Here is a 72,089-nt window from a genome sequence, read left to right as displayed (position 1 = left end):
TTTTGGAAACTGGATACCTCTCGATGTGAATTGTAACATACAACGGCTTTAAATGATGGAGACTAACCGATGACGAGTGAGGAAATAATTCGACGAGAGTCGCTTTGAGCTTATCTTCCTTTGTTACGAGCTCGATTTCCTCAATAACCATAAAGTCAACTTGCGTGGCTTCCTCAACAACTACGTCGTTATCCAATGAATTTGGTTGGGACGCGGTTGGCTGAAAATCAGCAGATAAGATATGAACCATATTGATTTCCATGTTGTCAAGGACGGAAGGGCCCATCGGGTCGTGATCTTTTTCTTCTTCTGGATCATCTTTGGGATCTTTTTCTTCTAGATTTGCATGAAGAGTATTAGTTTCTTCTTCCTCAGTTGTCGCTGGAGTATGTTCTTGTGATTTGTCTACAGGACTTTTCTCGTTCCGCTTATTGGTCTTGTGTTCATTTGAAATCGAAATCGGGTCCGGGATCTGCGTCGTGACACGAGCTTGCTCTTGATACATGATACGATCATCTTTGGTGTCAAGGTAAGCATCTAATCGTGTGACACGTTTTGTTTCATTGGTCGTAAGGCCAAAAAGGAAGACGGTTGAAAAGACTTTGAAAATATCTAAGGTCCTTGAGAGAGAAGGGAAGCTCAGTTGCGTCAATATCAGTATATGGATCGACATTAAAGCCGAGGACTCGGGCCTCGCGTATATGTTGGAACCTAGCTTTTAACCCCGGTTTGAAGTTTTTTGGATGATTCGTTTAACATCTGGATAACTTAAAATGAGATCAATAGTATCTTGGTATGCTTTCGGCAAACCGTATAAGTCATTAGCTGAATGTTTCCTATGAAACTATCACATGTACTCTAAAGCCTCCCCGAGGAACGACGGATGTAGATTTCGTTTGACTTTGATCAACGATTTCGGTATGGGTGGTGGAAGAAGTTTGTTCTCGGCTTCCTTCCGGAAGTACTCGAGGCGAGCTTTCATCTCTCTGGGCCAAAGAAGGAGTTTGATCCGCTTTTTGAATTCCTCAATTATGGTTTCAAAATCACGATTGATCACCTGTTTTCCTTGAAGCAACTCTGTCATAATAGTTGGAGGTTGTCGTTCATCGTCATGGTTGGTTTTTTTCCTTCGGCTGCTACTTGGGGTCGAAGTTTCCTAGGCTGTTTGTTGGTGGGCCATACAATCCATTCTTTAACGTCGACATTTTTACGACTTAGACAGCGTGGTGTATACACCATTAGGGGAATGATAGGTATACCAACGTTGGTCACGTGGCTCAGGGGGTGTGTTGGTTCATGAGTAAACTTGAACTACCAGAGCTGCGCACGTAACAATCTTCTTTATAGAATGATGCGTCGAAATCAAAGTGTAGTCTAGCCAAAGATGGCTTGGTATCTCACGTTTGAGGACCAAGCCTATTAAAAACCTTATGATGTTGGCCTGTTCCAATCGATTTTTGGGATGTCACCATGGCTGTGGGCGTTTACGGTACTGCCATCCGTCGTGGCTCTTCTTTTGGCTCAACTAAAACGATGTCTACTTTGCAACGACTATGCAGGACTGTCGGCTCGTTTGCTTTCTCGGCACTGAAGCTCGACATTGATTCGACAACGGCCAGTCCAATTAAATCTTGAGGTGGTTCGTTTGAGAACAAATTGATTTTTAATCGTGGTCGACAATTCTATTTTAGGATGTGTTGCATTGGAACAAACTCAGCCTTTCTTTTTCCTTTATCCCTAGGTAGACAAGCATCTAACATGCTTACCGTCGCTGTAGGAAATGGATCAGTGTCGACACCCATTTTCTTTTCTGGAAACTTGAGTTTACCATTGTTAATCCAGCTTTAGATAACGTCTCGAAATACAATGCAATTGTTTGTCGTGTGTTTGCTCGAGTTATGGTACTTGTAATACATTTTTCCCTTCAGTTCTTTGGCCTTGGGGATATTATGCCCCGACCGAAGTTTGATAACTTTGGCAAGTAGCAATTGATCGAAAATGGTGTCGACCTTAGTAATGTCAAAAGTATAAACTTTTGACGTTTTGACGGTAGACTCTTCAGTGGTCGAGCGAGTTTTGGCATATTTGGGATTGGCGTGAGCTAATGCTTTGCATACGTATGGTTTGTTGATTACTATCTCGGCCGCATCTATACTTGCTTATTCTTCAGCTTTGGCTGACGCATAACTGCCCGTGGGGTTTTTGTAAAATTCTTCCTCGGGACGGGGACTTCGAAACCTTGTTTTCTTGGGGTAAATAGTCGTATTGCTCGAGATGTTGAGCTAGTTCGTGCATGTCACGGAAGTTCGCCCCCAGGAATTTCTTTTTGTATTCTACATCGAGGTCGTTTAGAGCGATCTTAACGAATTCCATTTCAGGAAGAGGTACTCGGCACTAATTTCTGGCTGATTTAAACCTCGTAAGATATTCCATCGGTGATTCATCAGAGGCTTGAGTCATCCTGGCTAAGGAGGACGCTCATACATCCATCCCTGGCCGACAGAACTTTGGAAACTTTGGCCCATTTTTTAAGGCCAAATCAATCATTTTTTGGACTTTGATCATATTGACGGATGCTGTTTCTGTGCTCTGGTTAAATCCATCCGATTTATTGCTTGATAACCATCTTTTCTCTAAGTCGGTCATTTTGAGCCGAGCAGATCCTGGCTCAGCCTGTACTATTGGTAAAGGGTTATTCTTTGGTGGAAATTGTTAGGAATGATAGGCGGGTCCACCTTTGTAGGCTTTACTAACCAATAGTTCGAGCAATTTGGTGTGTGTATCACCATTATTGCGTATCACCTAAAGTAAACTATCTAATTCTCGGCTGACTGTCTGTTCAACCTGTCGGGACTGCTCGTCAAGTCGTCTTCAAAGAAACGACCTAGTCGGTGGATCAGAGCCTTCACCATTATCTTCATCGCAATCATCCACTATCTTTTCAATGAAAACGCCTGTGGTTTTGTTAGGGATTTCAGCATTGTGAGGTTGACCGCCGAGACAAACTTCATTTTCCCATCGCGATGCACTTAGAGCCTTAGGTGTCATGGTAGCAAGAGGATTTTGTGCCTGTGGCAAATTTTGTCCTGGACTCTGGATCGGCAAGTCGGTCGTTGATTTTCCCATGACTGCTTTCTTTTTTATTGACCATGTCTTAATTGGCATGAACTTCATAGTTTTAGCACTTGGTCCCATTGGGCATGCCAAAATGTTTACCCTAAAAACTACCAAGCCTACGTGGCGCGCATGCCGAGTAATTAATAAGCTAACTACATTTTTCGGTTATGTGCGGGGTGTGCCAACTCGACGGTCGAGCTCGGCCGGTGAGTAAATTATGTGGATGTGGCGTTGAGCGCGTTGCTGACTTCTTGATCTTACGACTGCGATCGAGGAAGGAGCACGTCTTGGCCTTCGAGTTCTAGAGCCTGAAGACAAGGCTACCAGTCTTGCAAAGTTCACGGATCGTCGGTACCGGGTTCAGTCATGGTGATTATATTCGTAAGAGTATAAGCATGCCAAACTGACACCAAACTATACGGACACGAGTACTCAAAAGAGATGTATGTCTTGATGGTGAATGTGGTTCGGTTGTCAAAATGCCAAACTCTAAAACTTACTTATGAATATCCAATCATAAAACAACTTGCCGTTCAATGCGTTGAGCCCAGTAATCTGTAACAGCTCATTTCGCTGAGAAGGCTGATGAGATGACCTCTACCAACAAGGACTCGAAGATCCTTGTCGACCGAGACTTGGATATGTAACCAGTCGGTCGAGAAACAGTGCTGTTTATCCAAACTGAAGGTGCTTTTTGATCAGCTGATTCTACGACTTTAGTGTTGTTTATCCAAATTGAAGATGTCACCGACTACATTCATAGTGCTGTTTCTCTAAACTGAAGATGTGTCAGCGGGAAAAAGAAAATAAAAATCTCAAGGTTGTTGTGAATTGGAGGGCCTCGAATGATGTACTCCCCTCTTTATATATAGTAGTGAACCTACTCCTGGCCGACCCTGAGATGTATCCAGACTAAAACTCCCAAATCTAATCTGGTTAAGATTCGGCCAATCCTAGTTTCAATAGGTCTTTGAACCAAGCTCTATAATGAATCAGATTCATTCCCGAATTCTCAATGCCTTGAACTTTGAAACCCTCTTGTTGTACCATGACTTGACTTCTTTGCTCTAATCCAAATCAATCCTCCTTGCAATAAGACTCGGCTAACTTGATTGGGCTTCTTATGACAACTGGACAACCTATAGTATTTTTGAAAGAGTGTTGGGCTGAACACAAACCTAATCTCAGCCTAACAATATAATTTTGGGCCCAAACAAAGGCAAGTAAGCCTACTAGATTTACTATAAATAAAGGCACAAATGATGGGAACATTATCACATAAATTACCCAATTCTCTCTTTTCTCTTTTGCCGCCACACTCTCTCTCTCCCTTTGGTAAAATAGGCCAAAACACGTTATCACGCACCCTCCTGACCCTGCTCTAAGAAACTAAAGGATATTCTGCTACAAAATAGTTCATAATATACATCAGTGCAATCCAAGTAACATGATTTACCATTGAACATTAACCCTAATTTTTTATTATTGATATATTCTATTTAAATTATTGTTTGCAATTATATTATTATATTGTTGTTATAATTGTGATGAATTGAATGTATATGGATAAGAAAAGAAAAAGAAAAAAAAAAGAGATTTTTCAAACCCTAATCGTGCCTGAGCTACGACATGAAGCCATTGAGATGTGCCGAGCCGAGCTGTCCATTTTAGTCTAAACCCTAGGTTTGTAATGATGCAGATTTAGGTGTCTTTTCCTTCAGAGACCAGGGATGCTACCTAGGTTGGCATGCAGTCCACCTTGCCACCTTCCTTCATCATTCCTTAGGTGAAATCTAGACATTTCCGATTAGTGGAAGTTGTCCCTGATGACTTCTCCACCATCCCTAATGATCTAAGTGCAACTAGTACTTTATTGTACTATCTCAGTGCACTAGACCGTACATTTACTTCGCAGTTAATCTTTAGGCAAGATATAGAAATGAGCCGACACGTAGACACCAGAATGACCCTTCATTACCTAAAAGGTACTTCAAATTTGGGATTTTTTTCTTATGCATCTCATAATAGATCACACCCCCTTCGTTTTTAGAATGATGTTTTCCTTGTTGGTTATGCTGGTGCAGGTTATTTGTCTAACTTGCACAAGGCAAGTTCTCAAATAGGTTATGTCTTTATTGTTGGAGACATCGCAATATCTTGGAGGTCAACCAAACAAACCTTAGTTGTGATTTCTTCAAATCATGTTGAGATTCTCACCTTTCATGAAGCTACTGTGAATGCTTCTGGCTAAGAGCTGTTGTTGAGCATAATCGAAGAATTTGCAGACTTAGTTCTATCATTGATGTCTCTACAAATATTTATGAAGATAATATTGCTTGTATCAACCAAATCAAGAAATGATACATCAAAGGAGGCAATATCAAGCATATTGTACAAGGTTTTTTTTCTTTTTGCATCAGCAGCAAGAGCATCTGACACACCCCAACTCCGATATTCCCAAATACCAGGATTAGCACGTGCTGGCCGACACCTGATGGTGACGAAGCCATTTTTAAACGTGCATACTAATGAAATATGTAATTAGAAAGAATTACACCAATGCAGAATTGTGTTCAGAGCATACAACTAATCAAGAATAATGTGAATGAATTATCATAGAAAGGTATGAATCGAGGAATGGGTCCTACATAGAGGAGACTCGAATGTGCCTAAGTGAGAGTGCCCTGATGCTAGGATCGTGTGCCTTAAATCTAAATCCTAATGGCGCAAAACAGAAAAGGTGAGTAGACTATAATTTATATTAATATAATAATAGGAAAACCAATTCATTTATGAACATAATAAACCCCTATTTTGAAAACATATATATAATACTACATAGTAAGTTTTCCAAAAACTCTACATGCCATGAAAACGTTCATAAAACATGTACGTGTAAAACAATGCTCAATAATAGTACTATCGCCGCTCGAAGGCAAATCCATAAATCTCGATAATGCTATACTCACTAGGGGTATCATAGTGGCCCTAAGGCATAACCATCACCAAAGGTGAAGCTGTACGACTCCAGGTTACGCCGGAGAATAAACATATACATATAACATCACACACCGACATTAGCCTCGGGCTAGTGAAGTTGGGGGTATAGCATAAATCTCCTTAACTATGTCTTATGGCCATAGATGTCTACATGCCTGTGTTCTGTGGATGTGATGTATGATAACCCATTAGATAAGCACTGAAAACCACCTTAAAACTCATATCCAAACCGGAGCTCACAAGCTCAAAGCCTTATTTCATAAATCCAAGATAATTCACATCTGTAAATCCAAATAAACCACAACCATAAATCCATGGAATTTCATAAGCGAAAACCCAATATTTCATAACTTTTTGTAAAACGTAAATTCCATAAGTTATAAATATTTCGTAAAAAAATTTAAATAATTCATAAATATGAAAATCTATAAAACATATTATAAATCATGCTCCATTCATGAAATATGCAATGCATGCAAGCCTAGCATTTTATAAAAACATGCAAGTTTAGAAGGGGTCCACTCACAGTATTCCATTGATCATAAGCCGCTCGAACTAGCGAGAATGGTGTCACTTCCAACTGACGGCACCTAAACACAAAGAGAGGACATTTAATAAAACTTTATAGAAACGTCAGAATTTGGGAAAATGGTCAGGGGATTCGGATTCGGCATATCAAAAAACCTAAGAAGGGACTTCGGGTTCCCCTACTTGCCGCTGCATGTACCTCCACAAGATGATGGCTCAAAAGGCCACAAGCCGAGTTGACTCACCGAAAAAGTCGCTGACATTGCCGTGGTCACCATCGTAGATGGCAGCGAAACACAGTACCTCCGGTAGAGACGCGTGTGCTCCACACGCCGGCTATGGCATTCTTCCACACGGGCACACGCGTAGACCCACGTGTGGCCTATGCGTCGACCATGGAACTTGGGTTCAGGCTCGGGTCGAGTTGGATCTTAGGTTCTGGGTTGTTGGGTTGGGCTAGGTTACTGGGTTAATGGATTTGGGCTAGGTTCAGATTCGTGAATTGGGCCGAATTTCAGATTGGGTCTTATGCTAGGTTTGGGCTTGGGCTGAGTTTTAAGTTTGGATCGGGTTGACTTGTTTAAATTTGCGGGTCGTCAGACGCAATAAGGGAGAAGGGTGGATTTCGGTTGGGAAATTTCCTAAATCCGTTTTGGGGTCAAAACTTAATCATTTTCAATGATTCAAAAATCAAAACGAAACTAAGGATGTAAAGAACAAGATTATACCATTGTGGTCTCTCGCTGTGGCTAGAGTTAGGCCAAAAAACACCTGTAAATGTGGGTTCACTCGTCGGAAAATTGGGTTCATTACCCCCCGAGCTGTGTCTGCATCTAACAGCCACCAAAACTACTTAAAAAAGTCCCAACTCATTCAAAAACATGATCTACAAAGGTTTAAGAGCTTACATGCATCGGAGATGGCAAGGACTCGTCATGGTTCATTGGGGAAGATGATGCATAGTGACTGTGCACAGTGCAGAGTAATGGGGAAGCTTTGATCAGGGTTCTTTCCTTGATCACAGATTCATGGATCTTGTAAGGGTTGGTGGGGGTGGTGGTCCATAGAGTGGCTTGCCGGAGAGAGGTGTGGTGTATGGGTATGCTCGGAGAGAGGGGAAAGAATGGTGAAAGGGAGAAAGTTTCCTGGGAATGAAGAGAAAGAAGAGAGGGAAAAAAAGAGGGTGAGAGAGTTCTAGAGAGAGAGAGATCATGGAAGAGGGAAAGAAACACCCCAGAAAATGGGGTCACTTGCCACGTGTTAGGTCGAGAGTGGTCCAAGGTGAAAAATATCTTTGCTTGCAAAATTACCAAAATGCCCTTACGTTTCAAATTTTGTAAAACGTTCATCGTAACACCAAATTTGATTCTGCTTGCACCCACGCGCTCGTAGCAACGAGTGCTACGAGGATATGTCAAGAAAAATGATCTTATGTGACACGGCAATGCGGTCAATAAAAGTCAACATTTTTGCCTCGAATGGCCTTTCGTAAATTCACACTCTAAAACTATAAAACCGTAAAATTTGGGGACGGGTCGTTTCAACATCAGAAGATTAAAGTCAAGCATATTCGATCCGAACACAACCTTGTTAACCTTTTCACGAAATCACTAACGAAGTTTAGTTTTTAGAAACTTGTTCAAGGAATTGGTATGTGTAAATTGTATGATTTGTAATAATTGTAGTTCTCATTAAGAAGTTTTGTCAAATTTAGAAGGAGTATCCTGAAGTATACTCACTTGACGACCTTATTGTACTCTTTACCTTATGATCAATATCATTTTGTCTGGTTGGATTTTTGTTACCCGATGATGTTTTAATGGGTCACCTACTCTGGGTTGGTCATACTCTTGTGTGTGTCCTACATAAATTCGATAGATGTTTAGTTTTGACTTAATGATTTAAAGAAGTAGTCTAACCACCAATCTCCACTTCATGTGGTTTACATAATATGATCGAAAAGATAGTTTCTCTAGCATCTAACCAAAAATATAATGATATGTTCTCTAGTGGGATTTGATTTCAATTTGTCAACTTTGTAACGTACTAAAGATTCGAACCAATTATCGCAAATGGTGTAGTGGCACTAAAATTTTATTTTGTTGAAAGATGCATGTGTAAATTTTATGAACGATAATTGGTGAGTGAAATAAAAAATATTAAATACATATTTTTTTAATAAAAAATAATAATAAATTAGGCGAATCGAATATATAAAGCACATTGTACACATGCATGCGTAAATGGACCATTACGGCAAAAGAGACCCTTGCATGCGCCAAGGATGGAGATCCCCACTGCTTGAACCCTAGCAAAATCCTTTTCCACAAAGCCGGCCGATTCGGTCGAAGATCTCATTGCCCTCCGCTATCTCGTTTTGACATCTTAATCAAGCAATGTAGCCTAAAGGAGTTATAGGCAAGACCAGAAGATATAAAGACCCATTTTCTAATGCCTGAGATTCAATATAATATTTAGCTTAGCATAAATATTCCCCACATCCAAAGTTTAAGAAAAATTATTTTGTACAGCATACTTTGCTGTATTCTAATAAGAAATTAGTGAACCTAGAGGTATCACATATTAGTTTGTTATTGAAAGTGTTCACTAAATCCTGCAACAATAGTGTGTGTTTATTTTCTAGTGGTGCTACATATATATTAAAATTTGTGCACTTAATGATGTGACACATTTTACACCATATAAATTTTCTCTACAACTATTAATCAAATTCCAACTTGAATTAAATTATAAATTTGATTAGTGACATCATTCGGTGTACAAATTTGGTATGCCTAGCATTATTCTTATTCTTTTATTATATTATTACACTAAGTGAGACGAAGGAGATGAGAAAATTTGAACCCAAGACCCAATGAGTTGAAGAGAAAGACCTATCTACGATTTCTTTGTGCAACAACGGTGTATTTTACTCTTTGATTATGAGCTCAAACTGAACCTTTTTTCTTCTTCTACGAAATAGTAAAAACCTTGTTATTTTCTAATTACAATCACCAACCATTTTTGAAAAATCTAAAGTCTTGTTTCGGAAATCTACCTATTCGTGGAAAAATGTGGATCTGGCCCTTCACACAACTCCCCAAGGGTTGATGGCATCTTGTGTGTTTGTTGGTTGTCGGGTTTTTGCTTGTTGGTGTGCTACACGAAGAATACAAAGTTAGTTCTGAAAGGTGCCTTTGTAGGGCCTTAGGAGTAGGCCCTGACGCTCGCAATCAAAACTAACAAAGTGCTAGGCGTGCCACTGCTATCTCAGTATAGTAGATACAGAACAAGTGTGTTTTAAGTTGATTACGTGCACCCCAAGTTACTCAAACTTCTTGTTATCAAAGGATTATAGCAGATGGGTTAAGTCTGCATTAAGTTGTTTTTCTTGCCTTGTAAACAAGGACTTTTAGTTCATGATCTTGTATGTTCGAATGGAGGGAGTCGAGAGCGCTTTAAGTCATTTGCTTAATTCCAAGTTGCTCTTAGTGAAAACAGATATATTAAGTTAACCAGATCCAGATGTAAATAGGACTCTTAAAATAGGAAACTGGTGGAAATGATTTGAATACATGCTGAAGAAAGCATTAAGCAACAAATCTACTAATTTAGAGGACAAACAAAGAGACTTGGGCAAGATTTTACCTTGGTTGGCAAGGTTGAAACTCTTGCAACCACTCCCCTTTGAGTTTTTAGGGGTTGTACACTAAAGGGGATGGATGGTAAACAGGTTTACACGAGGGAATCGATACTACAAAACTAGGGGAGTTAACAGAGCTTTTACACTAGACAAAAAATAACTTTTTCTAAGGAAACTATTGCTAAAATGACTGAATTTGAGTTGATTTCAGCTTTTTGGATGCAAATCTGGCTTGAGAGCAGAGTTTGTATGTTCTTGAGTTTGATTGGTTGAGTGTCCTTGTTCCTAATGCTTGCCTCCCCTTTTATAAGCAGTTTGGCCCGACTGCCTTTGGTTCTACTTTTGCCTGAAAGCTCTTGGAGGGTAGTGAGTCATCATCTTTTTACTTGTAATGCCACTAGAAAGTGCTTTTTGGCTGATAGTAGGATGGTCTCCATTACTTGTCACTTCAGTTATAGACATGTGGCTCATGTCTTGGCTGAGAAAGCTTCAATTTGCTTCAGATTTCGTGGCTGGGCTTCGGGCAGATTCACCTTGTTTTGACATCCTTGGGCCTTCCTTCAGTCTAGCCCAATATTCAAATATTAACCCAAACACTACCAAACTGAATACATTTTATATTAGTGGTTACACTACTAATTACATTAAGGCCTTTTGTATAAAACTTCACATTTATTAGATATGCAGTTAAGTTGGATACAATAACAATGGTTCCACTACTACGTACTAATTTCACTGATATTTTTTGTATAAAACCCTACACCTATTGAACTGCACATATGGTTAAATCAAAGATAGTATTGATGATGTTTAGTAGTTGTTGATGGGCCGTCTCTGAAACTTTGGCTAGATATCAAAGTGAGCTGACCATTTGGGTGTGATTGAACCTAAATTGGGACTACAAACTGAAAACCCCGAAGTCCCGAGTTGGAACACCCGAATTGAATCTATGAAACCGAAATCAAACAAATAGGGTTAGTGATGTTGAATTGACTTCATGTGTTGTCCAATAGAGAGTTGTTGTATGTGAGGGAGTGTGTTAAAAATTATAAAGTCCCACATCATCAATCTAAAAAAATAAATACACTTATATTGAATGATTTCGCTACTAATTATATCGACCTTATGATAAATCCTCCCCCTATTATATACGTTCGACCGTTTCTCAAACTTTGACAGCCACAAGTTAGGATCCCTTTCTTCTTTTTGTTTGTTACACTAGTGTTGTTAGTTTTTCTGGTGTAAACTAGAATTATTTTTAAAAGAAACGAGAATGTGAGACATTCTTAAAAGATCTATTGAAGTCACTGTTGCATCTCTTGAGCACATGATTAACCTTGGTTCTTGTCAACTTTCATCGATTGATTCGCAAGAGAAAGGTTTGCTCTGGTTGGCCAAAGGTAGAGCACGAGGCCAGTGTATCATTGCCAAACTTGCATACATGTTGGGCACTGGAGGGCCCCAACAGTAGCTATATGGTGGGCTGTTTACCCACTGAGAAGATAACTTCAATTCAATATGATGGGGGCTTTGAGGGCTTGCCAATCACATATCAAACTAATATTATTAAATCTTATTAAATCCTGAGTGTATTATTGGGTTTCTTTTTTCTTTCTGACCAATTTTGTATATACAACCTTAGTATATGTCCAAGTTTTTAATCTTTCATATACAGAGCTAAAGCTACCAGCCCGCAGATGGTACAAACATAATTAATTAGAAATGGGGAGCTTCCAAAAGGTTAGCCTATAGCCAGCCAGGCTGTGTTTGCACTTGCACATCACAAATAGTAAGTACTTTATATTGAACCGAAACTTGTCTGTGGTGAAAATCACAACGATTGGTGGCAAGTTCAAGCTTTGGCTAAATATATGGAGAGAAACTTAGATACCTATAATGATTTTCTAGTAGTCTACAATACATTGCTCATCACTTGACCTCAAATGATAAGTACTATATAAACAATTGTTCTATATCATCACGTCGTTACAAGTATTCTTGGCAGTCTAGGGTTATCTCCCCACCTCCTTATCTCACATTATGTGAGGTCATGTGGGCATCCCTCAGAAATGTTTGAGTACTCTTGACAAGAAATATATGTATTATTAGATCATCTTTTGGGCCGGCTACAAAATTATCTATAATTCATTGGTACAAGTTTTATTCAAGATTTAACTGTTACTAAGATTCATATATTTTTATAATCAAGACCTAATTGTTGATTTTTCTATACCACTTAATAACACGTACCATGAAAAAAAAAATTGCATATTTTTTACTGCACTTAACTGATGGTTACGAAACATAATCTTTTGGTTCCATTTGCAAAACTAAAAAGTACTGTTGAATAAGGACGATGATGATGAACCCATGTGATGAACCACATTGGCAAGAAGATGATGATATGTGCACTTTTTTGCACAAGTGATTGGAAATTGCGGCTTACAGTCTGACTTCCATGCTCATGCATAGGAAATGTACTAATTGTTTATAACGGAATGAGGGGAAAAAGGGAATAATAAAGATAAAGTAGATTAGCTACTCTCTTGATTATTGAATGCTTTTATCTTCACTCTGGTCGAGTCATGAACCACCAAAGAAAAAGTTATTTACAGTGCGTCTCATGTTATATTGCGATCTATGTAGGCCGGACATATTCAGCAACTAAAGGTGGTGCTCTTGTATAGCGTTTAGGATGCCCACTTCTCAATATCATGCAAGTATTATTGATTTGAGATGTCACGATGATATCTTTAAAAGTGTAAGAAGTCACTCTCCTAACAATCATATTCCACACAGCCAAATTCCATGACGGCATCCCTAGGGCCGGTGACCGTGTTGGTAATATTGTTGGTGACACTGACTGAAATGGCGAATGAATAAGCATCCAGCTTGTTAAGTCTTCCTCTGTCTATTTAGTTCCTCCTTCAATACAAATATCATAGTGCTATTTATATACAAGGCCATCTAGACAGTGTTAGTAATTTTGCACTAATTAGTTGAAGCTGTTGATGATAGGGTTGTTGTGTGCATGCACATAAATGCAAATCTTGATGCAAATCCCATGTAGTTTGTGCTAACCTGCATAAACCAGACGATGCAAAAGTCAAATAGTAATGCTAGTACGTACAATGTGTTGCTTATTATAATAGCTTTTGTTTGTACCTAATTAACAACATGAACATCCAACTAATAAGTTTTATATATTAATATCTTGACTACCATTGACCACATTGGATGGCTAAATGCACTTCTCTAATATCTTGACTACCATTGAGTTAGAGGACCTGATGGTTTTAGTGATATATACATACCAATTGCGGTAATTTAAAAAATAATATACAACTTATATCAAATGATTATGTTTTTAGTTATACTTTTGTGATAATATTGCACACTTATTAGATTGCACAAGTAATTAAATTAGGAACAATATATGTGTAATTATTAGTAGTGGGACACTCAATCCGTTTTTATGAAATCTTGACACATTGTGATACAACGTTGAATTCTAACCAATCCAGCATTGCTTTGTGAGGAAGATTACATAGCTTATATGTACATATTCTAACTTAAAGTTGGCTTAAAGTGGACAATATCTTGCCCGAGACTTTGGTAGTGATACATACAGTTTTAAAATGTAGGCTGGGAGGGAGACAATTAACAGGAGGAATAGAATGAAGAATTTGACATTAAGCGTAGTGTTAATCACTTCTGATGTTAACAAATAACAACGATATTAGTATGTGATGACAGCTGCAATTATCTTGTGTTCGCATTGGTTTGCTTTTGGTTATTGGTGTCTGCATCATGACTCATGAGTAACCGAGTCTTATACTGCAACCGTTAATCATTATTACTGCGAAAGAAGAGGGTTTTTCAACTCATGCATGCTCTTGAAACAATAAACAAACATTTGAATTGAAATCGAATCGAGATCCTCACAATTCGTTTTTTGTAGCTCTTGTACAAAAATTATTGGAACTATGATATGAATTCTCAACATGTAAAATCACACTCAGAAATACTTTTCGGTAACTGATCAGTTTTCTTATGCTTCTGGCCTCCTGAACACTTTAATCCCTACCTCTTTCGTAGCCCGTATTGCAGCAACTCAACCAACAGGAAGGGCTGTTACTATCCTGCAAACATAATAACATAAGTTATATAACTCTCTTCTGTGACCATGGGTTTATTAAGGAATAGTAATTTCTATGGCTAACTCCTAATGTCAAACTCTAAACCAAATTTCTTGATGGACAAGGAACAAGATAAATAATACTCTCCTCTAATTATTTCAAAGCAAAAAGAGAAAAAAAATGAAAATCATACTAAAAATTTGGTATTTATGTGACAGATTCTGAACCAATAGTCAATCAAGTTATAAACAAAAACCCTCTTTTACTATTTTTACAGTTTCGAGAAAGAAGACTTAATTTGGAGATTCATGTACTATCTACAGATGATAAGTGATAATAATGAGTTTGATAAACAGATTCTTCATTTTGCAGACACATAAATAAGGATCAATTGATGGTATGAAATTCGGTATCACTTACCATATCTGATTTAGTACTCTGATTTCCAGTGTCCGAGCTCCCCATGGTATCACTAGCTTTTCTCTTCATCTCCTTTGGGCCTGCTTCCTTCCTTGTAAGAGTGTCATTTCGAGTCAAGAATGCTTCATTCAGCTTATTTTCCGGTCCAATTTTATTGGAATAATTAGTACCTGATACATTAACATAACTGGGTTGCTTTGCTGGTTTAGCGCTGCTCAAAACCTTGTTGGGGAGAATAGTACTGTCGGTGTAGCTTAATGTTCCTTGGTTTGGACCTTCCCTGTTTGCTTGAATTTTCTGACCATGAGATGTGTAAGACTTCGCCAAATCTATTGAAAAATATGCATCGCTGAATTGATAACTTGGAGTCAAAGTAATGTCTTCAGAAACCGAAGTTGCTGTATCTTTTGAATTCAAAGAAGTGATGGCCATGTCTGCATCCGTTTGATGTGATCCACCATTTCCAAGTTTGCTAGTTGTAACGTTGAACTCTTGTTTCGGAGAAATTAATCTCTTATCCCAGCCGGTGACTGCTGCACTTGAAACCTTTTTGTCACCAATGCTCTTAATGTTACCCTTAAAAACTATCTGTCTTACCAAATGCAAGAGTTCATTGCCTTCACTGTTGTAATTTTCTGCCTCATTGATCCCGAAAGAAGCTCCTGAAGAATAGCTGCTCTGCCTTGTAAACCCGTTGGCGGGCAGTGGGGGAATTGGATTTTGGGTAGGTTCAAGACCTGGTTGCATATTACAAATGGCACAAGAAATATGAGAATCAAACTCACAAATGTGACACCTATACAGCCATTGATCATAACCAGGCTCATTGCAGAGATCACAGCTCAAATCGAACGGTGGAGAAAATGATAATTTCAATGCATGAGGGTGCGATGAAGTTTTAATGGAGAAGGGCAGGCCCGAGCACAAGCTATGATAGTAAAAGCCACAATCGGCACAATCATAGTAAAACCCCACGACATGAATTCGACAAGCCCGACAATTCAAGGCCCCTTTGGTGCTTGAAGGAGGAGAAGGATGGAGGTTCAAGTAGTGGCTTGGATGTGCCGGATGACGCATCTTGCGGGGCATGTTGTAGCATACTTGGTGCAATAAAAATGGGCAGGTTGGGCAGCTGTAGTAGTCCTTACCGGACTGTATCATGAGCTTGCACCCTGCACAGATTTTGTTCTGTTTGGAAGGTGAATAATTTGTAAGCTCCAATGGATGTTCATGGCTAAAGTGATGAAACTTCAGCTTCTGATTTTCCATTATTTCGACTGCTTTTGCTTCTCGAAAAAGTGCTTTTCTCTTCGTTAAATTTAAGTTTTTGCGGGTCTCAACAATTTCTTGAAATATCCGCAACTGAAGTTCCCAAGTCCTTGACCGATTGGACTATTTTCAAGCAGTATTTGGCCGGCACATACAGTCCAATGCTTGATAAGCTGACAATCTGCTGCATTCATTCAATAATAATATTAGTATTATTATTCAAACTGCTGCACTTAATTTATTTTTTATGCTGCTAAATGCTTGGCACATCAACATCAAGGACAAGGTTAGCACAGGAAAAGTATAAAGAGAACGTCAAGAATCATTCGTTTTCCCGGAGATGATTGATTCTCTTGAAAATATACAAAGATACCCTCTTTTTCCTGCTTTCATACGAGGGGTTTTAAAATTGTAGGGATTCGACCCTGGACTCACCTTAATCCTAACTCATTACCCCACCCAACCTCACCGTTTGGGCTAGCTGGAGGGCTTTGCATTACCAGGTATACGGAGAGGACATGGAGATTAAACATGTCAGTCACAAGCATCCATTGATGTTTAAGGAATTAGAGCAGAAAAATGAAAACAATAGGCCAGTTTTCTGCAATGGATGCTCGGACGCAAATATTGGCACTTGCTACTCTTGCAACCAAAGGCACCTTCTATTGATAACGTGTTTAAGTGTCGTATGTGCAGCAGTTTTAGCAAAGGTTTTGTCTACGGTTATAAAAAAATGTCCTTCTAATTTGACCTATGCAATCTTCGTTTGCATTCAAATATTAGGCTCATAAGCATCCCGTCAAGTCAAAGGAACAAAGCCTGGATGTCCTTCCACACAGGCATTACTAAAGAGAGAGGCATCCCTTGCTTTGTCTATGGAAGTAAAGCAGTCGCCCGCTTCAGTTGTATCATTGTGCAACTTCGATATGAGTGTTCAGTGTGTTAAACTGCCTACGGCTGCAAGGCACAAATCCGAAAACCATTGCCGATAGCTTAGCACATCAATGTTAGTGCAAAACTCTATCTCATAACTTAGCAGATCATTGCTGATAATTTAAGTATTGAAAGGTGTTGATAATTTAACTAGTTGAAAGGTCCAGTTTCTTTAATTAGTAATTGATCTAGTCATCCGCTGCTTGCTTGGCAGGGGCTAATTAGTTTTACCCATTTGGTAACTTACAAATGCGGGAAGGGTTTTACCTTTTAGGATGAATGATGTAAGCTGTTAAGTGACTGTTAAGTCTGTTAAGAAAGCTGTTAGTAGCTGTTAGTGTGTTAACACTGTTATCAGAAGTTTGTTAGGTAGTTAGTTCTGTTAAAACAGGTATCTTAGAGTGTAAGTCATGTGTGGCTATATGGTTCGTGTGAATCAACTGAAGACAGAATTTCACACTGCACAGAAAAGAGAAGATTCTGTGGACAAGTTCATGCTCAGACTCAAGGGAATTAAAGATGAGTTAATTTCTGCTGGTGAGAAGATATTAGATACAAACAGTTAATGTGCTTTGTAGAAACCAGAAAACAAAAGAACCTGGAGTTCTGCCCCAAAAGCCTTTTTTTTTATAACTTCATTTGCAAGAAGCACCGCAAAATGCAAGGAGCACAACTTTGTAGTAACATCAAAACTGTCATAAACATTTAGAAAATCTTTAAAAGCCAAGCTGGTGGAAAACACCATGTTGAAATGTAATTCGGGCAATTGTTCAAGCTCTTTGTCAATGCCGGTCAGCAATGAAGAAGTGGCCTTGTTCAACAACATTTTTTGCCAGAATCAGGATCTTTGGTTTCATGATTATGTCATTGAGCACCCGAAGTTTGTATTGTTGAAAATTCTTAGCCCGTGAGTCATGGATGTTGGTTGATTGTGTTGGACTATCCAAGGGTGGGTTGAGACTGTTGTGGTTGTAGGAGAATTTTGAAAAGATCACTTGCACTTTTTTCAAAATTCTTGAGTATGGTGAAAGCTTGCCCGATGTAAATAAGACCCTTAAGTAACTTTTAGATTTGAGTAGCCATCTTCTTCTCATGGTCACCGTTGCTATGGAGAGGAAGTCTTTGGCCTTGGAGGGTTGGTTGATCAGGGTGTACGACAGTTCCTCCAATGGTCTTAAGGAGCAAGATTTCACTGGAATTAGAGCTCGGATTGAACGTTGACAAAGAAATGCCTTTTAACAGCAAGATTGCATATGCGCACTTGTCGACATGCTTCACATAAACAAACAAAATCCCAAGAGGAGGAGTCTAATTATACAGGTACCATATACTTCTTTTGTTCTCAAGGATAATCTTTAATTTATGTCAATGAAATGAAAATTTGAAATTTGAAATAATACTGGTTTATTCACAAATGAAACCAAAAAGATGCTCAATGATTTTAACATGAATGTTCTATGAATGCAAGGTAGGATGCAGTTTAGCACACAGAATGCACAGATAATTTTAGTATGCTAGTACAGATGACAATCATCTTCTGAAGTTAAGTATGATTAGGAAGAACCCATCCCGCAGTTCAAACCACCCCTACCCTGTCCCTGCAACATATAAAACAGGGTTAAACACTTCAATCTAGCTAGTTCAAAGATATATCAGTTTATCGCTTACTTGAATTATTTGCTACGACTCAATTCAATATCTGTCTCAATGAGACATTTTGATTTCTTTCAAAACTAAGGCTTTCTTGGTGCCTTGTTTGAAGTTGCCGGCAATGTTTTTCAACGTTGGTTATAAGTCATATTTATAAACATTACAAACGTATTTAACAAAATCAAAGTTGTGATCTGAGAAACAATGCAGATCAACAATGTTTTCAAATGAATTAATTAGACTCTAAATGATTTGAAAAGTAAATACAATTGGTAAAAATCAAGTACCCCACATTTTTCTTTGACTTCCCAATTTCAGATCTTCCAAGTTTGAGAGACTGGATGGAATTTGAATATTCTCAACAGCGTCCTTGAATATCGCCTTGAAGCTTTCATTATATGTCAGATCTTCCAAGTTTGAGGGATTGGACGGAATCCGACCAACTGCATCTTTGAATTGTTGGATAGTGGCCAAATTAGGCTAGGAAACAAAACAATATTGATGAGGGAACATCATGATGAGGATTATGTTTCCTTGTTTTGTGGCTTGATTTGTTCCTTATTTTGTGGCTTGATTTGTTCCTTGTTTTGTGGCTTTTTCAAAGCCATAATTATTTGGCTTTCGGGTGGAAGAAAGGAGGAGAAGAAAAGGGGCTGATTTTTATTTAAATGCTTGCCGAGGGAGAAGGTTTGAAAGAGGAAAAGCATCCAAAGAGATGGTGAGAGCATTTGGCTCTACCATGGGCACGGGTGAGAGAAATCAAGAGAGCTAGAGTGAAAGGTCTCTTGTGAAAGAACTCTTGGGGTAGAGTGAGGCTCTTGGGAAAATTCTGTGAGTGGGTGTACAAGGGATATGGGATTGGGTTATGTCGATTTAACTCATGTGTAACTTGTACTGTTTTTCTCATAGTGAAGAGCAATATCTCTCCGAGGACGTAGGCAGGTTTTTGCCGAACCTCGTAAATATCTCGGTGTCTTTATTTCTTGTATTTTAAACTATTCAACTGTGGGTTTGTATGTTGGTGAAGATAATCAGCCAAGGCACAACAATTGGTATCAGAGCTTTGTTGGAAGCTTTGGTTCATTGAAGGTTCAGATTTATTATTCACCATGATGACTACAAACATGTCGTTTTCAGTTGAGAAGTTTAATGGGAAGGGCAGCTTTACTCTCTGGCAGATGAGAGTAAAGGATGTCTTGACTCAACAAGGCTTGGTTAGAGCTTTGAAGGGAAAAGATGGGAAGCCTAAAGAAATGACAGATGACCAGTGGGAGGAGCTGGAGTCGCGTTGTGTTAGCACGATTCGACACTGCATAGCTGATAACATTATCAACAATGTTATGGATGAAGATTCTGCACCTGCACTGTGGGAGAAGTTGGAAAAACTCTATATTGCTAAGAGTTTGACCAACAAGTTACATCTGAAGAGGAAGCTGTACAAGCTGAAGATGGATGAAGGCGGGAATCTCATGGACCACATGAATGTGTTCAATGGATACTTGGATCAATTGAGGAAAGTTGATGTTAAGGTTGAGGAAGAAGATAAAGCCCTCTTACTTCTTACCTCACTTCCAGATTCGTATGAGAATCTTGTGACAACCTTATTGCATGGAAAAGATACAGTAAGTTTGGAGCAGGTGCAGGCTTCTTTGGTGTCTTATGATACACAAAAGAGGAAGACCATTGTTGATGGTGGGCACGAGACTGCTTTAGCTGTTCAAGGTTGGAATCATGGAAGAAAATTGGGAGGAGGATTTGAGAGAGACAGCAGGTTCAAATCAAGCTCCAAAGGCAAGGGACCACAATGCTATGACTGCAAAGAATTCGGGCATAAAAAGATAAATTGTCATTTGAGAAAAAGAAAGGATGATCTTGGTCCAGGTAGCAGCAATTTTGTGGCGGAAGACTTCAAGTATGCCCTCTAGGTACTCGAAGCAACACATCTCCTGGTGATGTATAGTTTCAAGTGTTGCAGGGGTTTTGCAGCAGATGGAGCTATGGGATTCACAGGTGATGAGATGGTCTTGAAGAATGAGAAGTGTGAGGAATGTTTGTCTGGCTCGACGGGTGTTGCTGGAAATGGGTGCACTGACAAGTTTCCAAGTTGCAGACAATGAAGAGGAGGAAAACCTGCTAGAGGAGACGAGGATGTGTCGAGATCCTGTCTGAAGCTAAATGTTTTTTTTTGCTTGCAGCAGCTGCACATGCATTGGCAGTGACTGAATCGGAACAGGACCAACGAGGTTGATTCAGAGTGTGCATGCTGGTACGTAAGGCCAATGGACTTTGGTACAGTTTGAGTCGAGGTGGAGATAATTATGAGTACCAGAAAGTTTGGGAATTTGATTTAGTTACAGTTGTCCTTAGTTTGTACTTTGGGTGCTTATGGTGAGTGTTGATTCGAGTCTCTGTGATGTTTTCGAATTTGGCCAAGGTGGAGATTGTTGGATAGTGGCCAAATTAGGCTAGGAAACAAAACAATATTGATGAGGGAACATCATGATGAGGATTATGTTTCCTTGTTTTGTGGCTTGATTTGTTCCTTATTTTGTGGCTTGATTTGTTCCTTGTTTTGTGGCTTTTTCAAAGCCATAATTATTTGGCTTTCGGGTGGAAGAAAGGAGGAAAAGAAAAGGGGCTGATTTTTATTTAAATGCTTGCCGAGGGAGAAGGTTTGAAAGAGGAAAAGCATCCAAAGAGATGGTGAGAGCATTTGGCTCTACCATGGGCACGGGTGAGAGAAATCAAGAGAGCTAGAGTGAAAGGTCTCTTGTGAAAGAACTCTTGGGGTAGAGTGAGGCTCTTGGGAAAATTCTGTGAGTGGGTGTACAAGGGATATGGGATTGGGTTATGTCAATTTAACTCATGTGTAACTTGTACTGTTTTTCTCATAGTGAAGAGCAATATCTCTCCGAGGACGTAGGCAGGTTTTTGCCGAACCTCATAAATATCTCGGTGTCTTTATTTCTTGTATTTTAAACTATTCAACTGTGGGTTTGTATGTTGGTGAAGATAATCAGCCAAGGCACAACATGAATATCGCCCAGCAACTTTCATGATCCCAAAAGGGCAGAATGTGATGTATATTTTCCTCCCTGACCATCATTTTTGCTATATCTTCATTCCGACTTGTGACTATGACTCTTCCCCAATGCCCAACAGCTTTCATGATCCAAAATGGGCAGAACATAATAATAACACTAATCTGGAAGACCATCAAATTTAGAGCAGCGAATTTAAAGTCCTATTTCCCAGTGTAATGATGGCATAGATATACAACTATGAAGTCTATTCCATTAGTCCTATTGTATGTAAACCTGAGATCACGGATTCACGGGAGTTTAAATTTCCTAGATAGAAGTCTCATTTGCTAACTCTAGAATGTTAAGCTCCAAAATTATCAATCTTCCCCTCAATACTTCATAACCACAAAAAGCAATGTACACTAATCTTTCTCACAATTTGAGCACTTACCTAAAATTATATTCGACAATACTCTCAGCTAGCTATGAGCCTATGACCCATTATTCCTTTCTCAAACATTACTGTATAACATATTCTTCTAATCATGTCCAATCACATTTAACAGATTAAGCTGCATAACATAATCCGCAGCTCCACAAAACTCATCAATTTTTTCTACGAATAAGCAATTTGAATAAAATGCATGCCTCGTCAATAAATCGAATACACAACCAAACCAATTATACATATTTCAACCAATTCAATTTCAATCAGGACAAAACAAATTGCTGCGAAGTTAATTTGAGTCAACCTTTTTTTCCATTTAATTGCTAAACATGATAAACAATCCTATTGCCTGAATCCCTAGTTTATACAATTAAACAATCATCACATCCACATACATACTGTTGATGCGCAAAATCAGCTGTGAGGACTTTGGTACAACAGAAAGTGTCAAGTTTTTGTGACCTTCGCTAGATTGCTCCGGTGACTAGTATGGATAAGTATGTAAACGGGTAGAGATAGGGGAACAAACACAAGATATACATGGTTCACCTAGATTGGTGACGTCCACGGAGTAGACCTTTAATGAGTTCTAGTGAATGATTTAGTACAAATGACATTAGGGATTATTGTGGGAGAATGATCTCCTTTTATAGAAGAAAGTTTCTAGCTTTATTTCAACTTTGACATGTGTCGTGCTATGATTGACCTTTGATGTTGACACGTGTCGTGTTGTGATTGACCTCTGACATTGACATGTGTTGCATTGTGATTGGCCTCTTGGTTAGAGGGAAACTCTTGTGGGTCCTTGACGGAATAACGTTGACCGGTGCTCAGTAGTTTCAGAATTGGTCAAGTATGGTACAAACAGTGCTCCTCTAAGTTCTCGAGTGAGGGAAGCTCCTCAGTTGGGGACTTGCAAGATCCAAGCTGTTGAGTAATCACAAAACTTCTAAGTACCGAAATGTGGTATCGTTTTCACTTACCTTTGTCCCATAAGCAGATATGGCATCTTCTCTGGAATTATTTGTCCTCCATCCAGAAGTGGTATTTTTAGTTGATGTTGACGCACAAGGTAATGTATCATTTTCACTTGAAACTTACTTGTAGTTTCGGGTTTAGTCAAGTGCTATACAAACCATATATTAGGAGTCTCCCAAGTCGGTGAGCTAGGAGATTTGCCGAAAGAGGTGATAAACAAGGTAAGCAATCAGAATTCCAAGCAATCAATCTCAGATTGAAAGTTTGATTTCGGGTTCCAGCTGATTGTTCTCCTTCTCCTTGTCTTGCAGATAGCAACAAGGATAAAGAAAAGGACATGGAGAAGAGATGATATAAGATACTTTTGCTTTTGAAGAAGTAATGGATGAATCAGCACGTGTTTTGTTATACTTGTTGACTTTCGACAGACTTATTCTTGAACTGGGTTGGAGGGTTTTCTGGTTTCCTCCAAAGGAGCAGGTCGACTTAAGAATTTAAGGGTCAAAACAAGTCCATCAAATCTAGAGTACATTCGACCCTTATGATATAGGATACTTTTGCTCTTGACAAAATAGTGGATATGGTATAGCGAGGGTTTGCTCTTCGATGATGATGCCAGCGAAAGGTTGTTGAAGCTTCTCAAGCTTTTCGGATAGGGTAGTGATGCCGAGCTTGGATTTGACTTAGAGTCATCTGTCTGGATTATGCGGTTCTGCAGGAAGGGCGTCGTGCTATAGTGACCTGTTCGGGCTCATCATTGAACCTTCTGCTTCAATCTTTACATAGTAGAAGTAGTGTGCAACCTTTGCATTTGAATGGTCCTTCTGAACATTACTTCTCAGTAACTCATCCATGCTTGGCAGCTTCAGTGTAAAGAGCTAATATCGTATCAACTGTTCTGAGGTATTTTCCGAAGGAATTTGTGACCTTGACAACAATTGAGGATGAGTACTCGAGAGCAATGCTAGGTAAGTAACTAGGCAAGGTTCCAGGCAATCAGTTCCAGATTGGAAGTTTAATTTCAAGTTTCGACCGATTGCTTTCTTTCTCCTTGTCTTGTAGGTAAGAGCAAGGGCAAAGGAAAAGACAGGGAAAAAGCATGATATGGGATGCTCTTGCTGTTGACCTTGATGATATGAGATACTATTGCTCTGGCGTGACTTGATTACAGAGGTATTATCCAAGGGAAAGAAAGCTGAGTATTTTGAACAAACAGCTTTGTTGAAGATTTGGATCTCGAAATTCGGAGAGTGTTGCCTCTTCGATTTTTGAACAAGCAGATCTTTTGAAGATGCATTCTTTGGAGATGGGGAAAAATTAGGCATTCTTACAAGTTTGCTTTGCCATGGAAGATGGAAGTCGACACATATAAGGATTTCCCACTTAGCAAGTGGTGTTATTCCTTTGCCTTTGTGGGTAATAGTAGGGTAGTTGGAACTACAAAATTCATGCATCTTAACTTTGTTAGAAATCTTTGACAAAGTTAACTGTGGTATCTAAGAAGTTGATGTTGTGTGTGAAGATTGTCGACGAATTTTATCCAGGGAAACCTGGCTCTCAAAATTCAGAGAGTGGTGCCTCTTCGAATTTTGGACAAGCAGCCATGTTGTCCTTGTTTTTATAGGGGCACCGATTGTGTTTAAGATGTTCAGAAATTTACTGCTTGTAGAAATTTCCCCCTTATTTTTGTACCTCTAAGATTTATTGGACCTCATTTTTCCTTCATCATTTTTGAAAATGTATGGCCCATCCAACCGTCGTTTTGACTTGAATGTTGTGGACGAGGCAGCCATGTCTCTTCAAGACAACATATGGCGCTCATCCTTCCTATCCCCTACTGGTCTTCTTACCGTTAGGGACTCTGTGATGAAGAATGACATGACTGCTGCAGTGGTGGCCAAGAATCTTCTCACTCCCAAAGATAACATAATACTTTCCAAACGGTCCGATGAGTTGGTTGTTAAGGATTCTCTGGCTCTTACTGTTCAGTATGCGGGTTCTGTGTCTAATATGGACCAACGCCTATTTGCTCGAACCCGCCAAGTTGAATCATTGGCGGTTGAGGTAGCAAGTCTCAAACAGGAGATCAGAGGGCTCAAGCTCGAGAATAGATAGTTGCACATGTTTGCGCATAACTATTCTACGTGCATGAAGAAAAAGCTTGACCGGCTGTAAGAATCCGGTGGAGGCATGGTTGTAAGCCTGTGCCATCACCTTAGAGTAAGTCTTCCAGGTGTTGGCATTGATCATGTACTTGAAGAAATAGTCACGTAGGCAGCCTTGAGGGCGATCTTGTCATTTGCCTCAGCACAGCGAAAATACTTATGGTTAAAGCGACTGGCATACTTTAGTAATGATTCATTCGGCTTCTGGCGAATAGTGTACAAGTCATCTATAGAATGCAAGTGATCGGTCTGGAAGATGTGTTGAGAGACAAACAGTTTCCTCAATTCCTCAAATGAGTCTACCGTCTCAGGTGGAAGACAGCAATACCAGTTTAGAGCTCCACCAGAGAGGGTGGAGGGGAAGAGAAGGCATCATTCTTCATCGGTGTGCATCTGGTATGCCATGGTGGACTCAAAGAGGTTAAGATGTTTAATCGGGTCCTCCCTTCTAGTATAGAGTTATAAGCCAAGCTTTTGCTTTGTCTTCACTTAGAGGGGGATGTCGAGGATCCTTCTTGTAAAACGGCAAGGCCTGGGTTGGTTCCAGTTAGGTATCTAGGCCTGACGCTCAGCCTTCAACTTGTTTACTTCCTCAATGAGCTGTAGGACAAGGGGGTCCTGAATGGAGTAATGTACTGCTGAAGCATTCTTCCGTAAATCTTGGTTGCCTTTTGGAAGTATGGAAGTTTGATCGAAGGTATGTGATTTTCCTTGGATTTACCGTACTGGCTTCGAGGGCATGCTTGTCGAAATACCTCCGAGTCCCTTATACCTTCATGTTCTTCTAAGACCTGTAACTTCTTCCTTAGATTGGTAGCTAGCATGAGACTTGGTAGGGAACCAAGTCTTTCAGAAACCCTTGGATCATTGATCTTTGAACTTATGTAGATAGGGTTCTTTCGACATTGCCTCAGGAAGTCCCGACAGTCGCGATAAACAGCTTTTGATCATTCTACTCCCTTTGCGAGGAGGTGCCTTCCTCCACTTCTCCTGTTTCGGGTCGAAGCAGCTGGGTTGAGAGAAGTTTCATGTTGATTAACACATTGATGAGTAGCTTGCTCCTCATCAGGAATTTCCATGTTGAAGACCGGTGACCCTCTGTGTTGGGGGGCACCCAGACGATGGTTGACGTCCACAGGGGTGATGAGCTCATGTGTTTGAGTATGCCTAGCCTCGTGGAGCATCTCGAATACCTTCTCATACTGCTCTTGGAGGATCTTATTCTTCATCGTTATCTTGTTGTTCTTAGCCTCCAGCTTATCGACTTGAGCCTGAAGAGCACACTTATTTCGTTCTTTCTTTCGTTGCTTTGCACTAGGCACGAGAGGGGTGTCTCGTTTTACATGTTGTGGCTCCCTTCACTCCCCATGTTGGAGAGGGATGCCTAGTCAAAAGAGAGTGTACGAATGGTGGAAACCAGCTTGACAAAGCTGGAGAGAGTAGGAATAAGAGTACTTCCCACAGACGACACCAAATGTTGATACACAAAATTAGTGAGGACTTTGGTACAACATAAAGTGTCAAGTTTTTGTGACCTTCGCTAGATTGCTCTGGTCACTAGTGTGGATAAGTATGTAAACGGGCAGAGATAGGGAAACAAACACAAGATATACGTGGTTCACCTAGATTGGCTACGTCCACGAAGTAGAGGAGTTCTCATTAATTGTGAAGGGTTTACACAAATACATAGATTCAAGCTCTCTTTAGTAAGTTCTAGTGAATAATTTAGTACAAATGACATTAGGGATTATTGTGGGAGAATGATCTCCTTTTATAGAATAAAGTTTCTAGCTTTATTTTGACTTTGACAAGTGTCAAGTGTCGTGTTGTGATTAGCCTCTAATGTTGACACGTGTCGCACTGTGATTGGCCTTTGACATTGACATGTGTCGCATTCTGATTGGCCTCTTGGTTAAAGGGAAACTCTTGTGGGTCCTTGACGATATAAAGTTGACCGGTGCTTAGTAGTTTTAGGATTGGTCAAGTATGGTACAACCACATACATACATACATTATGTATGCATACATGCATGCACAGAGAGAGAGACCTGAGGACTTGGTTGTCCCTCTCAACTTTACTAACTAAGGTGAAGAAGTTAAACCAACAATGAATATACAACCATAATTCACAAACAGTATTAGATTTCCCAGAAAACCTGAGCAATATATACGTAATGCATATTGGAAATAATCCAATGGTAAGGCCAATAGCTGCAGAGAAGGCCAACAACTTAAGTTCTGCACCCCTTCAAAAATCCAAGTCAAATTTTAGAACTTTCTATCTTTCTCAGCAACCGCCAAATAAAAGTACCAATGAAGCATGACTTTTTAGGAAAAAAATTGTTGGACCATTATCAATCAATCAAACAAAAAAGAAAAACGAAAATGTGTGAATTTGAAATAGAAAAACAAAATAAGAAAGAGAGAGAGAGAGCAAAGGGTGCCTGCGGAGAATTTCGAGGAAGGGATCGACCACTTTCTTGTTGAACCAAATCACCCTATTACTACTTGCCGCCATCACAACCCCTTTACAAATTTCAACAACTAATTCTTATATTTTGGTTTTCAATGAATGGATTTAGGGTTTGAAATTGAATGGATTCAGGGTTTTTCTCAGGAAAAGAAAGCCTCTACTTAGCAAAAAAAGCTAAGAATAAAAAGAATACTTACCGAGCTATTGGCTTTTGTGCTCTCTCACTTCTTGAGGCTCCAAATCCAGCATTCATCTTGGTAAAAAGAAAAACAAAACACAATAAAGGAAATTATGTACATCTGTCAGCGCAAACTAAAATCCCACTAGCAAACCCAGCAGCAATGACTTCCATCGACACAAAGGTCTGGGTCTGATTAACGTTAACAAAAAAAAATCCCACTTGCTACAATCAATCCAATACTTGTTTCACAATTACAAAATGTGTTAAAAACCAACAATGGACCAAAAAGCAAAATTTAAATAATTAGACGAAGTAGACAGAGATCAGTAAAAAGTTGGGGACGGAAGTGATAATCTCTGCAGTGGCTACTCAGTAATAAACAATGACACTGTAAAATTATAAAACATCCGACAATAAGAATTAAGCCAATAAGTTGTTTTTTATTTTTTAATCTTAGATGGTTTGTAAAATGAAAATGCATCAAACCAATATATACCTATCTTATAAACTCATCGACTGAGAAAGGGAGCAAGCAAGCAGAGGTCGCCGGCAACAGAAAAGTCAGTTTTGATTTGAGTATTTGTCACATCCCGGCCCAAGGTCCACCACATCCTGGGCCCGCTCCACCACCGTAGCACGATATTGTCCACTTTAGGCCCCGACCACGCCCTCACGATATGTTTTTCTTTTGGGAACTCACACGAGAACTTCCCAGTGGGTCACCCATCATGGGATTGCTCTTGTGTGCTACTCGCTTAACTTCGGAGTTGCGATGGAACTCGAAGCCAGTGAGCTCCCAAAAGGCCTCATGCTAGGTAAATATGGGAATATACATATAAGGATCACTCACCTGGGCGATGTGGGATCTTACAATCCACCCCCCTTAGGGGCCCGATGTCCTCGTTGGCACACACGCGGGCAAGGTTAGGCTCTGATACCAAATTGTCACATCTCGACCTAAGGTCCACTACATCCTGGGCCCGCTCCACTACTGTAGCACATTATTATCCGCTTTGGGCCCCGACCACGCCTTCACGGTTTTGCTTTTGGGAACTTACACGAGAACTTCCCAGTGGGTCACCCATCATGGGATTACTCTCGCGCGCTACTCGCTTAACTTCGGAGTTCCGATGGAACTCGAAACCATTGAGCTTCCAAAAGGCCTCGTGCTAGGTAGATATAGGAATATACATATAAGGACCACTCTCTTGGGCGATTGGGATCTTACAATATTTCTGAAAAAAAGGAGTCAGAAAACCTTAAAATCCCCAAAAACCCTAATTTATATACTCCCAATCAAACGCAAAAAGAATAATCGACATATCATAAGACGCTTTCTGACGGCCAAATTCATCGCCAACGGAGGCGGTTGTTGACCGTCATTGTACCTCCATTTCGTGCCACCATGTTTGAGGCTTTCAAACGTCACTACTTGGTTTGTGGGCTTCAAATCGAGAGATATGGGGAGCGGAGAGAAAGGAAGAGTAGAGGAAGATGAAAGATTGTGGGTTTTCCATTGGAGAAGGAGAGAGGGGAGGGATGAGAGATGAGAGGAGAGCGCACGTGTAAGAGATTCAATCCCAATTTATCAAATATGAAACTAGAATATGAGACTGCATTTGTATGAAGAAAACCTCATGGTGGTGGGTTTCATGTAAAAAACACTTGGACAATTCCCCAATAAAAAAAATATGCATCTATAAGCATTGAAATTTTCGAATATGAAGAAGAAAATAACGAGTAGAAAAAAAAAAAAAAAAAAAAAAAACCATTCAAGTTGTGCATATCATGGTATAGAATCTTTGTGGAAAAACATGTATATGAGAATAAATTATACGAAAACAAAATTAAGAGCATCATCAAGTCTATTGGTTGAGCACAAAAGAAACCTCCAAACCATGCAATGACTCTAGCTCATATAAAATCGAAAAATTCAAGAATCAAAAGTCTGTTAATAACGTGTTATGAATAAAGTATAGAAAAATATAGAGAAGAAGAGAGATTGGGAGGAGAAATTAGAGTGTCTCATTCATCTTATTAGATGGCCTATACATAGGCTTAGGATTTTTCATATTTACAACAATGAGAACTAACTATTAACATATTACGTAGAGCCCAAAATGTGGACAACCACTTTTCAAACAGGCCAGATGTGGTTCGGTTTAATTTAAAACCCGTTCTGTCCTGTTCTGTTTTATTTTTAGATGAGTCCGATCTCCCCAAGAATTGGGTTCGGATCCACCCTTGCCAACCTCTAAGGATTCGTGCCACGGATGACCTTAAGTGATTCTTGCGTTGCCTGTCCCATCATCTTTAATGCTAATGGAATGCCCCCACATTTTTCTTTGACTTCCAATTTCAGATCTTCCAAGTCTGAGGGACCGGATGGAATTGAAATCCAATTATTCTTAACACCGTCCAGGTATATCGCCCAGAAGCTTTCATTATTTATCAGATCTTCCAAGTTTGAGGGTCTGGATGGAGTTCGATTATTCTCAACAGCGTCCTTTAATATCGCCCATAAGCCTTCATCATCTGTCACATCTTCCAAGTTTGAGGGACTGGACGGAATCCGACCAACTGCGTCTATGAATATCGCCCAGCAGCTTTCATGATCCGAAAGGGGCAGAAGGTGATGTATATTTTCCTTCCCGACCATCATTTTAGCTATATCTTCATTCCGACTTGTGACTATGAGTCTTCCCCCATGCCCTTTTGGGAGTCCAAATGCAAGGCCGTCATCCCATTCCTTATCACGAGTCAAACACGAATCCAGCTGTCCACACCATGAGTCCGTCTCCCTGGCATGATCAAGCACGATCAGATACCTCTTGCCCATCAATTGCAGGCGAAGAGCATACAGCAGTCCCCCGAGGCCATGCTTCTCACAAACGGACTTGACCATCTCCTTTCCAACTCCGAGGTGCATCAACATTCTTTTGACAATTACTATTTTCGGAACCTCATTGTCGTCGTCATCCGGGTGTCTGGCCATGCACACCCAGATCCTCGGAAGGAATGTGTTTTTCACTTCTTGTTCGTTGAATAAGACCTGGCAAAGTGTTGTTTTTCCTATACCTTCCCTACCAACAATGCCTACTGCCCTGAACCGATCATCAGTTCCTTGCTGTAAAAGCAACTTCTTCATCAAAATCACATCATCATCAAATCCATAAACCTTGGATGCATCTAGTGAACGCGTAGTCCACCTCGAAAGCTCTCCACCCGTTGAGCTTGCTTGACCATTATTAGGTTGTGGATCGGTATTTCCATGCAATGATCTTTTATTATCCTTTATAAACTTGAGCTCCCTCTTGATCCTGTTTAAATCCCTTCTGATTCTGTTTATGGTGAGTAGCTCCTTGGGAGAGTTGAAACCGTGTTTTCTCGAAAGCATTTGGCACTCAGCCAAAACATTGTTGAGGTCGTAAAGCTTATTTCTGATGGATGAATCATGCAAGGATGAGCTGAAAATGTCATCAAGTAAAATTTTTATTTCTTGAAATTGGCTGTACTTTGGAATCTTAGAGATACTTTTGTCTCTCCCATCAAGTCCATTCCGGAACTTTTCCATTAGGTACTTTTCAATTTCTTGAGCCATAGAAGCAGCCTATGCAACTCCTTATCACTCGAAATTGTAACGACAACTGGAAAAATAAATAATTTAGAAATTTATGCATCTGGGTTTTATGTTACATAAGTAATGCAGACAGTTTAAGAACACAATATATGAAACCAAAGAAGAAAGAGAAATACTTGATGTGTTGGGTGGATTCGAAACTGAAAGTCCAAAACGCAAACAAGCTGTGGAGACTGCAGAGAAAGGAGGACTAACGAGTTTATGAGTCTCTTCACCTCAGTACTGTTCACATTTTCCAAATCAAACTTTACTTAAGTGTCATAAGAAATCTCATATGACAACAAAGAACGGAACAGAGAAGTAAATAAAAATAAGCCCAATTATTTAGGGAACATGATAGCCCAGAAAAAAGGTATGAAATGGAAGGCATCAGCTAAATAGTTGTACAGGTAAATCACCTTTGGCATTTGTTTGGCAAGATTATGTAACCACCTTTGGCAGCCTTGTCACTCACTTATGTGCGTTGCCAAGTAATTCCTATATTGCACGCTTTGTTCCTGTTCCACAATGCCAGAAGAAACATATCGAATCGTAAGAGCGCATCAATTCTGCAGAAGAAAAACAGAGATAAAGGCCTTAGTATACAAGTGTATACACTACAGAGAACATGAAAATGTAGGAAACAACAGTAACTGAAATATGAATAGTTCAATCCCTCTTTTCGTAAAGCCAATTAGTTTTAGTTCAATCGTTCCGCGGATCAAAATAGAAACCCTGGTTCCCATTTCTTTTTGAGTTGGACTATAAAATATCAAGTCCAAAGAAGTCTGAAACATTGTCCACTCTTTCTACTGCATATTTGAAACTCAAAGTGAAACACGAACCAAGTAGTGCATAAGAATAAGGACTCTGCAATTTCCTGTTCGGTTTTTTAATGTCCAAAAGGATGAGGCAACAACAGGTTGTTTATTCACTTCGTAACAAATGTCTAATGGTTGTTTAAGGTCTAAAATTAAGAGATTAACAAGGCCCAGCCATGAGAATTTCTCTTCAACCAGACAAGACGCCAAGTATAAACTTCAGAAAAGAGGAGGAATCCAAAATATTTGGATTTTACGCCAAATAATTCCAAAATTGTAACTAAAGAAAAGGAAAAGGAAGAAGGGAAAAAAATTCCAAAATTGCAACTAAAGAAAAGGAAAAGGAAAAAGGGGAAAAAAAAAAAAAAGAAGAAAACCAACTGGAGGGGTTAACCAAATTTGTTCAGAATAAATAGCGATACCGAGAACAAGATTAAACATTTAAGCAAAAACCAACTGGAGGGGTTAACCAAAGTTATTTGTTCAGAAGAAATAGCGATACTGAAAACAAGATTAAACATTAAAGCAAGCTCGTCTCCTTAGCGTTGTCGTGCAGAGCTTGGTTTTCAACTCTCAGACTTGCAGTTTCAACTCCACCATCAGGTTTTTGCTCTTTCTAATTTTCTTCATTATTTTGTGCACGATTATGTCTTTTCATCTGGTTAAAAATTTAAGTGTTAATTTGGTGCTTGTGGCTGTCGTTATTTCTTTTTTCCTAATTAATAAAACATTCATTGTCAATCAAAATTCTATGAAATTACCAATTTAACTCTCTAATTCAAAACAAAATATGAATAAGGAATACAGGATAGAAATGTAATTTCACAAAAATAAATTTTGTTTTTTTTTTAAAACCTCATCGGCATATAATCCTAACACATTTCCATTAAAAAAATAAAAAATAAAAAAAATAAAAAAAAACTTCCCACTCTCACATTTTCTATCACTCTCTTCCTCTCTCATTCTATTTCAAAAAAAAAAAAAAAAAAAAAAAAAATTCTTACATACTTTGTATGCGCCCGTATGCTAGTTCTGATTGTGAGAGCTTTTTATTAGGTGATAAAAAGACAATTAAGCTGTACTGTTTTCTTGTGTAAATTTGCTTAATTTTTGTATTAATTTCTTAGAGATTTGTAGTATCATGATGCGGTTGAACAGAGATTGGTTAAGAAAAACCAAACAAAAATTTATATCGTGGAATTAAGACCTCAACAATTAGTACAAATTAATTGAAAACATTTAAATTTGGTCTACAATTAAGAATACATTTATACCACCTAACAATTTTTTTCGGTGTGCGTTTGAGGTTCATTTAAAAAAACGAGGATAAATAAAATACGAATCAATAAACACTAAAATAAGGAAATGTTAGGTTATCATCCCTCTTTTTTATATTCCATTGATTAAAATCTTATTTCTTTGCAATTTTTTATCAAGATCCTTAGGTTTTAATGAATGTCATTATTTCAATAATAAAATATTTACATATTAGAATAATTAAATTAAATTTCTAAAATATATTAATTTAGTATTAGAAACGTTGCATTTGTACCCTTGTTAATTTAATATAAGAAATTTCTAAAATATGAACACAATTTTTTAATGTAAAATCTATAGATATACCCCTTTTTCAACTTCAAATGTACCCTTATTTAAAAATATAAAATAAAACATTTTATTTTGTGAAAAACTAAAAAATCTGATAAGTGTAAGACGAATTATCAATCTTTGTAAGATTATGGGGAGAAATTAATACTAAAATTTAATATTTTGTCTTTCAGTTAAAGTATTCAAATTAATAAAATTTATATTAAGATTTTGGTATAATAAAATTTCAATCAAATTAATGTATCCATATGAATTTTTGGGTACATTACTATTTATGATTTCTTATTATTACATTTTTTTATTCATTTATTCAATAAAAAAATTTGAAACAAAATGGGAATATAAACTTCATAAATGTCATACTTATAGAAATATACATATTAATATTGATATTATGAGGTTTTCAAAGTCAAGGGAACTTTGATGTAAAATTGAATACAATTAAAGTTTTAGTTAAAGAGTATTAGTGACTAGATACCAAATTCAAAGTCTCTTCTAAAATACCAAGACCGGTAGCATCCGACCCAAGCATCAAAAGATTAAGTACTCGAGCGGTCGTGTGACTTGAGCTAGGTGACATTGCTTCTGCTTTAGAAGAAGATATAAATTTCTTTTTACAATGTCATGGTGCGTTTTCTTGGCAATTTTCAGATGTCCACAGCCTCCTTCCTCTGTAGTTTCAGTTACTAGGACAGCTTGTCGGTGGTGGCCATTTCCATTTGCAGTGCACTGCCGTGGTGTGGGAGGCTATCTCCTCCATAGACAAAGACGCCGTGAACATATTTCTTCAAGGGTTTTTACGTAAGTTCATTCCTATAGACTTTAGACACATGTTTCCTACCAAATTTCAGATTATGGATTATTTCTTGCAACTTTTTTTATCAAGGTCCTTAGGTTTTAATGAATGTCATTATTTCAATAATAAAATATTTACATATTAGCATATTAAATTAAATTTCTAAAATATATTAATTTAGCATTAGAAACATTACATTTGGTATATTTATATTTATGGCTATACATTGTATCATATATTTTTATTTTTAGTTTGTACCCAATTTTAATTTGTAACCCTTTTTTAAATTTGTACTAAATTTCTTTTTATTTTTAAGTTGCACCCATATATTAATTTCTTTTTGTGCTATTTTCTTTAAAAGATTTAGTTGTAGTTTTTTTTAATTTTATTTTTTATTGTACCCATAATTTACCCATAATGTACCCATTCTACTTTATAAAATGTACCACTTCTTTATATGTAAAATGTACCTTTTTTTTTTTTTTTTTTTTTTTTTTTTGTAAATGTACCCTTTTTTTATTAAAATGAACCAAATTTTTTAATGTAAAATCTATAAATGTACCCCTTTTTCAATTTCAAATGTACCCTTATTTAAAAATATAAAATAAAACATTTTATTTTGTGTAAAACTGACAAATCTGATAAGTGTAAGACGAATTATCAATCTTTGTAAGATTATAGGGAGAAATTAATACTAAAATTCAATATTTTGTCTTTCAATTAAAGTATTCAAATTAATAAAATTTTATTCAAAGATTTTGATGTAATAAAATTTCAATCAAAATAATGTATCCATATGAATTTTTGGGTACATTACTATATAGCTTATTAATTTATAATTTTTTAACACTATGGATACATTCTTTTGCTATTTATAATTTCATATTATTACATTGTTTTTATCATTTTGAATTTTGAATTTTTTTACTGTAGCCTTTCATATTATTACATTGTAATATAATGAGGGACTTTAAATCTAGGATTTATATGCCACATATATATACAAACACTTATGGGATTATAAATCTCATAAACGTCAAACATATAGAAATATGCATATTAATATTAGTATAATGAGGTTTTCAATGTCAAGGGACTATGATGAAAAATTGAATATTATTAAAGTTTTAGTTAAAGAGTGTTAGTAACTAGAGATCGAATCCAAAGTCTTCCCTAAAATAACAAGACCGGTAGCAGCCGACCCAAGCATCAAAAGATTAAGTACTCGAGCGGTCATGTGACTTGAGCTTGGTGACATTGCTTTAGCTTTAGAAGGAGATATAAATTTCTTTTTACAACCTAATGGCGCGTTTTCAAATTACAATATCACTTGCTAGGAAATAAAAATTTCTTTTACAACGTAATGGTGCGTTTTCTCGGCAATTTTCAAATGTCCACAGCCTCCTTCCTCTCCAGCTTCAGTTACTTGGACAGCTTGACGGTGGTGGCCATCTCCATTTGCAGTGCACTGCCGTGGTGTGCGAGGCTATCTCCTCCATAGACAAAGCCACCGTAAATATATTTCTTCAAAGGTTTTTACGTAAGTTCATTCACATAGATTTCAGACACATGTTTACGACCAAATTTCATATTATGGATTGTATTTAACATGAATTAATTCGATATGCCGAAAACTGGCTCATGTGTTAATGTTTTTCTGTTACTTTCTTTATAGTGATATTCTAAAATTCAGGACAACTTCTTTATTATCATCATATTGTAGTTTGAGCTCTCTAGATCAAGAAAGGATACTCCGTTTATTTCAAATATAAAATGGTTCTATTTTTCGGATCCACAATTCTTTAAATTTCGATACAAATGGTGAATAAATTGCTAAGTTATCAAAGTACTTGTGTGGCTTTGTACATATTTGTAATTTTGTATAAGCTCCCTTTGAAATCTGAATTCTGAACCATATAATTCAATTTAATCAAGCTTTAATATTCACCCGAAACCTTGCAATGCCATGACATATAATAGTTGAACAAAAAAATTTCTTTGTTTTTTAATTGCTGATTCGTGGTTTACCATCTACCATCTAGCAAGCTAATGAATGACTCGATTCAATGCAGGCTGCCCCGAAACTGCAAACCTGGTATCATTCCAATTTTAGCTACTCTCCGGTGAGGGGAAAACGGAGTTTCTTTTAACTTTTCAAGGAAGCATTTGCGTTTGCTTGCACTGAAGAATTAGGTATGTGAACATCTGATTGTACTTGGTTTCGTTTTTCCTTGGTGCTGATAACTCTGCCATTTTACTTTCTTCTGAGACTCTTTTTGTTTAATTTTTGGAGTCAGAAATGGCTTTAGGTTTGAAGGAACGGATAGAAAAGATACTGGAGACGCTGAAGAATGATGGTGTAACAACAATTGTTCTTGATGGTATGCGTGGAGAATGGAAAACGTGGACGGCAAGAGAGATAAGCATGAAGAGAGACTTAATCCATGACAGTCTATGGGTGTATCTGAATAAACAATATGATAGCAGCTCTCTACTTGAGAACATTGCCGGCCAGCTATCTCTAATCTCTATTCATGAGGAATATGATGGTGACGAGGAGGAGGAGAACATGAGGCTGGAATTGAAACAAAGAATAGCCATCAAGCTTAAAGGATTGATATCCGCAGCACATAAAGAACACAAATATTTTCTACTAATTCTGGATGATGTTCCTTACGAGCAGTCTGTGAAAGACATTATCTCAGAACTGAAGAAGCTGCTGGGTTTGAATGATACTTCTTTTAAGGTTTTAATAACTAGAGATGATGGTGACAAAAAGCACACCACAGAGGAGGAGCGCACCGCAGAGGAGGAGGAGGAGGAGGAGCACACTGCAGAGGAGCATGGAGCAATTCAGACCATCCACACAAGGCTGCACAGCATAAACGTAGATCAATTGTCTACACAAGAGTCCAAGCTTTTATTGAAAGAAAATATCAAGAAAGTAATTTCCGACTCTCCGGGCTTTGAAATGTTATCCAAGGTGATTGTGGAGATGAGAAAGTCCATGCCTAGTGAAATCATCGCAATAGCAAAAGCATTCAATTATGTTGAACATATTGGTTCTGGGGTTTGGTCATTGGAAAGTGTTTCGGAAGCAGCAGCTGATGATGAGGGAGCTGCAATAAATCTGCTACATCGTGCTTGGTATGACACATTGCCAAGCGGTGTTCGGGCAGACTGTTTTTGGCATAGCAAGCAATTTTTCAGCAATAATGTCTGTCTGCATTACAAAGAGTTGATCACTCATTGGATAATGGAAGGGTATGTTGGATGCATTGATCATATCGAGAAAGCCTATGAGCAAGGACATCGCGTTCTGATGGAGCTTATAGATCGTGGCATGCTAAGACGCCAGGAGGATAATATCATGGAAGGAATCTTTTCAAATATAGCTGATCACCGCTGTCGTGGGTTTACTGGGACTGCAAGCATGGGATTGGTTAATGTGTTTGCAAATTCCAAGTGGGAAGGTCTTGGGAGGCTTACACACACTGATGGTATGATAAAATCGCCGTGCAGTGCTAAAACCTGGGGAAAAGTCTCTACACTTGTGATGGATGGACGCTGCCTCAGTAGAGAAGTCCCTGAAAAATATTTTCAACCAATGCAGGAGCTCCGGATATTAACTATATTGAATCCCAGGTTCAGATCTCTACCCTTGTCCTTGACTAGCTTAAAGAACCTTTCTATTCTTGTGCTCAGATGCTGTGATCTCTTAGAGAAAATTGCTCGTCTCCGAGAACTTAAAAACTTAAATGTTCTTGAGATATCTGGTGCAACCTGCTTGGAGAAAATTGATGACGATCTTTTCACAGACATGCCTCACCTTCGAAGCCTTAACCTTTCTGGTGCCAATATCAAATCACTACCTGGTTCTCTCTTTCAAAAAACTGAACTACGGTGGCTCATCCTTAGAGGTTGTTCCCAATTGATAGAGCTTCCAAGCTTGAAATCATTTGAAAACCTCGAGGTGCTTGATCTTCATGGTGCTACATCTTTCAAAAAGTTTCAAGACAAAACCTTTGCTCCGCTTAAGAAACTTCAGTTAATTGATCTTTCCAATTCCCAAATTAGTCGCCTACCTTTTCTTCACAATCTTGGTGATCTCACTCGGCTTCTATTAGCTGGTTGCGGAAGCTTAAAAAGACTGCCCATCTTGAACACACTAACTCAGCTTCAAATTCTTGATCTTTCGGATGCTACAAGTTTACAAGAAATACAAAAAGAACCATTGGATGGCCTTAAAGTCCTTGATTTATCTCAGACTCAAATTAGTGGTCTGCCTTCAAGTGTAAGAAACCTTTCTGATCTTGTCTTAAGAGATTGTTCTCAGCTTGTAAAACTGCCCCCCATAGGAGCAACTAAAGAGCTTGAACAGCTTGACCTTTCCGGCTCAAGAAATCTGGCTGAAATTGAAGACAAATCCTTACAACATATGAGGTTCCTTCGAGTTCTCAACTTTTCGAAAGCCAAAGTAAAAGAATTACCATCTTTGTCCAACCTAGTTAACCTTCGCCAACTCCTGTTAATGGACTGTACGGTTCTAGAGAAACTGCCTGCGATGGAGGGCCTTCGCAGACTCCAGGCTCTCAATCTTTCTGGTTGTGTGGCATTGGTTGATTTGCCCCACCTGAATGCCCTTGAAAAATTAGAGATTCTTGACGTTTCAGGTTGTACGGCATTGAAAGGAATACATGAAAAGTCCTTTGAAAATATGTCATGCATTCGTACAATCAACCTCTCAGACTCTAAAATTGAGTTTCTACCTTCCCTTCCCAAAGCCAGAATCTTCTGTCATCTCATACTCAGAAATTGCAGCAACCTAAAAAAGCTCCCTCCTCTTGAACATCTGTCAAAACTTGAGGAACTTGATCTATGTGGTGCCATTTCTTTAGTTGACTTTGAAGCTGGGTTCTTGGAGCATATGCATGACCTTAGAATTCTCAACCTATGTGGAATCCCACTTACAATGCTACCGTCCATGTCCAGACTCACCAACCTCAGACAACTCGCACTAAAAGGTTGTTCGTCGCTGGAAACGGTGCAAAACCTTGAAGCACTAACACTGCTTGAGATTCTTGATCTTTCTGGAACAGCAATTGGGAGTCTGCCACCTCTAAACACTTTTAGCAACCTCGTCCAGCTCTTGCTGAAAGATTGTTCACGGATACAAGAGTTGCAGCTGCTAGGATCACTTAGTCGTCTGGAGGTTCTGGATCTTTCAGGAAACAGAATGAAAAAATTTCCCTATGAGATATCTGAATTGACTAGTTTACAGTGCCTTTATCTTCCAGACGTGAGGAGTATGCATGATCTCGATGTTGGAAAGATAAGGCGTATACCACAAGAGGTCAACTGGGATGAATGTGGTATCTTTGAGCATGCTGATATCTTTTGTGACAATGACAAACCTTCCATATCTGTAAGTGGAACGGAAATTTTTCAATTTTTGGACAAAAATCCCAAGGTGTGGGAAACAAAGTTCAAAAGATTTTGTTTCTTTGTAACCAAGAAGCAAGGTCAAGATGGAGATATCATCTGCTGCAAAGATGAAATTGTCAAAGATGTGTACTCAAGCACCAGACACTTGTGTTTTCCTGAAGAGCATGATCGGTCTTTGGAAATCCATGGATCATATAGTCTTCCTCATGGTTTCGAAAGTGTCCTCAAGCATTCCAACTGTATATCTTTGGTTGACAATGACATTATAAGTTGCCTATGTGATTTAGGTGCTGACGTTGTGGACGTAATGAAGGGCTGTTGGATAGAGAGATGCAGTAAAATTGAGAGCATTCTCTGTGGAGCCGAGGAAAATGTCAGACTGGGGAGAAGTTTAGAGATTCTATGGTTTTCGAACCTTCCGAAGTTGAGAAGTCTATACAATGGGAATGCAGAACCAAAGTGCTTTAGGAATCTTAAACATTTGTTTCTAGATTGTTGTCCAATGATTGTGAATGTCTTTCCCTCATCCCAGCTTCCAGAAAACCTCGAAATTCTTCATGTGCAATTTTGTGATAGATTGCAAACTTTGGTTGAATGTGATACAGCATCTAAGTATACATTAAAAAGGTTAAGGACAGTGTATCTGTTGGAACTGCCAAAGTTGACGAGCATTGGGATTGAATTGCCAGATCAAGTGGATGTCGAAGCTATGGAATGCCCTAAGTTTACGAAGGACGCTCCTGCTATGGTTGACTAGGTCTGCAAGTAATCCTCAACTGGGGCAAGTTTCCAGATGCAGTTTATGTCTTGTTTGTGATTTGATTGTGCTATGTAATTGAACTGGTTATGTTTCCTGAGAGTAAGATGATTTATGAAACACCCGAATGATGCAATTGTTTTCCTTAAAAAAAAAATTCTTGTTCCCATACATCTTTATTTCATTCGGCATAGGTGTCATGCAGTTGACAGAAAAGCAGAAAATATCTGTTTCTAAATACGCAGGTTTTGGATGGAACTCAGGTACATACTGTTTCATTTTTCTTCTACTGTCATTCCCTTTTTTTTTCCTATGTGATTTCTCTTCTCAAATATGCGGGGTTCCGAATGCTGAGTTTTGTTGTTGCTGATTTTTATTCTTATAATGTCTAGTTAGAGGGACTGGAGTGTGTGCGTATTTGTTTTGATATGTCACGGAAATAAAGTGCATTCATTGCAGACGAAAAAATGGAAACTGCAACAAAAGCAGACTATGTCCTTACATTTTACGACACAGAATTGCAAGTAAAATTCGTTTGCTTCTGATGGATAGCGAATTTGTGCTTGCGACTCTCATTTCAACAGCTTGTGCACATTTTCGCCAGTTACCTTAACTCTGTTAAGTTCATTACTGCTTTGACATTTCCTCATTCAAGCGTCAAAGAGGCTTTTGGCTGATACGGCATTTGATTCCTAGCTCTCAGGTGGCTGTCACTGCAGTTATTCAACTCAAATATTAAATATCAAATGCCATGGTTATTTTATGTGCCTTCAAAACTTTCCACCATCTGTGCGACTAATCATACATTAATCAAGTCATGTATAGTTAACTTCAGATTTTCACAAAGAAAATACAACTTAAGATGCACTGCACAGAATGCTCTCCCCCTATCAGCAGGCACTTTTGGATTCTTTGCTTTACCGAGCATGGCTTATACGGTTTATGCTAACATATATATATATATATATATATATATATATATATATATATATTTGTGTGTGTGTTGTGTGTACTGCTTCTGAAGAGAGATCGATGGAGCTTCAACATTTTAGTCACAAGCATCCATTGATCTTCAAAGAAGAGCAGAAAAATCTCCAACACGACTTCTGCAATGCATGTGAGGACCACGTGCTAGGCCCTAGCTACATTTCCAACCAATGTAGCGGCGTTTTCCCCTTCATTCTCCATAAATCATGTGCAGAGCTACCCCCTGAAACTCTGCACCCATTGCACCCCAAACACCCACTTATTCTTACCACAGAACGATGCTGTTGTGTTGCATGTGGCCAAAACTGCAGCAACTCCAGCTTCTCTCTTATGGGTGTTCCGAGTGTAATTCAACCTCAACCTCAAGTGTACTTCCAATCCACGCATGATACTAAGAGACTTTTACGACCACAAATTCACCATCCTACAGAATAAAATGAAATCTAATTGTGATGTCTGTCTGTGGTGAAAATTTGACTGAAGACTACGGGTTTGACTCATTTTGCTTTCGCAACAGCTGCGACAGGTTTAGCATCTGCCAGCTCTTCGTCCATAGGGACTGCACGTCAATACCACGGCACATGAAAATAACCCCCCACAACACGCCCTTATGCTCACCTGGTTTTTTTTAACACACTTTCCCCCAAGACAAATTCTGTAGAGCACTTCAGTCAGGAACAGCATTTCTTCGCCTTAAGTGATGAGGTTGCAGAGGATGAAAGAAATATTACTTGTGACGGTTACAAGCAACCCATTACTGATCCCTTCTATAGGTGCACACAGCGAGAAGAGTCATGTAATTCCTTTCTCCACAAAAGATGTGCTCAATTACCTCAACAGATGATTCACCGACACTAGCTCACACTCCTCCCAAAGTCTCCATTTACTGACAGCAAGTTTCAGTGTTACATGTGAAGGCCACAAACCAAGGGTTTCGTACCATTTTAAGCAATGTGTCTTCTTTGTTGACCTCAGTTGAATCTCGGCTTCAGACTGTTACGCACGAGGCTCATGAGAACCCCCTCCACTCCAACAAAGGAGGTACATGCTCTTGCCAGGGTTGTGGTATATCTCGTAGCCTCTTCTCTTTAGTTGTATGAAATGCAACTTCCATCTCTGTATTTCATGTGTAAAACTACCTAAAACAGCTAGGCACAGATACGACACTCATTCTTTCAAGCTCACCTATGGTACTTAACCTAGTTACGAAGATGAATTTGACTATTTCTTTCGAAGTGCATATGGAAACAATCCAGGTGATGATGACGAACATTACTGTGAAATGTGCAAAGGAAAGTGAGATCCAAAGCATTGGTTCTACTACTGCGCAGAGTGTGAGTTCGAGAACCAGAACGCGCCCCCCCATCACCTCCCCCCCACCAAGTTGGGGAACTAGGCCCATACCCGCTAAAGACAATTAACGAAAACGATAGGCCAGGACTGTATCAAACTTGTTGACAAGGGAAAGAGTGCCCTACCTTGTAAGGCAGGTGGCAAACCCACCTAGCTTTTGGTCTTCGAATGCTATCAGTGTAATCTGATAAACACCACACTCCGCACAGCCCGTCGGGAGGAAATTCAAACATCTCATCCTCACAACCTCTCCCTCAAGATTCTCTTGATTCCTTCGAAGATGCTGTTCAGTCATAGTCTTGCTATTGCTTGAATTTTACAGTTTTGGATTATGTATTTATCCCTTGCATTATCAGTTTGTTCAACTTCAAACTCTTCTTTGTAACCTTTATATAATGATGAATATACAGAAGCAAAGATTATTGAGCAGAACTATATTCAATCTTCACTTCCTTCGTCCTATGACTCAAACACATTTCGAAACCCTCATGGCTTTATCCCCTGTAAACACCATCTGCCACCCCCAACATGGCAATATTACTTACTATAAAGTTGGATCACAACAATTATCCTTTATGGCGTGCACAGTTCATCCACTTCTTTGAAGCCGTGGCCTGCTTTGTTTCGTCAAAGGCTCCACTATCTGTCCTCCAGCCTTCTGTCTGATGATGAAGGGATCCAGCATGATCAGCTTGTTCTCTCATGGTTGGCGAGCTCTCGGACACCCAATGTTCTCTCTGTTAGAGAGTTATGCATCTTCCTCACATAACAGGGTGGTTCGGCTTCGTGGGGGAGCTCATGAACCAGAGTCGCGGTGACCTTTCCATCAGGGATTTTTATAACGGAATCAACTTGTTGGCTGATCAGCTTGCCCTTCGTGGCTACTTCAGAATAGAATGGCAGTATGAATAATCTTCTGTATTGATCATTGAAATATACAAGCTAGGCTAGAGTTCTTATACAAACTGTAAAGATATAATCACATCCCGTAATTCCTACAAATCAGCTAAGTAAATATTTTAACAAAGGGAAAAGAATAAATCGTTGATAGTCAACGATCACCATGCTACCAAATAGGAAGGAAATCATTCATATCATAACACTCCCATCACTGATGATGATTTAGTTGCTCCAATTATGAACAATGTGGGTCTTCAGGCTCGTGAAACCCCCATTTCCTATGCTGCTCTTGGAGCGTGTTGGTCAGTGTTGAATGTTAACAGTTGACGTTACTCTTCTTGGTGATTCTGGAGTCACCACCATAGCTGCGACTTGTGGTCGCCGTGTCTCTGCAAATCCTTCCCGTGGAGGTTCTTTCTCTTCTCCCTGTGGAGGCTCTTTCTCTCATTCCCGTGGAGGTTCTTTGGTGGTTCTTTCTCTGGTTCGTCTTCAAGCTCTAATCCACGCCCTGGTCTCTTAGGTGCTGCTCCCAACAGCTTGCCATCCTCCACCAACGATCGTTTCATGGGCAGTAGGATTCAATGAGATATGTTGAAGGTATGGACACTTGGCCCTTGATTGTTTTAATCGCACGTGTTCCCCCTGCACGTCTCTCGGCCTACACTGCTCAAACTCTTCTCGTGCTCCACATGTACAACCCGCTACAATGTGGCTCCTGGACAGATAGTGGAGCCGTTAATGAAAGAAAGCAGACCACGTCTTCGAAGAAGTGGGATGAATTGTGCACGCCATATGGGTTTGGAAATGTGCTTGAGTCGTAGGACAAAGGAAGGATGATACCAATATAGAAAGGTGAAGATTGAATATAGTTTTGCCCAAGAGCAGCATAGGAAATGGGCGTTTCACGAGCCTGAATGGATGCAATAGTATTTTCATACAACGGACCCACATTGTTCATAATTGTCGTAAATCTTCATCAGTGATGGGAGAACCAGTGAGGGCGAGCTGATCAGCAGCGAGTTGATTCTGTCTAAAAAATCCGTGATGGAAAGGTCACCACGGCGCTGGTTCAAGAGCTCCCCACGGAGCTGAACCACCTTGTTATAGCCGTCAATCAAAGAAAGCATGCCACAACTTCGAAGAAGTGGGATGAATTGTGCACACCATAAAGGATAATTGTTGCGGTCTAATTTTATAGTAAGAAAATTGGCCACGTTGGAGTGGGAGATGGTGTTTGCAGCGTTTAAAGCCATGAGGGTTTGGAAATGTGTTTTGAGTTGTAGGACGAAGGAAAGATGATACCAAGATAGAAAGTGAAGATTGGATATTATTTTGCAGCTTTTGCTCGATAATCTTTTGCTTCTGTATATTCATCCTTATATGGAGTTTACAAAGAAGAGTTTGAAGTTGAACAAACTGATAATACAAGGGACAAATACATTATCCAAAACTGTAAAACATGTCTTTGAAGAAGAGTATTGCGACTCTCATAGCTCTTCCCGCTTCCATTCATAAAATCTCAGGTCTCCAATCCATGAAATATTGTGTGTGCGTGTATTTATATGTAATATGTTTGTCCGTTTGTACCAACTTTTATTCTACAGCTAGCTTGTTTTACTCAACAAACCCTCCCTCGCTGGTTTATGTATATATACAGAACCTTTCTCTAAGGGGATTCTCAATTTTTTTCTTTTCTTGAAAAAAAAAAAGAAAAGAAAAAGAAAAAGTACTTGGCTATTCAAAGACGAGTAGGAACTCCCACTCAAAATTGTTCGTTGTCAATTTATAGAACTTCGCGTTTATAATCAGAACTGTTCATATTATAAATCACCCTATAAAGATCGCCTATGCAAATTATCAATTAAAACTAAGATTGTTTAGTCATCAAACTGTTTAAATACAAATGAACGATATGTAAAAGCATTACGAACTGTCTATGTATTTGCTACAATAGATTGACTAAACAACCTTAGTTTTAATTTATTTTTTGCAGAGATGATCTTTACAGTGTGATTCATAGTATGAATGGTTTTAACCATAAGCACAAAGCTCTATGATTAAAAATTAAAAGTTTTGAGTAGGAGTTCTACTCATTTTTGAATAGCCAAGTATTGTTTTGTTGAAAATAAGAACTAGTTGTGGGACCCGCTATACATCAAATTTCAACGATCCAAATTGTCTATTGATTAGGTCTCTATTCATAGATCATCATTAAAAAAATCAATTTAATCCAAAACTATTTACCTATTTAATTATTACGATGAAATTTCAATGTTTTTTTAGTAGATAATGTTTGTCAATTTCTTTGAATTCAATTAGATGTATTTGGCTAATATTTTGCAAGAATGATCTATAAAATGCAACTTGAAAAACAAATAGTTCAAATCGTTGAAATTCAGTAGGTGTGGACCCCATAACTAGTCATCATTAAAAAAAAAAGTCTTTTTAACGAAAATGGTCCCTGAGATTTGCATAACACATCACTTTGGTCCCTAAGATTGAAAATCAATAGAAATGGTCCTTGAGATTGTCCACCATCCATTATTTTGGTCCTTCTGTTAAAAACTCCGTTAAGTGGTCCCTGAGCTCATGCTGGAAACTGAGATTTTTGGCCAGAAGTTTGGGCAATTTTCAAAGCTTCGTAACTTAATCGTTTCTTAACCAAATTTGATCCATAATATATCAAAATGAAGATAGGAAAGTGTTGAACAAGATCACACCATTTGGAACCCAATGTTGCCAAAGATGGCCGAAAAATATCCTGAAAGATGACTGGTCCGCGAGAAAACTAGAAAACTCGCCGAAAACTGGATAAACTTTAAACATTCATAACTTCTTCAATACTCAATGAAATCGAGTGATTCAAAGATGAAAATCATACTTCTCGACGAGACAAAGAGAATGGTCCATTTTCCATGACTAACTAGTCGTGATTTGGTCGAAAACTGGCTTGAAAGTGGCTAACTTGATGAGACCAAGACAACCAATTTTGAACCGTTTTCCGACAAAACCACGACGAGTTAGCCATGGAGCATTCTCTTTGTCTCGTAGAGAAGTATGATTTTTGGACCGAGTTACGATCAGGATAAAGAACTTCATCATCATGGAAGTCATACAAATCAGCAACATTGAAAATATTGGAAATTCCCATAGAATCCGACAAATCAATAACATAAGCATTGTTATTAATTCGCTTGATAACTTTGAATGGACCATACTTTTGTGGCTTTAACTTGTTGTAAGTTCCATCTGGGAAACATTCTCTTCTCAAGAACACCATGACAGAATCTCCTTCCTTGAACACTTTAACCCGCCGATGTTTGTCCACTGCTTCCTTATACTTAACATTGGTTTGTTCAAGCTGTTGCTTGACCTCATCATGAATTGCTACCATATCTTCAACCATATTTTCTGCAGCAATGCTAAGTCCATGACCACTAGGTAGTTTCACCAAATCCACCACATGATGAGGAGTTGCAGTGTAAACAATGGAAAATGGTGACTTACCCGTAACATGATGCACGAAATTATTATAAACAAACTCCATCTGAGGTAGGGCATAGTCCCATTGTTTTGATTTTTCTCCGCAAATGTTGCGAACCATGTTACCAAGAGTCTTATTTGTGACCTCTATTTGTTCATCAGTTTGGGGATGTGCAATAGTACTTCGATTCAAAGTAGTCCCAAACATCCTCCATAATGTAATCCAGAAATGACTCAAGAACTTGGTGTCTCAATTAGAAATGATGGAGATAGGTACCCCATGTAATTGAACAACCTCCTTGAAAAACAGTTTGGCTATGTTTAATGCATCAGCAATCTTTATGCAAGCAATGAAATGAGCCATATTGGAGAACCTATCAACCACCACAAAAACTTAATCCACTCCTCTTTGCATTTGGGGTAGCTCGAGCACAAAATCCATAGCAATGTCCTTCCAAATATCGTTACGAATGGGTAAAAGCATGTAAAGCCCTGTATTTTAGACTTGTCCTTCTAAAACCTGACAAGTGTAACACTTCCTCATAATGGCTCCAACATCCCATTTCAATTGTGGCCAAAAGTACCTCTCTTTCAAACTTGCTATCGTCTTATCATGACCAAGATGACCACTTAATCCTCCTCCATGCAAATCTCGAATAAGCTTTTCCCGCAAGGAAGAGACAAGAACACATAACTGGTTTTGATCAGAAAACCTTCGTTGATAGAGTAACCTGTCGTAGGTTCATGATTAATGGATTTCCTCCATATTTCCTAAAAATCATCATCAGTTGCATACAACTCCTTCAAGCACTTAAACCCCACAACTTCTTGGGAAATAGTGATTAGCAACGGTGCTCATCTACTCAAGGCATCGGCAACACGGTTTTGAGCTCTAGATTTGTGCTTAATAACAAATGGAAATTTTTGCAAGAACGTTACCCATCTGATATTCATTTTATTAACTTGCTTCTGATTGTTAATAAACTTCAAGGCTTGATGATCTGTGAATAGCACAAATTCTTTCTGAATGAGATAGTGTTCCTATTGTTTTAAAGCTCGAAACACCGTATAAAACTCATTATCATAAGCAGTGTTCTAAAAAACGCTCTAGAAGGCCGCCTAGGCGCTAAATGGCAGTGCTCCGCCTCGATTAACCCAAAATCGTTTACTAAATCGGGAAAGCTATTAGGCGTGGACGCTGGGCGGGCTAGAAGGAAGCTGGATGGTCAGGGTGGCCTAGGAAAATACAATTGGTCTACCCAGAAGTAGGTGGACATTAGCTAATCTGGGTGCTCTGCGCCTCGCTGTCTTCTCTCCCCGAGTCTCGTCGTCTCCGTCTCGGTGTGACGATGGTTTACAAGACGAGAGAGAGTATGGATCTGCAATTGCAGATGTGGTGATATGGCTGACAGCGGCCATGGTTTTTGCAGTGAGCAGTGTAGGGTTTGATTATGAAAAAGGTGCATCGATGATTAGGAATCGGGAGGATGTACAAGCATTTGGTGTATTCTTTTATTCTAATAGGAAATATAGAATAATAAATGATCAGATGGCTTTGGGTTGTTGTTTATGGTCCATTGCGCCCATTATATTCAAATGTGAAACAAGGAATACAGGGCCCAATCTTGCATTTTATTAATGAAAAAGGCCCAAAAAACTTTATAGGCTTAGAAAATGATACAAAATGTCTAAAATTTTACATATTTTCTTGCACATATATTTTTCTTTTTTTAAAAAAAAAACATATTATTCAATGTTTATTCACATAGTATGTAGTAAATTGAATTAATTTATACGATGTATAATAAAATTACTAAAATCCGCCTAGACCACCTAGGCGCCCACTCTGCCTAGCCGTTTAGGCGCTAGGCGCCAGCCCGCCGCCTGACTAGTGCCTAGCGTTTTTTAGAACCTTGATCATAAGTGCTCCATTTCTGACAGGCTTCACTTATCTTTTCAGAGAAGAAAAGCTATAGGTCTCTTATCTTGGGAGAGGAAGGCACCCACTCCCAGTCCACTTGCATCATATTCGACTTCGAATACTTTCTCAAAATTTGGAAGAGCTAACATCGAAGCAGTACAAAGTTTCTCTTTGATCAAAACAAAGCTTTGTTCTTGTTCATTTCCCCAATGGAACTTGCCCTTCTTCAAACATTCTGTAATGGGTGCGGTGATGGTACTGAAATGCCGCACAAATCTCCGATAAAAAGTAGCCAAGCCATGGAAACTCTTCACGTCGAAGACAAACTTCAGAGTTAGCCAATCGTGGATGGCCTTGGTCTTCTCATCATCCACCTAAATACCATCTTCACCAACCACAAATCCTAGAAATAGCAATTTATTTGTACAAAATATGCATTTCTTGAGATTCATAAGCAATTTATTTTCTTTCAAACATCCAAAACGTGTCTCAAATGCATCATGTGTTCTTTCTGGTCTTGTTATAGATTAAGATGTCATCAAGGTAAACCACAAGAAACCAACAAAGGGACGAAGAACCTGATCCATGAGCCTCATGGAGGTACTCGGTGCATTAAACAATCAAAATGGCATCACTAGCCACTCGAACAATCCATCCTTGCTCTTGAACGCCATTTTCCATTCATCTCCAGGCCTGATTCGAATTTGATGGTAGCCATTGCGAAGGTCAATTTTTGAAAATAATTTCAAACTTTTAAGCACATCTAGCACTTCTCAAGAGATTTGTTCTTCTTTGTTTTCTTTCAATAGTCCCTTCATCACGATCAAAAAGAAAGAATCTACTTCTTTTATGGCCCATTCAATCTCCTACTTATCACTAGTTAGAGTGAGGAAACTAGTATTCTTTGCTTTTGGTACTTCAGAGGCTAAAATAAGAGCCATTGCAATCTTCTGATTATTCCAAGTAAATAACACCATATTATCTCGACCTTTCAATGTCGAATCCACATCAAGCTGCCACGGTCTCCCTAACAATATATGACAAGCATTTATATTAATAACATCGCAAAGTACTTCATCACGGTAATGCTTACCAATGGAAAGTGGGACACTAAAAGTTTCTGTGACACAGACAGAAAGTCTTTTCTTCACCCATCCTAGTGAGTATAAGGTGACATAAGGCTCCGTTGGTAGCTGTAAATGCTCCACCACTTTCTTGGCCACAAAATTTTCACAACTTCCATTGTTATTATCACTTTGCGAACTTTGCTGTTGATGGAGCAAAGAGAATGAAAAATACAGTGTCGTTGCCCATTGTCTTTTGGTGCTAAAAAAACTCGCTGCAACACCAAAGTGAGGCAATCCATTCCTTCTTCAGTTGTGAATTCAACGCCTTCATAGTCATCATCACCCACTTCTTCTTCCCCATAATCTACTTCTTGGTTCCCTTTAGCCTCCAGCAAGTTAGCTTGTCTCCATTCGAGACAAACGTTAGATCAATGCCTAATTTTGTTGCAACGATAACAAATGTCTCCCATAGGTTTGGTGTGCTAATTCTCCCTTAGAGGTTGGTTTCTATTCTGCCCCTTATTAAAAGTTCTGCTACTCCCTTCATTTGATGCTCGAGAAGGAAAATTTGAAGGTTTCAACCCTCCCGAACTTTGTGGCACAGATTTCCCTTTGTCGATGAACGAGACAACAGGGTTTTCAAAATGTTCCATGACGTTCCTCCGGAAAGAGGTTTGTCGCTTTTCTTTCTCTATTATTTCCATCTTCAAGGCTATGTTAATGACCTCTTGAAAACTCCACAAATTTTGCAGCCCAATCTTTTCTTGAATGGAAGGTTTCAATCCATTCACGAACCTCGCAACCCTTTGATTTTCTATCTCCGTCAGATTGTTTCGTTCCGTAAGTCTCATGAAATCATCCGTATAATTATTCATGTTTCTGTTGCCTTGGATGCAGCTAGGGGTGGAAAAAATTCCCAAAAATCCCGAACCGAACCGAAAAAATCCCGATCCCAAACCAAAAATTTCCCAAACCGAAATTCCCGAAATTTTTGGGATGCTATCCCGAACCGATCCCAAAATTTCGGTATGGGATTCGGGATTGGCTTCTAGATATTTCGGGAATCCCATACCAAACCGAAAATATATAATATTAATTATTATATATATTATTCTTTTATAATTGATGCTAGTAGTTTCTAATTCATGCTCTGCAACCTGGAATGCCCTACACCTTGCATATTTTTCATGTTTTGTTTGATATTCATGTGGATTTTATTATTGCTGCTGCCATGGCTGATGCTTTTAGAAGGCTTGATTAGTTTGTCTCTCAACATATTGCAAAAAGGGTTTAATTAATTTGAATTTTGACTATGATAAAAACAATCAGGCATGCCAATGTTCAATTAAATAGTAGTGTGAATGAAATGAAATTCCTAGTTCATGAATGTGTTCTTGAATTATATATTTGAAGAACAATTCATAATTTCATATTTCAATTTGGGATTCCCGATTTGTCCCAAAATCCCGAAAATATTTCGGGATTCCCGAAATTTGGGATTCCCGAAAATTTGGTTTGGGATTGGTCTTCAAATTCCCGTCCCGAAAAATTTTGGTTTGGGATTCGGGATACTAGTTTCGGTATGGTATCCCATACCGAACCACCCCTAGATGCAGCTGATGTACTTACGGTACAAAAGATGTTCATAATGCGTAGGTAAGAAACGATCCATCAAGAGTTGCTTCATTTTTCTCCAAGTGCAAATTCAATTCTTTCCTTGCCTCTACCAAGTATTTTGTAATTGATCCCACCAAACAGCGACAATTGCTTTGAGACGGAGGGCAACCATCTTCACCATCTTTGTCTCGGGAACCTCCATGACATCAAAGAATCTTTCTACTTCAACTAGCCAATCCAGGAAGCCTTTGATTTTAAGGTTTCCTACAAAAGTTGGAATGTCGGCCTTAATCCGAAAGTGATCAAAGTTGTTGTGGTTTTAATGATTTGGATTGTTAGCCGGGTGTGGTTCCACATCTTCTTCTTCAGACTTCGATTCGCTATCTTGAACACGGAGCCTAGGAACTCTCTCAGATTATTGACTCCAGCAGCTCTATGATTAATTGGATCGATGGCTTGGACCAACATTTCACGAAGTTCTCTAATTTACGTAGTCAGATTTGTAATATGTTTAGCTTGAGCGTCCAAGTCCACTCGAGTGATAAGGGCAGGTTCACGATCATGATCACCTATGGATAGATAGGATAATCACCGATGCTAAGACGGGAGAAACCCGCTCTAGTACCAATTGACGCATCACGAAGCAATGAAAGGGTTACTAGCGTAATCCCTTGTAGAACAAAGTTACTAGAGTCCACTAGTTTGATAAAAATCCCAAAGGATAATTTGATTAATTGATTGAAAAGTGAAAAGATGATTACAAAGCCATGGCTTAAATAAGCCTTTCATAACCTCTTGGGAAACTCAAAAGACTTAGGAAATGAAAATAACTGACATATAATAAAGCCCTTGAAACCCCCAAAAGACTCCATTTATTAGTAGGCTAATGTTTTGATGACCTTCTGCAAAAGATAGCTCAAGCCACTTTTGTGGAAGAATTGTTTTAACGAATTTCTGCGAAAAATGGTTCAAGCCACTTTTATGGGAAAATAACACCTCTTTTATGATTGCATCCCTTTGTCTTCCGACAGTCCATCTCCTCCTCGATCCATTCTGCCATTTTTTCTACACCATAAGAAGATATGGCTACTTTTGGCCCGACATGGAAAAAGATTGTAAAGCTTATGCCAGAAGGTGTGAAGAATGCCACATACACAGACCCCTCCTACACATGCCTTCAATACCTTTGAATCTTGTGGTAAAGCGTTGGCCCTTCAAAGGATGGGCAATGGACTTCATTGGGCAAATTTACCCAACTTCAAGCAAGGGGCACACCTTCATAATTGTGGCAACAGATTATTTTACCAAATGGGTAAAAGCTTTAGCTGTGAGAAATATCACCTCAGCTACTATTAAAAAGTTCATTGAAACCAAGATCTTACACAGATATGGGGTGCCCGAGATAATTGTTATAGATCATGAGCCATCTTTCATCTCAAAAGAAGTAGAAGAATTTGCAAACAAGTTCAAGATAAAGATGATCCAATCTAGTCCTTACTACCCCCAATCAAATGGTCAAGCAGAGGCCAGTAACAAGATCTTGGTAAATATTGTTAAGAGAATGGTAGTAGATAGTCCAGATAAATGGCATGAGAAGTTGGGATAGACTCTTTGGGCCTATAGAACCTCCAAAAAGGGCAAGAACTGGAATTGCTCCTTATGCCTTAACCTTCGGGCAAGATGCTATGCTTCCTATGGAAATCAATGAGTTCGGTCGTACTTTAAAACCAGTTTGGTCTACAAAGTAAGGAATACATTCAAGCTATGTGTCAAGGGGTTGAAAATTTGGATGTAGCCCGAATTAAAGCATTGAATAAGATTCAAGAAGGGAAGATGGCTATTACCCGAGCTTATAATAAGAAAGTAAAGTTGAAGACCTTCAAAGAAAGGGAAATAATATGGAAGGCAATTCTGCCTTTAGGAGCTCAAGTTAGAGGTTTCGAGAAGTGGAGCCCTACTTAGGAAAGTTCTTTTATTGTCAACCAAGTGTTGGATAAAGAAGGGTATTACTTGGCAGATTTGGAAGGAAACTTGCAAAGGCATCCAGTCAATGCTAAGTTTTTTAAGAGATATCACCCAACTTTGTGAGATGTCAGGGAGTGTTATATTGAGGAGATTTAAGTTTCTGAGAAAAGTTGAAGTTAGTTTGCGCAGTTAAAGCTTCAAATAACAAAAAGACAAGTTGATATGAAAAAGGAAGTCATTTTATTTCAACAAAAGAAGGAAGTTACAAAACTTTAGCTCAACAATTTTACATCTTTTGTCAAGGTAAATATTCTAGAGTAATATGTTTGCATAATAGTGAAAATCCTACTAGGTTCTTCTAAATACATATTGTTGTTGGCTAGTTGAACTTTAGAGTCTTCAACTTCCTAGTTCACCTTCTTCACTTCTTCTATTTTCTTATAAAGTTGACTTGCTAAGGTCATCTTCTCAACCTTCAAAGCAAAAAGCTACTCATCCAACCTTTAAATCTCAGACTCTACCACCACAATCTTGTCTTTCATGATTGATCCCTCATCTACCAATTGTTGAAGTGTGGCCGAAGTCTGAGTGTGTTTTTCTTTATAACACTTAACTCTGTTGGATGCCCGTTTTGCCCGCTGATGTTAATCCCTCAGCGCTCGTAGATTTTCAAAGAAATTGAGAAAGGACTCGTACTGAGCCTGGTAGAGATCAGTCAAAGCCTTCTCAGCATGATGGAAAGCCTTGAGGTTAAAAGAAGCTGTGAAATCTCTCCTCATCTATTCTGTGAAGACTTGGCACGCATCTTGAAGAATTAAGGCTTGGAAGGATGCCTTAGGGATCTTAGCCTTATCCTAATTTGCCTAAACTCTCTGACAAGCTTAAGCAAAAAAGCTGTTGTAGGGATGGATGTGAGGGGTAGGGGCATTGCTTTAACTCCTTCAAAAGTTGCAGCGGTGGAGCCAGTCTCGGCAGCAATAGGAGGAGAAGGCCTAAGAGTGGAGGGAGCAGCAGCAGTCTTAGTTTTTTTTTCTTTGCAGATGGATAGGGATCCTCGTAACCCCAGAAGCCAAGGAAGGCCTAGGAAGAGCTATTTTGCGCATTAAGGGTGGAAAAGATTGGTCCGAGCCCTCGCCAGAACCTTGTTGGTGGAAAAATGGATTAGAAGGATAGTCTACAATTGAGATTAAAGAAAGGCTAAGGAAAGTTGGTATTTGGGGCTCAGGGCTTTGGAAAAAGGTGGATGAGTTGTTGTTTCCTTTGGCGGCTGAGGTGGATCAGCTTTACTTGCTGAAGGAGGAGCAGTGTTGCTCGAACTCGCACCAGAAACCTGAAACACCAAAGGAAAAAACAAGTGTTAACAAACTAATTTTTATAAAGAAGAGAATAAAAGTAAAAATACTTGTATACCTGGGATGAGGCTTGAGATTATGGGATAAGCACTTCTATTACCACAACAGCTTTGGGAGAAGAATGTGAGATAGCCCAAAAAAGCAACCCAAGAAGCCCGCGGGCTAGTTACCTCTGAGATCACAAGGATCTCGTGAACTATTGGCTCCCAAAGGTTGTAGATGGTTGCTTGATAGGTTTAGGTGTTGGAGAAGACTGAAGAAGTCAATGGTATAATATAAGTATAAACGAAGAAAAAACTTTAAGCATACGAAGATTCAAGCAAATGATACTCATTGAGTTACTGTTATCCTCCACATAATGTAGCATTTCCCCAGTTGATGGATTAAATTGAGAAGTTAGGGTTACCACCAGCGCCGAAAAGAGAGTCAAAGTAGTAGGAGTAGCTTTACCCGACAGGGGATGCAGGGTTTCCAACCTTTGCCTATAAAGGAATGGAAATAAGTCACTCAACTTCAAGATTCGTAAAGTCACAAGTTTAAGCTAAAAGTAAAAAGAAGTATACCTTTGGGGGGCGTTTGTTGCGCCGGACTATCTCGGACTGGATTAGCTTCAAGGACTAAGCTGGACTGGCTTAGACTAGACTAAACTGGACTAACTTAGTGAAGCGTTTGGTGTAGTATTGGACTAAGAAGCTGGATAATAACAAATTCTAATATTATTTTATTTAATATATAAATTATTAATATTTTATTATGATCTTATCTTTTTCTCCATCTTTTCTTCTCAGACCTCTCAATTCATGTCTCTTTCTCATTCCTGGTCAAACTCCTTATTGATTCCAGTCTCTATTTCTTTGTCCTTCCTCCCTCTCTAGCTATGCGTTATTCGAACGGAACCTCACGGCTCCAATTTTCCCGACGAGTTACAGGTTTCCCCATGTGTTTTTTGGCCAACCCTCATTAAATTGGATGAAGTTAGCACGCCAAAAAATTAATCACCATCCCTGGACCGAGATCTTAGCTTTGCATGCTTGAATTTGTCATGGATTTGAAGAAGCCCAAACAGGCCGAGACTTCCAAGCCATTTTCCGACCATATTCGACCACATTTTGGCCTCGATTCAAGTAAAATCGTAATCTTGTCACTCCCAACTTCAATTTGGTATATTTTATATGAAAGTAGGTTGTGAAATGGATCTGAAAGAGAGTCGGGAAGTTAATGATTGATCTAGGTGATCGGCGATGACGAGGAGTCTGTCGGGAGTGGTCGTTGAGCATGACAAGGACGAGAAATAGAGGATAGTCTTAGCTAGTCCCATGGTTATTGAGGGGTCTCACTAAGACCTCTTAGTGAAGGGTTTTGTCCATGCTAGTCCTCTTTAGTCTCATTAATGTTAGTCCCAACATGGAACAAACACAGTATTAGACTAATAGCTAGTCCAGTCCAGTCCAGTCCGAGTTAGTGATGGCAAACAAACGCCCCCTTGAAGGTTTAGCTCGAGAAAGAGAAACATATGTTGCTCGGGTAGGAGGAGAATAAGCCTCGGACTGAGGGATTCCTTCATCCCTAGTGTCCTATTTTCAAGCATTTAAACAGAGAATTAGCACAAGGGTGAAAAGAGATAAACTTTATAAAAGTGACATAGTATTTAAAAGAGAGGTTATACCTTCAACTCCTCAAGGATGGAATCAAGAACTGCCTTATCCTTGGGATGGACATCTCCTCCGGACTATGCCTCTTCAGGAATGGGGGTAGGTCTTTTGGTCACTGTAAGCCCTAGTTACAAAAAAGAATGAGGTATTAGCTCATGCCCTAAGAAAAATTGAAACTACGACTAAGAAAAGAAGATTACTTACTTGAAGACTTCTGTTTTTTCCTGTCTACTTCAACTGAAGGGGCAGGGGAGAATCTGAATAATTTAAAGGCTTTGGAAGTTTGAGCCCTAGTCCTCTTCCTTGTGGGAGTTGTCCGCGGACCAGGTAAAGAGAGTTGAGGCTGAGGCTGCTCCTTGGGCTCGAACTCAGAAGAATCTACCACGGTCGCCCTTATCTGCCAGGGTGCCTAAGTCTTCACTGCAGGCTCAGCTTAACCCTCAAAATCTCTAAACAGCTCGAAGGTGTCCTTAGTGTTGCTAGCTGCGTGACTGAACCCAGCTTCTCATCTTGCAACCTCTTGGAAGACGAAGGCATCTGCAGCTTCTTCTTCTTGCCCGATGTCCACTTTTTCTGTGTTGCCTTGGACTGCAAGTTCAAAATTAACCAAGATAAGGATTAGTGGAAGACATAATCATAAAATAAGAGGAAAAGCATTAGAGGATACCTATTAGAAAAAGCTGGTTCTTTTGGTAGATCATCTCCTTCCAGCTTTCGAGCTCATTCGGCCTAAGGTAGGATTTGATGGAGAATTGCCCAAATAGACGATTATGGGCCTCCAAGAGATCTTCCCCATATTTCTCCGACCACTTAGCCTCCCACCAAGTGGCAAATAATAAGGTACACTCAAAATTCAACGCCACGAGCTTGTAAGCAATCTTGCTCATCACTTCGAGATTACGCCGAGCTACCCGAAATGTGACTTCTGAGGGAGAGCGAATGCAGTAGAAGGTTCTGCAATGCATTGAGTCGAAGAATATGACTGGAATGGCTTATTTGAACCCCAACTGCCTAACACAAAAGTTGGGGTGGTAGACTTCCAGCCCACACTCGTAGCCCGTGCGGTCACTCTGCATTCCCCGAGCCAAGTCTTGTTGCTGGATGCAGCTCACAAACTTCTCCTTACAGAAGCTATCAGCATCTTCTCCATAGGCAGGAGAATGTTGAGTGATTGGTTGGGGATGCCTAGGCCAAGATACGAGCTAAAGTTACTCCCTCAAGGAACTCCAAGTTAAGTGCCCAAAGCTCAGGTAAGTACCACTGCAGCCATAACTGGACCATCCCAGTTGGCCCATTGAGGTTAGTTTCAAAAGGTCCTCCTCTGGTCATCTAGAATAAAAGGTGGTAGAGGTGGGCAAGGAGAAATGGCCCCGTAGCCATATCATCAAAGGAATGAAGGGCCTCCACCAGTAGGATCCATTCCAACTTCACTTCATTGGATTTGTTGGGGAAGACATGCTTAATGAGCTAGTACAACAAAAAGTATATATGGTCATGATCCCTATTCGTAGTGGCAGATGGCGGGCTAAAGGTACTCTTAGAAAACGGGATGAAGCCTGTGAATGAAGTCTCGTAGCTCTTGAAGGTCGAATGAGTGTACTATAATCGAATAATGGAGTTAGAGTCGCCCGAACCTTCAGCTGTTGAGCAAGAAGGGAAAGACCAGTCGTGGGTCACATCTATGCACCAGCCCAAAGGCCTTAGCTCGAAAACTTATGCCATATCAAGGATGGTATGAGACATGGGACCCATTCAAAAGTCAAATGTGTTGGTCCACGTGTTCCAAAATATGAGAGATGTGTTCAAAAGCTCAGGCTTGGCTACCACCATGGTCTTGGAAAGCATAATGAGCTTGTAGATACCATTGGTCATCCACTTTTTCTTCCAGATGGGTTCCAACACATCCACCCACTATGACTAAGCTTTATCTTTCATCAGAGGGAAGTCTCGATGATAAGTTAACCATTTGGATAAGGAAATGCCAGCTTCGGCGGAGTATGGGTTGGGGGTGAACCAATTGGCTTTAGGCATGTTATTCTCCACAGTAATTGGGACTCTAGAAGTCCAGGCAGGCCCAAGGGAGTGTACTTATCCCTCTTCAAAGAAAATTGACGTGTTCAGGCCTACCCGAAGACGATGAAGGCCATTAAGTAGGAAGTGCATGTTGACGATCCCCTAGCCAGATTCGCATGCAGAATGAACATTCTTGAGTGCCATTGAATGATTTTTTGGAAGAAAATGGAAGAAGGTCGAAGGCAAAGGAAAGCTGCAAAGGTAAATGAGTTCTGGAAAATCTGGAAATTCTGGAAATTCTGGAAACTCAAAGAATAAGAATTGCTAAGGTATTTGGTTGAGAAACTTAAGTGGGGATTATATAGTAAGCAGTTAGTTAATGTTGGAGATCATGGGTTAGTGCAAAGGTTTATTTAAAAATAGTTGTTTAAAGTGGTGCAAGTCCCAAGTAAAAACATGTAGTTTGTTTTAATCATCATTAAGGCCTTGGTTTGCAGACTTAACAATGATTAAAGGGGGCATTATTTAGGTTGATATTTAAACATTGGGCCTTGTATAAGGAAAAGCCCAAAGGTACCAAAACAAATTGAATTTGCCCGAAGCCCAGCATCGAAGCCTAAAGCAAATTGAAGCTTTCTTAGCCAAGATATAGGCCATATGCCTAGGATCGAAGTGACATCTGACAGAGACCAACTCATTATCAGCCAAAAAGCACTTTGTAGTGACACTACAGTAAATATATGATGACTCACCACCCCTGAGAACCCTTGGCCAAGAACAAAGCCCAGACAGTCAGGCCAGATCGCATATAAAGGGAAGAAAAGACAACAAAGATAAAAACATTCAACCAATCAAACAAAAAAAAGCATACAAACTCTACTCTCAAGCCAGTTTGTACCTAGAAAAAGCTGTAGTCAACCCAGATTCAGTCCTTTTAATAATAGTTTTCTTAGAAAAGCCATCTTTTCTCTAGTGTAAAACCTATTTACCATCCATCCATTTTTAGTGTACAACCTCTGTGAACTCTAAGAAAAGTGGTTGCAAGAAGTTCAACCTTACCCGACAAGGTGAAAACTTTGCCAAATCTCTTTGTTTATCTTTTAAATTAGTAGATCTGTCATCTAAATTTACATTTCAGAATATACAAGTTATTTCCGGTTATTTTCTACATAAGAGTCCTATTCTCATCCAGATCTGGTTAACTTAAGAAACCTGTTTTCATCAAGAACAACCTAGAATCAAGCAAATAGTTTAAAGGGCTCTAGACTCCCTTCATTCGAACATACAAGATCATGAACTACAAGTCCTTGTTTACAAGGCAAGAAAAAGAACTTAAGGCAGACTTAACCTATTTGCAACAATCCTTTGATAACAAGAAGTTTGAGTAACTTGGGGCGCAAGTAATCAACTTAAAACCAAATATGTTATATATCTGTTATACTGAGATAACAGTGGCACGCCAAGCTTTTTGCTAGTTTTGATTGAGAGCCTTAAGGCCTATACCTAAGGCCCGACAAAGGCACCTTTCAAAACTAATTTTATATTCTTCTTGTAGCATACCAAGCAGCAAGAAGTCAGCAGATACCAACACATTCACCCAAGTTCCAACCTCCCAGGGGAGCTGTGCAAGGGCCGAAATCTTGCCCGAACAGTTTACCAAGTTTCTAGCGATTTTTCTAATTTTCCCGAGGACTAGTCACCTTTCAGGCTATTTTCCGGCCAAACCATAGCAAGTTAGTCATCGTAAAATGTACCATTCTCTTTGTCGCATCGAGAAGTATGATTTTCGTTTTTGAATTACTTGATTTCGTTGAGTATTGAAGAAGTTATGAACGTTTAAAGTTTACCCAGTTTCCGGCGAGTTTTACAGTTTTCCCACGGACCAGTCACATTTCAAGCTATTTTCTGACCATCTCCAGCAACCATTGGGCTTCCAAATATGTATAATCTTGTTCAACACCTTCCTATCTTCATTTTGATATATTATGGGCTGAATTTGGTTAAGAAACGATTGAGTTACAAAGCTTTAAAAATTGCCCAAACTTCCTACCAAAAATCTCAGTTTCCAGTATGAGCTATGGGACCACTTAACGGAGTTTTTAATAGAATGACCAAAATAATGGATGATGGACAATCTCAGGGACCAAAGTGATGTGTTATGCAAATCTCAGGAACCATTTTGGCTAAAAAGTCTAAAAACACAAATGGGAATCCCTACAGAGAATGTGCATATAATATACATTGTCAATGATCCTGTAACTTAATTAAGTCCCACTTACTCTTGCACCCAGGAATCGTTCTCCATAAAAGGAATATGACCGATGACCAATCTATTGTTTTTATACAATGTGACCAATCTATTTAATTCACAAAGTGAAGATTGACTGCTGCCAAACCAGAAACCATGTGTGACAAGACCAAAATTTAATATGGGAATTAATTAACTTTAAATTTTCTAGGAATTTCATTTGTAAGAAGACGTTAACATTGCATGCAATACTACTCCAAAATTCAAGACTTTCCAAATTGAATTGAAGGAATAATCTATGAGAAGAGAATTTGTCTTTCTTAATTTTCTTCATGACATGTCAGTTGGCAGTGAACTTTCCTTGTAAATTTCGTTAGGAGAAAAACCGGTTACAGGAGTATAAAAAATGAATTCAATAACCACAACTTTATATGACTTTTTGCTGAATTACCTAGAAACTGGCTTCATTCACTTTACTTGCACTCCTCTCAGAACCGTCTCATATCGACAGCATGACGGGGATTCGCTTATAGTTGTTACAAATGTCGCTTACTTTTCCAAAGAATGGGGTGATAACTGCGGCGGAGGGTTGCGATAAAATTCATCTAAAGATGCTTGTAGGAAGTGCAACGTACATCTGTGTTTCATGTGTTAAACTACCTCCTACAACTAGGCACAACTCACAAGTCGAATGGTGAATCAGAGTGTTGAAGACGAGTTAGGGATGATGATGAATATTACGGTGAAATATGAGAAGAAAAGCGAGATCCGGCGCATTGTTCTACAACTGCGCGGAATTTGAGTTCGATTGTCATCCTAACTACATTCTGTAAAAGTATCTACAAGTCAAGTTAGGGGGCACTGATGGAAATTTTTACCACCTGTAAAAATAGGGATAAAAACACTTAAAAATACTTGTAAGAGAACAAGATAGTTGTAGTATAAAAGGCTCAAACAAGGTCGTTTCCACAGGGATTGATTGAATAATTTGTATTTAAACTAATTCTTAATTAACTATTTAAAACAAAGTTTCAAAAAGGTTGATTTTATGACCTAAAAACGAATTTTAAATTAAAACAATTAAAGAAACCAATTTGAAAAGGAACAATCTTAGAAAATAATGATAAAAGGCCATCACCTTAACAATCTTATGTAGTTTTACCAATTACTTATGAATTATACATGCAACTTTGAAGGTTAGGTTTTTCTTATGCATATTCTACTTGTGGCATTCAAGTTAGAACGTATATCAAACATGCAATACATCTGTGACATTCAGATCAAATATAAATATGCATGACTTATTAAGCTTTGTGAAAATCCTTTGAAAAACCATGCAACCCCTAAGACGTGGCATTCACCCTAGGTGAACTTACAATTATCAATCATAAGAAGCAATACCCAATCCTCCAGTGGCATTCCGACTAAATTGCATCCGATTATTTATCTAGACATCCTAATGGTAGATAAGCATTAAGATATAGAGACAGTTTAAACATAGTCATTAATAATTCAAAGTATGCATACATAATCCATAAGCAAGTAAATAAAAACTACATATTCATGCTAAGACTCAAGGCATCGCCCTAGCAAAGAAATTAGTTACGAACAACCATAAAACAAAAGGAATTTTATTGAAATAGAAAAAAGATAGAAAACACCTTGAAATACAAATCGTCAAAGCCTAACTAAGTTCTCCAATGGCTAAAAAGCCTTATTTATACTACCACAAAATAAAATTCTAACTCGAAAATGTCTTCTAAAAACTAGGAAACATAATAGAATAAGATAACTAGAAAATAAAACGTTTACTATTTGAACTGAAATTCGGACTTCTCAGAAAATTAGACTTTTGGCCGACCAAATCAACTTTGATTTGGCTCCAAAGCTTGAGACGTCCTTGACAAATCCTCAGAATGAATCTTCCTCTAAATATACCATCTTGACCTTCAAAATACTCAAAACGTCCAAAAATGTCAATCTGGGAAAGTTGTGCATTGAGCCTTCTTTTCTTAGCCATAATTAATCAAACAGCATAATAGAAAAATCTGAAATTTTGACACAATCATCTTAACCTTCATAATTCTGCCCATTTTCATTAATTAAATATCAGGTCTCTTGTGGCCAAGACTTAATCTCCCTACAACATGACCAACTCATTTTATTTATTTATTTATTTATTTTCTGGCATTGAATTCTTACTTCGTAGCAATTTTTATTCTTATTTTTGTTCACTCGTTCAAACGCTGGCCTCTTAACCTGATGATTTTTCAAAGGTTAAATAAAGTAGCCATAACATGATAACTAAGGTTTTTTTAACCAACAAAATAGAGATTGTATGCCGCTAAACCAAATGATCGTGAGTAAGAATACTAATCTATTTGTTGGCCTATTATAAAAGAACAATTTACATTAAATAAGTTCACTATCACCTTAGCGTCCTGATCCATTTAATTCATTCTCATTTACTTTCATTTTGACCTACTTTTTCCTCTTAAATTTGTGTTTTCTCATTTCTTCCTGATCGTGTCAGTTGGCAAGGAACTTTCGTTGTAGTTTCGTAACGAGAAAAACAGGATAGAAGCATAAAAAATGAATTCAGTGACCATGATGCTAAATAATATGATATTCTAAGTCCCTTGTTTGTTTATCTCATTCTATTCAAATCGACAAGTAGAGAAATTGACAAAAAAAGCTTCCTTCTGATACAAGTCATCTGTCTGACATCAATTAGCTTAAATATTTTGCAATAGACCATGTCCTCCTTCTCCTTCTTCTTCCACCTTGATAGCTCCTTCATCCTTCGATTTCTCGGTCTCTCAAACTCTACCGGAAAATCTTCATGAGTAGGATGGAAATTCCTTTACTGCAAACGTCTGCCGTCTTCCTACTAGCCCTCTTGCACTTGTGTGCTTTTACTCCAGCAGGAAGCTTGAGTTTTAGCTATCCCACATTTCGAGACAGCGTTGATGAGAAGGATTTTGTTCGATCCGAATATTCACGCATATATTTAAAGGCCATCCAGGTGACTCCTGATGTTAGTAACGTGGGTTCGATCAAGCACCAAGCTGGAAGGTTTTTGTATAAAAAACCGTTCAAGTTGTGGGGGAAGGGCGAAGACGGTGATCGCAGAGTAGCATCTTTCAATTCTACCTTTGTGCTGAACATCACTCCCAAAACCAATCCAGGTGGTGAAGGATTGGCCTTTATCTTAACAGAAAGTCCCACTCTTCCTGACAACAGCGAGGGGGAATGGCTTGGAATTGTAAATGCAAAGTCAAACGGATCTGCTGAAGCTAAAATAGTGGCAGTAGAATTCGACACAAGAAAGAGCTACTCGGAAGATGTGGATGACAACCACGTGGGGTTGGACGTAAACAGCGTTTACTCGATTCAACAAGTGCCTTTGCTTGGCTATGGTGTTCATCTATCAAGCGAAACCAATTACACAGTGAGAATTGAGTATGACAGCCAGAACATCGCTGTCTTTGTTTCCCAGACCAATAAAACTAGGGAAGGAATGAATAATACTCCAGTTCTGGCTCACACCCTCGATCTCTCTGCCTATCTTTCGAGGGAGGCCTATGTGGGATTCTCAGCTTCCACGAGCAATAACACTCAGCTAAATTGCATCCTATCTTGGGACTTCCACTCGTCGCATATAGATGAAAATTCAAACCTGCTGTGGGTTTGGATTACGGTCCCAGTAGTAGTACTCCTTTTGGTAACTGGAGTTTGTTACTACTTTTTCAGGAAAAGACAAGGTGCAAAGCAGGAGGTGCTTCCGAGGATTGAAGATGAGATTAAAACAACTTCCATGGCTCCAACAAAATTCAAACTGAAAGAACTTCAAGGAGCAACAGGCAGATTCAATCCCAAGAACAAGCTCGGAAAAGGTGGCTTTGGAACTGTCTATAAGGGACTCTTGGGAGACAAAGAGATGGCTGTCAAGCGAGTCTCAAAGGATTCACGTCAAGGCAAGCAAGAATTCATAGCAGAAGTCACCACAATTGGCAGCCTTCGTCACAAAAATCTGGTCAAACTAATTGGATGGTGCTACGAAAGCCATGAGCTTCTTATCGTCTATGAGTTCATGCCAAATGGAAGCCTAGACAGATTTGTATTCAGGGATGAGAGTTTTGGCACAGAGATAGGGAAACCAACACTGAGCTGGGAAAGAAGGCGCAGCATAATATTTGGAGTAGCTCAGGCGCTAGATTATCTTCACAATGGATGTGAGAAGCGAGTGCTTCACCGAGACATCAAAGCCAGCAATATCATGTTGGACTCAGATTTCAACGCGAGGCTGGGAGACTTTGGACTCGCTCGTACCATTCAGCACAGTAACTTGACTCACCACTCCACGAATGAGATTGCAGGAACACCAGGCTACATGGCTCCGGAGACATTTCTTATTGGAAGGGCTACTGTTGAGACGGATGTTTATGCATTTGGTGTTCTTATGCTAGAAGTTGTCTGCGGACGAAGGCCTGGTAATCAAAACAAGCAGAACAACTACAATAACAGCATAGTGTATTGCCTGTGGGATCTTTATAGCAGAGGAAGGATCCTTGATGCTGTTGACTCAAGAATGGATGGAGACATCGACGAGGCTGATATGGCATGCGTGTTGATGTTGGGGTTATCGTGTTGCCACCCTAACCCACATGAGAGGCCATCTATGAGAACTGTCCTTATGGTTCTTACAAGGGAAGCGGATCCGCCAGCTTTGCCCAAAGAACGACCTGCTTTTGTGTGGCCAGCCATGCCTCCATCGTTCAAAGATGATACAGAATCTGATGTGGCTGGAGGCTAAATTACTTCACTAACAGAACTCAGTGGAAGATTACTAATACAGCCAAATCAGAAATCAAGAAAAGCCTTGGTGTTCTGGAAGTGTAATTTTGTAACAGAAATAATTTGGCTAGTCACATTTTCTTACATTGTAAATATATATAGAAATATATGTCTATTATTGTGTGTATATATTATGCTTGTTCGTATGTATCGTAACACGCATGTTATTTAGTAACAGAAGTTTTACTGAAGCACTTGATTTACTCATAACCATCGCTTTAAGCTTCGTTCTTGTAATTAAATCAGCTTAGGAAAGGCCAAGGGCTTATTTCCCTGCAGGCTGTAGACAATGCTGCGTCTTATTCCAGGGCATTGGTTTCTTCCTCCCATATCAAATTCAACAGGTTTAGAATTCACTGATGTTTCGTTGTTATGTTACCTCAGAACAACCAAAGATGTTCGTGTTAGTATTTTAACCGGAAACTAATCAACCCTGGCAGCAAATCTCCGGTGATCCCATGAATAAAAAGCATTCAAAGTTAAAGAATTACTAGCACATCACTTCCATGGCTGAGGCTCCACAGAAATTCAAAATACAAAAGCCACATTTCTCAACTCAAGCAGCATAAAAATAAGGAATTATTAAGTGGTCGTTGATTTCCGTTAAGAAAGTTTGAATTTCGATACTTGGGTAGTAAATAAATTCAATGAAACTCATCTAACGAAAATCAAATGGAGCGGTGGTTTGTGTGTGAGTTTTTGTAAATGGAATTCTGCCTCGTTAATATTATTCCTAAATAGAATTCCTACTGCTACTGTTTACACGGTTGGCGGCGATTAGAAGGGTGGACTTCCATTGGTGCGGTTGATTACGAGTGGGCTTCATCAAAAGAATTTCATGTCGGCGACAAATTCATATTCAATTACAAACAGGAGGAAGATTTTGCGATGCTAGTTAACTAGAAAATTCAGTCGAGAGTCCAAGCCCCTCTCCTTCTCCATCCTCACCATCAGGTTCTCCTTCGAAGGCAATGTCCCAAGCTCAAACATCACACGACCGCTCCCACTTCTTAATCTTATGATGTTTGGTGCATCTGCTACCCGCCCTTCTTATGTTGGTGGCTCGGGTTTCGCATTGTATCAACGGCCGTTTAAATGGATCGTAATGCAAACCGAAAAGAGTTGCCAAGTCGTTCAAATGTATTCTTCATTTTATTCTATGAAACCGAAAAGGGTTTCGCATTGTATCAACGGCCGATATATACCGTGGTTGTACCAGCATACGAAGCTATAAGATCAGACAACAAAATGCAAATGAATGAAACACCAGCGGAATCGTAAACCTCCGCCACCACCGCAACTACTTTTCTTGAATAAAAGAGAAGAATATTTGATTACAATGACACGGATCCGATTAAATTCCTCTTATATCGGAAATTTGGTTTCAAACGAAAAAAGTTGTGACAAATCGACATCTCAGACATGAATCCAATACTATCTTCACCCAACTACCAAACAATGCAGAAACCAACCCAAAAAGAAAAATTCTCAGACATTGTCAGCTTGCACTGTCAAGTCCTGTATTCCCAAATCATGGTACAAACCGTGCACATATTGAAGAGTGGGGCGATCGTCTATTCCTTTCTTCACCTGTTAGCATCATCGACTAAAATCAGACCCGTAAAGGTAGGATATCCCTATAGAAAATTGACTGCATCAACATGCACTTAGTACAGAAGTTATTTACAATAATTGTTACCTGTACTGAAATCGACCCAACAACATGACCAGGAACCAATTCCCAAAACCGTGCTTGTGAAACTTCAGATACATCTTCACGGGCAGTAATCTGACAAAAACATAATGTCAATACAAACATCAATAACTCGATTGCTAACAAAACATTAGGATTGAGCCATGATGCAGCAAATATAATATACCTGTCGCCAGCATTTGCTCAATGCTGAAGGTGGAACGTTCGGTGGTGCCATTTGGAGTAGAATACCACCACTCGCTCTAAATAATGGCATTACAAGCATAAAAACTGCAGCTGAAACTAATCCGAAACACAAAACCTCTGCATTCTGAACCCTACATAGTTGAAAACAGATATCAAATCAAGGCAAACAAAAGAGAAGAAAAATAGACAGAAGGCCAAGCATTATTTACTCACCCAATAGACAGAAACCAGGATGCCAATATCACCCCTGCACTGGGAAACAAATTTCCATATACCAGCTTCAGATAGAAGTTCACATGATAAATATATAATTACATAGGGTCTCGCCCAACTTATGTTGGCAATCTGGAACAGAACTTCTAATAAGAATAAACTGATTAAAGGTCTAAATTCAGTGTGGCAGTATAATCTTCGTATGCTGCCAGACGGACTGGCAAGACAATATTTATGTTGTTACATGTATTCAAAAAGGTAATTAGTGTGCTAAACAAAAAAAGATAACAAGGGGAGGATGTTGTACCTGCGAATTGAATCTGCAAGAACATGCAGGCAAACTGAGTGATTGTTCATATCTTCTGCATTTCTATAAACTGCATGACATATGGCCACCACATAAAACAAAAGTAAGGGAAGGAAACCAAAAAATATCATTCCCAATGCTCATACTCAAAAATAAATCCCTTAAAAGGGCAATGAGTCATTGATACAAAGTGCACATAGTAATCATATCCCACACATTTACCAATAGCATCCATTTTTGTTTTGTGATGATACGAAGGCACGAAATTAGGATGCACAAAGATCATAAAGGCTAAACCAAACACCGATGAATACACCAATACCAGTGGTCTCCAGAAAATACGACCAACATACCATGAAGCTAATATATGTGTAAGGAAAGTAACCGCACCATTCTGATGTGTCATGGAAAACTTTACTTTCCGACTGTTAGGCCAAAATCTTTCTACTACTCTTGTACTATTGCAATTATTTAGGTTGGGGCAAAAACAAGGATGATTTTTGTGGCCTTTGATGCCAAGTTTTAACTAAGTTGCGCGCCAATGTATATACTAAGTCCACTATCCTGAACTTTCAAAAGAAAGCAAAAGAACAGTGACAATCTTTATAACTAGACTAACTGAGGCAATTTTTTATGTGAGTTAAGGGCAAGTCTCAGAAACAAATACCATGGTGAATTTCATAGATGGTCAAGACAATCACAAATGGTTCTCAATGCCAAAACATAACATACAGCTGAAAATTTACCAAGATTTACACGAGCATAATTTCTGAAGAACCAAACGCCAATAAGGTTCACCAGTAGATTTGTCACAGCCGAAACAATCAAGTAATGCCTACAACCATATAATTGGCAGACAACAAAATCCATCAGAATAAAAACTATAACCACAAAAGGAGGAACCAAAAACTTTCTACCACAGTAGTTTGCCTACTGATGAATAGACCAGTGGTAATCCTGGCCCAATTTATTAGATAAATACATAAGTATGAACGGAGTACCAAATCATGAGATCACATTAAAATAAAATCATTATCTGATACCCTTGTCAGTCAGCCCAGTTTAAGTCAGAGATACTTATTAAATATGTGAACCTACAAAACATCTGGTAAAGATACAGCAGATCTTTATAATGTGCCACAAGACAATATTAGAACTATACTTCAATGTTATACCAAACTTAACTTTCTCAGAATTAGTCTTAAATAGTAATTTCTTAGCAAGTCAGTTGACCACGCTAGGAGATTTTTAATAGACTACAAAGACAACCATCTGAAGACACATGAAATAATATAAACATATATAGAATATTTTGGAACAACAGTGAAAGCAAATGAAATAGTGAGATCCCAGAAGCAAAAAGTGTATATGCCAAAATAAAAAATATGGGGAAGAGCAAAGTTCCGTTGACACAATCACTGGAAAAGGACCTTGAATTGTCGAATGTCAGATCATTGTAGTTTGCATAACCAACTTACTTGTGTTCAGATTCATCCTGTATGAATGCGTGAAGTGCTTCGACGGCCAATGAGAATGACATAAACAAAAGAAACAGCTGTCTACATGTGCAGCAGAATCAAAACAAAGTCCATATATTAGCCGAGAGGAAATATGAAAGAAACTAATCCAATACTATGATCAAATGAAAAGAAAAGGGATGGCAATCTCATCCAATGCAACAAGTTGAGATACATAAAAGATGTAACAAGTTGAGATACGGACTATTCTCAAATCAATGCCAAGTCCGTTGTAAGACACAAGTAATGTCCACAGGACACCAAAAATAAAAGAATCAAAGTGTCTCAAAATACTAATGCTACGCAAGCATCCTCACCTAAAAATAGAGAAATTGCATACGGAAAGCTTCCTAATTTATTAGGAAAAGCCGAAAGCGGGTAAAATTGCCATGATATGGGAAATGTGAGATACTTACAGCATTGGTAAAAGCAGACAAAACTTCTAGCCTTTTATACCTGATTAAACGAATAAAAGGAAGTCATTACATACACATTATTCTCAATCCAAATTATGCCCAAAGACATTAATACTCCAGCTCATCTTACTAACAATCTCACCCATAAGTGTAAATTCCATCCGGTTTCTTTCGAGAAGCCGCCATAGCGAACAATGAAAACGTTAATAAGCCACAACCAAAACTTAAATGAAAGGAATCCGACACCAAACCTGAAAACGAACCAAAACAACAATTCAACCAAAAGTCGAGCAATAACATCGCAAGTTTCATATAAATTTAGGCAATTAATGGCGATTTACGAACCTATACGTCCCGTGAAGAGTCCAATAAATAACTCCACCGTCGAATACGCCACATTAAGCGAAATCAACAAGAACAACCTCTTCATATACCGGTTTCCGGACCTCAAGATCCGAAACACCGATTCGAAAAGCACCAAAACCGACAATTTCTCGGCCGAAACGCTCCGGTCCCCGAAAAGCTTGTCGCTTTCCTCCGTCAAATACTCCCCCGGCGGAACGTCTATACTCGACACGCTCCGGGAGAGAAACGGCGTGGCCTCGGAGTCGTTGAGATTGATGGAGACAGGCGTGTGCGGTGGTTCGCGGTACTGCTGGAACGAGGCTTGGCGGGAAAACGCCAATCTCCGATCGGTGGCGCCGAGTCCGAAATCGGCGCTCCATGGATTCTGGGTGGCTTTGAAGGAATTGGATTTGTCCATGAAGAATGATCAGGAGTCTGATTGGATCGAATGGTTAGGGTTTAGATTGAAAGGATCGAAGTCGGAGATTCATACTTACTCGAAAACCCTAATTTCCAATTAGGGCCATGTGAAGACTGAAGGTCAAGTAAAACGACTTTTAGAGCAACTCCAACGTATCAAAGATCGTGGGGCAACTTCCTATTGAATTCCCTCTCATGAACAATAACTGTCTTTAGATAATCTCTAATCAAGGGTGGCTCGTTTTAGTCATCTGGTCCTCCAAGATATTAATATTTTAATGAACAATACAAGATCATATCTACATCCATCTCCAACCGAGAGCCAAATGATCATAAGGCTCATTTTAGCCTTGTCACAAAAAACTGTATCCAACCGAGGACCAAAGGGTCATAGGGCCAAACATAATTTATTATTTAAAAACTACAACTTAAATTCAAATCCAACGGCTAAGTGACGTCAGCTAGCCGTTGGATTTGAATTTTTTTTTGCTATAAATAGGATTCAATCTATTTCAATTCAATCTCTTTCAATTCAATCTTTTT

At 38.9% G+C, this 72,089-nt stretch overlaps 5 protein-coding genes across 5 annotated transcripts; 2 read left to right on the top strand and 3 right to left on the bottom strand.

The window, feature by feature from the left end:
- Nucleotides 1–14,814: 14,814 nt before the first annotated feature.
- On the bottom strand, nucleotides 14,815–16,116 carry LOC137712109 (uncharacterized). The gene has a single exon (XM_068451252.1). The coding sequence runs from the start codon at nucleotides 16,114–16,116 to the stop codon at nucleotides 14,815–14,817; it is 1,302 nt and encodes a 433-aa protein (XP_068307353.1).
- A 14,105-nt stretch (nucleotides 16,117–30,221) lies between these two features.
- On the bottom strand, nucleotides 30,222–31,568 carry LOC137712108 (probable disease resistance protein At4g19060). The gene has a single exon (XM_068451250.1). It carries the CDS (start codon nucleotides 31,566–31,568, stop codon nucleotides 30,222–30,224), a length of 1,347 nt encoding a protein of 448 aa, XP_068307351.1.
- Nucleotides 31,569–37,110: 5,542 nt separating this feature from the next.
- Nucleotides 37,111–41,013, top strand: LOC137712107 (putative disease resistance protein At4g19050). The gene has a single exon (XM_068451249.1). It carries the CDS (start codon nucleotides 37,111–37,113, stop codon nucleotides 41,011–41,013), a length of 3,903 nt encoding a protein of 1,300 aa, XP_068307350.1.
- A 23,400-nt stretch (nucleotides 41,014–64,413) lies between these two features.
- Nucleotides 64,414–66,490, top strand: LOC137712061 (probable L-type lectin-domain containing receptor kinase S.5). Its single transcript, XM_068451208.1, has one exon. The coding sequence runs from the start codon at nucleotides 64,414–64,416 to the stop codon at nucleotides 66,385–66,387; it is 1,974 nt and encodes a 657-aa protein (XP_068307309.1). The 3' UTR covers nucleotides 66,388–66,490.
- Nucleotides 66,491–67,686: 1,196 nt separating this feature from the next.
- Nucleotides 67,687–71,697, bottom strand: LOC137712947 (metal tolerance protein C2). The gene is made up of 10 exons (XM_068452155.1): nucleotides 71,127–71,697; nucleotides 70,924–71,032; nucleotides 70,782–70,821; nucleotides 70,327–70,403; nucleotides 69,595–69,683; nucleotides 68,849–68,918; nucleotides 68,542–68,580; nucleotides 68,309–68,459; nucleotides 68,128–68,217; nucleotides 67,687–68,018 (listed from the first exon to the last, which is right to left on the bottom strand). The coding sequence occupies exons 1-10, from the start codon at nucleotides 71,542–71,544 to the stop codon at nucleotides 67,917–67,919; spliced, it is 1,185 nt and encodes a 394-aa protein (XP_068308256.1). The 5' UTR covers nucleotides 71,545–71,697; the 3' UTR covers nucleotides 67,687–67,916.
- Between the last annotated feature and the right edge of the window lie 392 nt (nucleotides 71,698–72,089).

The sequence above is a fragment of the Pyrus communis genome, chromosome 13, assembly GCF_963583255.1.
Source record: "Pyrus communis chromosome 13, drPyrComm1.1, whole genome shotgun sequence".
Taxonomy (NCBI): domain Eukaryota; kingdom Viridiplantae; phylum Streptophyta; class Magnoliopsida; order Rosales; family Rosaceae; genus Pyrus; species Pyrus communis.
This window is presented reverse-complemented; position numbering and strand designations above follow the sequence as displayed.

Bases quoted from the DNA above. Each gene is read 5' to 3' on its own strand.
- LOC137712109 (XM_068451252.1), bottom strand. From the start codon at position 16,116: ATGGAAAATCAGAAGCTGAAGTTTCATCACTTTAGCCATGAACATCCA.
- LOC137712108 (XM_068451250.1), bottom strand. From the start codon at position 31,568: ATGGCTCAAGAAATTGAAAAGTACCTAATGGAAAAGTTCCGGAATGGA.
- LOC137712107 (XM_068451249.1), top strand. From the start codon at position 37,111: ATGGCTTTAGGTTTGAAGGAACGGATAGAAAAGATACTGGAGACGCTG.
- LOC137712061 (XM_068451208.1), top strand. From the start codon at position 64,414: ATGAGTAGGATGGAAATTCCTTTACTGCAAACGTCTGCCGTCTTCCTA.
- LOC137712947 (XM_068452155.1), bottom strand. From the start codon at position 71,544: ATGGACAAATCCAATTCCTTCAAAGCCACCCAGAATCCATGGAGCGCC. The intron at 70,822-70,923 runs GTGAGATTGTTA...TCGTTTAATCAG, and splicing joins GATGGAATTTACACTTATGG to GTATAAAAGGCTAGAAGTTT. The intron at 68,460-68,541 runs GTGAGTAAATAA...TCAACTATGTAG, and splicing joins TCCTGGTTTCTGTCTATTGG to GGTTCAGAATGCAGAGGTTT.